The sequence below is a fragment of the Osmerus mordax genome, chromosome 4, assembly GCF_038355195.1.
Source record: "Osmerus mordax isolate fOsmMor3 chromosome 4, fOsmMor3.pri, whole genome shotgun sequence".
NCBI lineage: Eukaryota > Metazoa > Chordata > Actinopteri > Osmeriformes > Osmeridae > Osmerus > Osmerus mordax.
The window spans coordinates 21,328,607-21,399,702 of record NC_090053.1 but is presented as its reverse complement, the minus strand read 5'-3'; the positions used below and the strand labels follow the sequence as shown (position 1 = coordinate 21,399,702).

General features: G+C 49.1%; 2 protein-coding genes across 2 annotated transcripts; one reads left to right on the top strand and one right to left on the bottom strand.

Moving 5' to 3' along the window:
- Positions 1 to 19,858: 19,858 nt before the first annotated feature.
- cacna2d4b (calcium channel, voltage-dependent, alpha 2/delta subunit 4b) lies at positions 19,859 to 65,715 on the top strand. Its single transcript, XM_067234412.1, has 39 exons — positions 19,859 to 20,007; positions 23,207 to 23,288; positions 26,373 to 26,489; positions 28,513 to 28,572; positions 28,754 to 28,916; positions 29,874 to 30,005; positions 30,150 to 30,210; positions 30,843 to 30,993; positions 31,144 to 31,218; positions 32,077 to 32,166; positions 32,580 to 32,693; positions 35,910 to 35,988; positions 36,165 to 36,298; positions 36,505 to 36,522; positions 36,862 to 36,939; positions 37,906 to 37,986; positions 38,075 to 38,149; positions 39,845 to 39,931; positions 41,173 to 41,306; positions 41,749 to 41,816; positions 42,281 to 42,326; positions 42,636 to 42,733; positions 43,030 to 43,123; positions 43,363 to 43,455; positions 43,922 to 44,052; positions 44,368 to 44,439; positions 57,756 to 57,817; positions 58,394 to 58,408; positions 58,724 to 58,768; positions 59,128 to 59,190; positions 62,150 to 62,220; positions 62,334 to 62,409; positions 62,853 to 62,905; positions 63,027 to 63,082; positions 63,553 to 63,573; positions 63,770 to 63,887; positions 64,814 to 64,929; positions 65,415 to 65,497; positions 65,614 to 65,715. The coding sequence occupies exons 1-39, from the start codon at positions 19,859 to 19,861 to the stop codon at positions 65,713 to 65,715; spliced, it is 3,363 nt and encodes a 1,120-aa protein (XP_067090513.1).
- Positions 46,955 to 49,165, bottom strand: LOC136941807 (leucine-rich repeat and transmembrane domain-containing protein 2-like). The gene is made up of 3 exons (XM_067234413.1): positions 49,078 to 49,165; positions 48,234 to 48,905; positions 46,955 to 47,469 (listed from the first exon to the last, which is right to left on the bottom strand). The coding sequence occupies exons 1-3, from the start codon at positions 49,121 to 49,123 to the stop codon at positions 46,955 to 46,957; spliced, it is 1,233 nt and encodes a 410-aa protein (XP_067090514.1). The 5' UTR covers positions 49,124 to 49,165.
- Positions 65,716 to 71,096: the final 5,381 nt, after the last annotated feature.

The window sequence follows — 71,096 nt, the reverse complement described above, 5'->3', positions numbered from 1 at the left end:
GACATTTACCACGTCAGCGTCAACGAGTGGCACATGGACACAGTCCCTCCCTCTCTGTCCCCCTCCCTCAGATTAACACACTGAGGGGATTTTCTAGGTATATACTGTAGGTATATAAATAATATTGAACATTTGAATCACTTTTGTTGAAACAAAAGTGCCTTGTTGACTGGAAGAATGGAAGAATCAGCTAACTTACATTTAGTCTTCTCACTAGGGTGGTGTGTGGGTGGGCAGAGGGGGGGTGGGGGTATCGGCAGGGTGTGTGTGGGGGTGGAAGGGGTGTGGGGGTGTGTGAGTGAAGGGATGTGGGGGTGGAGGGTGTGTGGGTGGAGGGATGTGGGGGTGGAGGGTGTGTGGGTGGAGGGGGGTGGGGGTGGAGGGTGTGTGGGTGTGGGGGTGGAGGGTGTGTGGGGGAGGAGGGGTGTGGGGGTGTGGGGGTGGAGGGCGTGTAAGTGGAGGGTGTGGGGGTGGAGGGTGTGTGGGTAGAGGGGTGTGTGGGTGTGGGGGTGGAGGGTGTGTGGGTAGAGGGGTGTGGGGGTGTGGGGGTGGAGGGCATGTAAGTGGAGGGTGTGGGGGTGGAGGGTGTGTGGGTAGAGGGGTGTGTGGGTGTGGGGGTGGAGGGTGTGCGGGTAGAGGGGTGTGGGGGTGTGGGGGTGGAGGGCGTGTAAGTGGAGGGTGTGGGGGTGGAGGGTGTGTGGGTGGAGGGGTGTGGGGGTGGAGGGTGTGTGGGGGTGGAGGGTGTGTGGGGGCACTGGCTCCGTGTCTGAAGAGTGTGAGTTCCTCTCATTACTCTGTGCAGATGTTCACAGCAGCCCCCTCCCAGCACGGATCATATTACCTCAAATCTAATCGATATCAAAACTGCAGCGAGGGGAGCCTAATCCAGCCAGAGGCTCAGGTTGCGGCCTGTTATGAGACCAGCTGAGTTCTGACAGGCATCGCGGTGGTGAAACACACACTGTCTCCTGGATCAAAGGCCGTGGGCATCAGAGAGAGCCTTCGCACCACCTAGGAAGATCCTGGTTCCGCCTGTTCTCAAGATATCAGGCCCTCTAGTTACCACTGATTTGTGACTTAACCAGCTGAATCAGATTAATCATGCTCAGGCTTTTACCTCCTCACAGGCAGGGCATTCGGTTTTGCAGCTCGCTGAAGCACTAATAGTACTAATAACACCAGCAACAAAACTGTGAGTTTAATGTGGGAAAGTGATCCCAGGATCCCTGGATCCCTGGATCCAGGGATCCATGGGCTGGTATTACAATAAAGCAGGGAAGGCTAATTGAAAAGCTTAAGGAGAGGATGTGATGGTAATGACTTTAAGTCCGATAATCCTCCCCATCTGGGGCCAGCAATTGTTTGATATTTATGCTTGATCATCAGCACTAATTGGTTTGTTATTCCTTATGAAGGAAGTACGACTGGGAGAACAGGGAGATTTGTTTTGTTTTCATTTGTCCGAGGCCCTGAGATCAGTGTCTGAGCGAGGCCTGGTTGTTCTTTGTGTGGGCTTTTGAGGGAAGTGTCGAGGTTTTACGCAGAAACCTGGGAAAGGAGGCTTTTAATCTCTAAGAAAAGCACAGGTCCCGTTCTCCATGTCTGAGACTAAAACCAGATTAAAGTACTTGAGGACTTGAGATTCTCCCAGCGGTGCTGAGCAGAAGCAGCTGGAGGGTGGAGGAGGGGGTTTCAACAGCCCACACCTCTGCAGGCTCACAAGGGGTTAACGTGACACGGACATTGATACGGCTACTGGTGTCAGAAGACGTCTTCTACGATTAATATTAAACATCCTTCTTATTTCAGATGAGCCTGTACATTCCAACACTGTCAGAATGCTTGTATGATCTGGCAGGGTTTCCACCCCCCACCCACACACACACACACACACACTTTTTATTAAGAAAAGTCTGCATCCTCAGCCCATCTACATTTGAAAGCAAACTGCCCCTGGCCAGAGCCTGAAGTGCCACGTCTGACTGTGGATGCCGGCGCTCTCTCGTGTCCCACCCCTGACCTATTTGTTTGATGGATGACTTTATGACACTATTTTGGTCGTGAGCGTCACAGAGGGCCAGGCCAGCGAGCGAAGCGGGGTGACCTTTCTCTGGTCGGGTCAGGCTGGGATAAGATGGCCCAGGGTGAGGGACACTCCCCAGATCATGTCGAGCACAACACTGAAGGGGCCTCCGGAAATTTCCTCTCAACCGCTGGTCTCTAGACTGCAGCAGGAGGACGACATGTTAAGGAGCCGCCAACTCAAGATTTCTAGTGAAACACTCAACTGATGGCTAAACACAAATGGACTAGAACTCCACAAAACTAAACTAGTAACAGTTATATTAAGGCAAATAAAAAGCAGACTTGACTTTGTGTGTAGGGAGCCTGTATCTCTGCCTAGCAACCAGCCAGACCAGACAAGATCTTGGATTAGCTACCACAACAGAGTGGTATCCAGGCGACTTTCACCTCTCCCTCAAGAGCAACCATGCAGCCACTAGAGGGAGCACATTGACATTCACCACAGCGCCATCCAGCTCTCTAGAGGTTTTGCTCAACCTTTCCCTTCTCAAAAGTTGAATACCTCTATCCAATGGGTGTTGAAATAAAGCTTCAAGCGTGTCAGAAGTGTCCTGTAGCGGAGCGACACATCTTACATTTACATTACATTACATTTAGTCATTTAGCAGACGCTCTTATCCAGAGCGACTTACATTAAGTACAGGGACATTCTCCCCAAGGCAAGTAGGGTGAAGTGCCTTGCCCAAGGACACAACGTCATTTGGCACTGCCGGGGAATCGAACTGGCAAACTTCAGATTACTAGCGCGCTTCCCTAACCGCTCAGCCACCTGACTCCCTTACAGACTGTGGTGTCCCTCCTGAGGATGGTGACGACCACTGGATGCAGGCCTATGGCATGCCTGTAAATGTGCCCACTAATGCCCTTTGAGACAACGGTCATGCCAAGAATGCCCGGCGTTACGTACCTCGCCCATGGCACCTCCCTCCCCTCGTTCTGCAACATTATCACCTTCTGACAACAAAGAGGTCGTAGACATCAACAAGGGCTGCAGACTTTGTCTGGTATTTGAAACAGAGCAGACAGGCTCTGTGTTTGGTCTGGAGAATTCAAAATATCTCTGCGGGAGAAAGATGAAAAAAAAAAATGGGTTTGACTCTCCTGTAATGACCACAAGTTTCACAAAAGGAGAGTGTGGATCAACTGCACTGGAGCTATTTACTTAGTGATCAGTGTCTGGGTGCATAGAGCAGTGTGGCTGTGGATGTTCCCCCATGTCTCTCCAGGGTTGGGGCAGACTGCTCTCAGGGGTCTGCTGGAGGACGACCCTGTCACATGGAGGCCCTGACACATGTCTCTGTAAGCTCTCAGACTAATACATTTGGCATGACAGCGTTCAGTTTTGCTGAAACTCCTCTCCCTCTGAGCTCCAACCATGCGCACTCCTGACTTCACGTTCCAGCAAACGGATCTTTGTGGCGAGGAATCCTGTATCTTTCCTTCGCTTCTCGTGCCAAGCGGATGAATGCAGCGATTAGTTTTGCACTCGGTGGAGAGAATCACTGTAGCCTTCAGATGGAGAGCATGTTGGACACGGCTGGTGCCTGTCAGGTCTTGGAGGGAGTTAGGGAGCTCCAAAGGTATTTGAAGGTTAAGAGAATGGAGTTTGATGGCCCATAACCTTATCATGACCTTTGTCAGTGAATTGAAATGCTGCTGATTCAGAACGAATAACAACATATTCTTTTCACAGACACTTTTATCCAAAGCGACATAGCCTATTGTACAGGGGGATTTGAACCTGCAACCTCTTAATCTGTAGTCAAGTTTTCTGACCACTGACTTATACCCTTCCCTATCATTAATAAGGCTGATCAACCTTACTAAACATGGCCATCACTTTCACCAGGTTTATCCATGTATCCATAAACTCTTCACAATCGAATAACCTAAATAGAAATTAAGGGACATCCGCATTGCTTTTCAACGTGTTACATTTCTCCAACAGAAATACATCAGCTCTTAAGTAAACCTAAACTTACTTCTATTTAAGTTGGGATGTAAATTTAGCTGCATTTTTGACCTTGTGCAAGATGCCATCGCTGGTGAAGCCAGCAGACCTTGTACCTCTATTAACACATCTTCAGGATGAACTAGTGCCCCTTCCTAAAATATACAGCCATATCAAATGTTTCATTTAAAACACTTATTTTCTCTTCGGTATGTGGACTATTTTTAATGTGTATTAGATTTCAACCATGAGATATTTCTGTAGTTCTCTAAACAGCATGAGGGTGTTCTCTGGGTACCGGTTATTACATGGGTACTCGTATGTGTCACAGACACAATAACATATCCAAGGATCAAAACATTTTCTGAAATAGATTTTGTGATAATTGGTTGTCCTCATTGAATTAATTATCCCGACATAGAGTATGCAACATGTCTTCAGTCACTTCTAATTTGGTGTTAACACGTGGGAATTATCTCTGGCCTGTGGACATGACGGTGTTTAAGCCTTTAGTTTCCGTGGCAAAGTGACGGCTCATGTTGGTTCTGCTGCTTTCAACACCTGGAGCAACTCCCATCAGACGAGCCGGAGGGGAACCAGGGTTCAATCTCCAGGAAAAGTTTCCTCTTCTTATTTTGATCCCTGTGCTTTGACTCAACGTTTATCTGTGTTTGAATATTATAGAAGTACATTTATGTACCTGTTTTGTCATTCTGCTGCCATGATGATTTAATTTCCCCCTGGGGATTATCAAAGTCACCTAACCATAAAACTACCTAACCAGCTAACTACCTAAACAGCTCATTACATAACCAGCTCACTACTGTTGTGGGCAGTTTCAGCAAGGTTGCTTTCAAGGAGGGACAACAGTCAGGTTTGTTTCTTTAAGTTCAAATGCAAGTTCTTTATTTGATCTGATCACAGAGACAGAGAGTGGGCTCTCCAAGGAGAACGCCCGGCCTAGCTGAAGCATCATTTTATACTCTTTATTCAAGGCCCTCCCTTTAGCTAAACATTGACATGCAGAACAACATCCTGCTCTGGCTATCTCTTCCTTTTGCTAATGTTAGAACTTCTATTCAAAGTGCATCTCTCAGTCTAAAGGTCCTACATTAAACTGTGCCTTGTTCTTTTCCATCTTCATACTGGGTCTGTCTTAGGTCAGTTCTTTCCTATCTTTATGTCTCCTGATTAACCTTTGGTAAGTGACAGTTCGTCTAAGGTAACCTATTCAGTCCTTAGTCAGTGATGGTTCATCTAAAGTCAGTCATCAGTTCAGCTAATGGTTTCATACAGTTTTTGGCCACAACACTACCTAACCAGCTAACTACCTAACCAGCTCACTACCTAACCAGCTCACTACCTAAACAACGAACATCTATCAGAACATCTGTCAGCAGGTGGCACTCTCCTCACCCCTCCAGCCCTCCTCACCCCTCCAGCCCTCTCCTCACCCCTCCAGCCCTCCTCACCCCTCCAGCCCCCTCCTCACCCCTCCAGCCCTCCTCACCCCTCCAGCCCTCCTCACCCCTCCAGCCCCCTCCTCACCCCTCCAGCCCTCCTCACCCCTCCAGCCCTCCTCACCCCTCCAGCCCCCTCCTCACCCCTCCAGCCCTCCTCACCCCTCCAGCCCTCTCCTCACCCCTCCAGCCCTCCTCACCCCTCCAGCCCCCTCCTCACCCCTCCAGCCCTCCTCAGCCCTCCAGCCCTCTCCTCACCCCTCCAGCCCTCTCCTCACCCCTCCAGCCCCCTCCTCACCCCTCCAGCCCTCTCCTCACCCCTCCAGCCCTCTCCTCACCCCTCCAGCCCCCTCCTCACCCCTCCTGCCTACTCCTGCTGGTAATCACTGTTGAGTCACTCGACTTAGAAAACGCACGCAACCCTTTTGCCATGCTCCCTCACCCCCTCCCTCAAACCTCTGGCATCAGAAAAGAGTGATGTGTGAGGTTTTTCGGGGCGCAGGGGGGTCATCTTGCATCCAGTGTTTTGAGAGATTTTTGGGGGTGAGGGGGGGCCATCTTGTTTTTTCATTTGCCTCCCTCCGTAACATTTGTTCTTGCAGCTGAACATGTGCAGGACAGTTTCCCAATTCTTCCAGGGGAAGACAGCTGCGGTGCAAATGACACTAAAGCTGTTGCTGTGGGGGATTATGTCGGTGCAGTGTGTGTGTGTGTGTGTGTGTGTGTGTGTGTGTGTGTGTGTGTGTGTGTGTGTGTGTGTGTGTGTGTGTGTGTGTGTGTGTAAAAGGGGGTTCAGGCATCCCCAGGGACCGCATTAACCCTGTGCAGCCTTCAAGGTCTCTTGATACTGTACGGCTCACCTCACAGCGCTTCTGAGGCAGGGAAGCACTGCAGGGAGGCAGGGTGGCACTGCAGGGTGGCAGGGAGGCACTGCAGGGACGCAGGGTGGCACTGCAGGGTGGCAGGGAGGCACTGCAGGGACGCAGGGAGGCAGGGAGGCACTGCAGGGAGGCAGGGAGGCACTGCAGGGTGGCAGGGAGGCACTGCAGGGTGGCAGGGAGGCAGGGAGGCAGGGAGACAGGGAGGCAGGGAGGCACTGCAGGGACGCAGGGAGGCAGGGAGGCAGGGAGGCACTGCAGGGACGCAGGGAGGCAGGGAGGCACTGCAGGGTGGCAGGGAGGCACTGCAGGGACGCAGGGAGGCAGGGAGGCACTGCAGGGACGCAGGGAGGCACTGCAGGGAGGCAGGGAGGCACTGCAGGGAGGCAGGGAGGCACTGCAGGGTGGCACTGCAGGGAGGCACTGCAGGGAGGCACTGCAGGGAGGCACTGCAGGGAGGCACTGCAGGGAGGCAGGGAGGCACTGCAGGGAGGCAGGGAGGCACTGCAGGATGGCACTGCAGGGAGGCACTACAGGGAGGCACTGCAGGGAGGCACTGCAGGGAGGCAGGGAGGCACTGCAGGGTGGCACTGCAGGGAGGCACTGCAGGGAGGCACTGCAGGGAGGCACTGCAGGGAGGCAGGGAGGCACTGCAGGGAGGCACTGCAGGGAGGCACTGCAGGGAGGCACTGCAGGGTGGCACTGCAGGGAGGCACTGCAGGGAGGCACTGCAGGGAGGCACTGCAGGGAGGCACTGCAGGGAGGCACTGCAGGGTGGCACTGCAGGGAGGCACTGCAGGGAGGCACTGCAGGGAGGCACTGCAGGGAGGCACTGCAGGGAGGCAGGGAGGCACTGCAGGGAGGCACTGCAGGGTGGCCTGCTGCTAAAGCTAGGGCAGATGGGATACAACATTGTGTTAATATTTAATTAAATTCAAAACTTTATTTCAGATTCACAAGAGGATCCACAGCAAGACAAAGAGAAACAAGACGTACAAGTCAAAACCACAACAACTGAAATCCAAACCTGTTCAGGGTTGGATTCATTTACCAGATGCTTTAAGCCAAAGCGAATAAGTAGACAAGTGCAGTAGAAGGATCAGAAGTGCTTCGAATCTGCAGTCGAATGCTCTAACCACCAAGCTGCACCCATCCCTAGATGAGTTCATCCAAAGGTTGTAGATACGATGAAGCAAAGTGCTGTATAATGATGTTCTGCACTGTAGTGAAGGATGTAAGAAAATCATTCAAGGATTAAATCCAGTTAAATTCGTAAACTGAAAACGATGTTCTCGAAAAGAAATTCTCCCCATATTCAATGAGCAGCTACAAAATCTAAAAATGGCAGTCAAATCTAGGTGGGATAGCAGCAGCTGTACTGCCTGATGGATCTCCTGGTGGCATGTTGCCTGTGCTGTGGCATGCGATTCGAGCGCAGGGGTTAAGCAGAGTTGCCTGATGAGCACTTTGAAGTATGTCCTTTTCAGCAGTTGCAGACAGCGGGCCACAGAGATCAGGGTTTGCTTTGGTCAGACCTTCAACGTGAATCATTTTACCACAGAGAATATCTTGATTTCCACAGGAAGACTCTAAAACCCCTGAAAATGGTCTTAGTAACTGAACACCAGGCAGCAGGGAGGGCTCTGGTGCACTGAGGCACTCTTGTGTGTTAATAGCCCGCTCTATCTGTAGAATCTCTCAAGCTTGCCAAGTTGGAATCTTTTATTGACAGCGTTCAGAGAGAGGGAGAGAGAGTGTAGGAGAAAGGGACAGAGAAGGAGAGAGACAGACAGAAAGAGAGAGAGACTGAGAGAGATGGGGAAAGAAAGAGAGAGAGGGAGAGAGAGAGGTTGATGTTGTGCCAGTGGCTCTGAGTGTGAGTTTGTGTGATGCTGAGTTCAGCATGCTCCTACTGACCCCTGCAGGGGGGAGAGGGGGGAGGTGTGAGTGTGGGAGGGGGGGGGGGGGGGGCACATGTAACTCCTCAACTTTAGTTTGTTACTCCCGATCAAGTATTTCCCTTCAGAGTGATTCAGTAGCTTTTGTATTAGTCTGTGTACATTACAGTTCCCTGTGATAAATGTTACATACTATACGTCTTTTAGCCTGGCAAATGCTTGCGTCTCTTTCGTGTACAATAGATTTGAGTTGCTTACACCTTTAATGTTGTGTTTTCAAACAGTAAACAGTGATAATTGGTTGTGTAGAAAATAATATTGTACCTACACTCAAGCCTCAATATTAATCTAGGTGTCAAATATTTTGTATTGAACTGATTCACCACTGGTATGGATAAACATTCTTCTCATCTAGTTAACATCACTCACCAAATCTGCTTTCAAGATATAGCCTGTTTAAGGAATTAAAGAGGTATTTTAACAGTGAGACCATATCATTGCTTGTTTATGGTCAGCTGGGTAATGTTTCTTTCTCTGAGTAGGCAAGAAGGAATTTGTTTCTCACTTATTGTGAAAACCTCAGAGGTCACTGTGGTTTGTGGTTGCTGGTGAACTGATGGAGACCATGTGCTCTGTACACTGCCCTCCTACACACACAGTGTTGCTCTGTACACTGCCCTCCTACACACACATAGTGTTGCTCTGTACAGTGCCCTCCTACACACACATAGTGTTGCTCTGTACAGTGCCCTCCTGCACACACAGTGTTGCTCTGTACACTGCCCTCCTACACACACAGTGTTGCTCTGTACAGTGCCCTCCTACACACACATAGTGTTGCTCTGTACAGTGCCCTCCTACACACACAGTGTTGCTCTGTACACTGCCCTCCTACACACACAGTGTTGCTCTGTACAGTGCCCTCCTACACACACAGTGTTGCTCTGTACAGTGCCCTCCTACACACACAGTGTTGCTCTGTACAGTGCCCTCCTACACACACATAGTGTTGCTCTGTACAGTGCCCTCCTACACACACAGTGTTGCTCTGTACAGTGCCCTCCTACACACACAGTGTTGCTCTGTACAGTGCCCTCCTACACACACATAGTGTTGCTCTGTACAGTGCCCTCCTGCACACACAGTGTTGCTCTGTACACTGCCCTCCTACACACACAGTGTTGCTCTGTACAGTGCCCTCCTACACACACAGTGTTGCTCTGTACACTGCCCTCCTACACACACAGTGTTGCTCTGTACAGTGCCCTCCTACACACACAGTGTTGCTCTGTACAGTGCCCTCCTACACACACATAGTGTTGCTCTGTACAGTGCCCTCCTGCACACACAGTGTTGCTCTGTACACTGCCCTCCTACACACACAGTGTTGCTCTGTACAGTGCCCTCCTGCACACACAGTGTTGCTCTGTACACTGCCCTCCTACACACACAGTGTTGCTCTGTACAGTGCCCTCCTACACACACATAGTGTTGCTCTGTACAGTGCCCTCCTGCACACACAGTGTTGCTCTGTACACTGCCCTCCTACACACACAGTGTTGCTCTGTACAGTGCCCTCCTACACATAGTGTATGTCGGCCCTCCAGGAGAGGATGAAGAGGAAACAGCCTGTTTGGAGGTGTTGGATCCTCCTCTGGTCCTCCTAAACTGGAGCACTTCTGTTTATCTCTATTCTACTGATAGTGATCGCCGCTTGTTGTTTGTTTGTGGTTGCAAGGTACATCCCCTGAATGTCTCTTCCAGTCCGTCCTTGGAAATTATTGCCACTGGTCTAATCGGTCAGCAATAACTGAACCTTTATCAAATTAGTTTTCAAGTAAAGCCAAATCTTCTTGTTCTATGGCTACAACAAGAAAAGACTCAAGTTGAAATGTCAAGGTGGATGCTGTGGTCATGCAGACGTGTCAAGGTGGATGCTGTGGTCATGCAGACGTGTCAAGGTGGATGCTGTGGTCATGCAGACGTGTCAAGGTGGATGCTGTGGACATGCAGACGTGTCAAGGTGGATGCTGTGGTCATGCAGACGTGTCAAGGTGGATGCTGTGGTCATGCAGACGTGTCAAGGTGGATGCTGTGGTCATGCAGACGTGTCAAGGTGGATGCTGTGGTCATGCAGACGTGTCAAGGTGGATGCTGTGGTCATGCAGATGTGTCAAGGTGGATGCTGTGGTCATGCAGACGTGTCAAGGTGGATGCTGTGGTCATGCAGACGTGTCAAGGTGGATGCTGTGGTCATGCAGACGTGTCAAGGTGGATGCTGTGGTCATGCAGACGTGTCAAGGTGGATGCTGTGGCCATGCAGACGTGTCAAGGTGGATGCTGTGGTCATGCAGACGTCTTGCATGTGTTCTGGATGGCGACTCAGGTCTCTCGTTTCCCTCCTCTTAAAACCCGGTGCGCGGTCGGCTTCCATGAAACACAAGACAACACCACGTTTCTACAAGCCTCACTGAAGATCCATGTAAAGACAGTACTTGACCTTAGCCCCCGCAGCTAGCAACCCTACACCCCAGCCCGTTCACTTAAAGTGGAGACCTGTTAAGACCACCACATTCGGGGGTTCAACAAACGTGAAGGCCTTTTAGCGGGGAAGATGGGGACATTCTGTTTTTGTCAAGCCGCTCACCTCACGAGTGAAAAACCATCTGTGGGTACGGAGTTATTGTCTCCATGGTGAAGATAAAGGGCTGGTTTACTGGTTGGTTTACTGGTTGGTTTACTGGCTGGTTTACGTGCGAGGCAAGTGGCAGCGCCCCGTCTGACACGCGGACAGGTTTATGAGGGGCCACACAGGCAGCCTGCTGTTTACCTTCCCATCAGGGCCCTGGTTTGGAGAAGAGGCTCCTCTTTATTGTGTCAGCTTGGGGCCTTTATGGCCCAGGATCAGGGCCTGCAAGGGGAGGAGAGGGAGGGGATCAAGGAGACAACCAGGAGAATCGAGTATGAAGGATGTTTGGTTGCCACAACTATGACAACGTTGGCAACTGCTCAGCTTGCGATGATGTACTGTGTTACAATGTGCTGTTCACTGCTTGTAAACAGAATGGAATTAGGGCCCTCTCTTGTGCACTAAAAAGTTGGCTACAGTCGTTGTGATTTTTGTCTCAACTAGAGTACAGAAGTCCCATGTTCAGAAAATTGTCTTTACAGACTTTGAGTTTAAGTCTTAACTGGAGGTAAAAACCTCTTACACTTGAAGTCCTTGTACCGTCCCTCTGCTCCCCAGCGAACCTCTCCACGGAGGAAGGCCATACGGAGGGTTGGGGGGGAGTGGGGAGCAGTAGCCGTAGCGACTGCAGAAATGACAGCTGCAGGTGCCGACACAGAGCTGGGGAGAGGGGGGCAGAACAGCAACTGTTGGACTAATGCCGATGGATAAATAATAAACCAACTGTGAGATAAGCGCAGTTCATCTGGAAGAGAAAAGAGAAAAGTCTGGCCCGAGGGGGGGAAACGCATGACTTGTGGCAGAATCTTAAACCCCCTGGTACTCGTGGTTTGGCACAGAACGTTTAGACACTGCAGTTTAATTAAACAGATGTCGCCATGAATATTTCAACTTCTGAGCAACTTGATATTTGACTGTGGTGATGTAATATGCACAGGGATCAGTATGTAAGCCAGCAAGCACGTGCAAACGAGGCTATGGCCAGATCAATGTCACGCTGTGTGCGTGTGCGTGCGTGTGTGTGTGTGTGTGTGTGTGTGTGAGTGTGTGCGTGTGTGTGTGTGTGTGCGAGTGTGTGCGTGTGTGTGTGCGTGCGTGTGTGTGTGCGTGTGTGTGTGTGTGTGTGTGCGTGTGTGTGTGTGTGTGTGTGTGTGTGTGTGTGTGTGTGTGTGTGTGTGTGTGCGAGTGTGTGCGTGTGTGTGTGTGCGTGCGTGTGTGTGTGCGTGTGTGTGTGTGTGTGTTTTTTTGATGCGTGTGTTTGGTGTGTGTGGAGAGGAATCCGTTAACGTTAACGCTAATTTTCTCAATAAGATAATTTATTGTGGACTATTGTGTGGAGACATGTTAGAAATGTGACTGGGTGCCACTTTGTGTATGTTTCCTTTAACATAGACTGCTATATTTAATATGATATTAGCAAGGCACACTATTGTTGTGTCACATGGGCTATGTTTATTATTTTACCCACCCTAACTTGTCCCACCGTTTTTGTCCTACCTAGATAACCTTTTGTCAAAGGTTCTGTTGCACGGGTTAGGAAATTTATTAATTTATTTGGCGAAAAGTACAACTGGAGCTAGCTAGCTAGCTACTGCTGGCATATGACGTCACAAACCGGTGTACATTAGCAACAATGGCCGACTGGAGTGGTTTACTGGCACTGTCTTTCTGGTGGAGCTTCATGTATTTGCAGTGACTGGTGAAACATAGTCAAGCCTACATAGCTAAATACAACTGACAAACAGTACAGACCAGGGTGGTGATTAGGGCTGGGTGATAAATTAGAAAAATTGATATCCTATTTATTGTCAAAATCTTTACGATATTCGATATAGTATATCTCGATATGTTTGCATTTGCATTTAAATAATAAAAAACATGATTTTCTCCCCCCATTAGAAAACAACAAATACAATTTCAATAGAACAGCTATTGTTACAAAGTACAAAATGTGTAGTGCAAATTTAAGCAGTTGCCATAACATGGTACTTGTAACTTGACAACATGGACCTCACAATTCATGCAGAGGTCCTTATGTGACAGTACAAAAAAAGAGCAAAAGAGAGTGCCTGTGCGAGTGCAATTTTCAGTTTGTGAACATGCTCTTTGTGAGCATGTGCACACACGATGTCTGTGTGTGTGTGTGTTTGTGTGTGTCTGTGTGTATCTGTGTGTGTGAACACACACAAACACAGTTAGCTTAGTTAGCTTAGCTGGTTAGTAGATTTCTAAACTGCAAATGGCTAGCCTAGCTGCTGTCAGAACAAACACCACAGGTACAGGTTGATAATATTGCATATAGCTATGTTTCCTGTACCATCAACACTGTGTATTTTAGTTTTAGCAAGCTATGTAAGTAGCAATATAACTAGTCTTTTCTTTAAACAAGAAGCCACAAAAGCAGACTGTGTTGTATACTTTTTAATCTGTGCAATCTTCATCAATAATAAACACACTTTTTCAAAGACACAGTAATGTCAGTTGTGTTTGTCTTTATTAACATGCAAAAGTAACTACACCCCATGAAAACTCTTATCTTTCTCCAAGTATTTAAACATTATGGACAATTGATATTAATTTATTTTAAACAATAGGTTTGAGGTTAAATAAACTGCACCCGCTGTGGCAGACGCAAGCACGATATGTCCAGAAATCATATCCTCTCTAGTTGTCATATACAGTCACATTGGTCAAATGTTTGCTACTTCAACATATCTCTAACTTTTGTGAAATATAACAGTAAACATCCATTTGTTGTATCTGAATGTTGCTTGAGACTACATGCTTGTGTAGTTAAGTATTAGAGGTAAACAATTTACATATATATATATATATAAGTAAGGACATCGATAAGATTAGTAAATCAGAGTAATTTGTAAACATTATCCCTACTGTGCTTTGATAGGAAAACTGTATGAAACTATTATACAGTCTAACCTAGTGCATTGAATGTTAACTGCAACAAAAATCTATAATAAAATGTACTATTATAATTTCAGTTAATCTAAGCATATATTAAAAATAGTTTTCCCGACACACATGAAATGCCTACTGAGATCACTGCAGCTTCCTGACACCTTCATGCAGTGTCATCGGAATATTACAGAGTATGTCTTCCTCTCTCTTTTGCTAGGGCAGGGGCTAGAGGCCTGTCACCCTAGCCCCTTGTGCCCTCCCCTCCCCCCTGGCCCCCCTCCCCTGGGCCCCCCTCCCCTGGCCCCCCTCCCCTGGGCCCCCCTCCCCTGGCCCCCCCCCCCCTGGGCCCCCTCTCCCAGGCCCCCCTCTCCCAGGCCCCCCTCTCCCAGGCCCCCCTCCCCCAGGCCCTTTCCTGACCTGTCATGCCCGGCATCCTGCCCTCTCAGCAGAGAAACCCTACACGTCTCCTGCCTGGTAGCACTGTGGTGGGTATACTGTAGCACATAGCCCATTAACTTAAACAAATGCTGGCGTATTTTTAGTGTCTTTAATTACCGTGACTCAGCTCCAGGGTCTCCACCTTCACCCGCACCTCTCCCTCGCAGGAACCTGACTGGCTGAACACGGGGCTGAACCCCCCCCCCCCCCCGGACCACACCGCTAAACTGATGCCCTGGTGAACTGTGTCTGGCTGCACATCCAAGTCCTTCACGCCCAGGTGTGTTTTTCTGCTGTGGTAAGTGGAAGATGTTTTTTTTTTTGAAAGGACAAGCCCTTTTTTCCAACCGGTAGTATATCAGCATCTGTTGACAGGTTATCAGTAACAGCCTTGAGATCTCCTCTTTAGCTAGTCATTGCTAATGGCATCATCCCTGAACCACCTTCATTTCAGACAGCGTGGGTCTTCCTGCCTCAGCAGAGCCTTCGGGGGGCCTGGCTCTCAGGGGCACCAGAGGTGGGACTGTCTGCTGGACTGCAGGGTGGGGACTCAACAGCTGGGGCAGCTCGATGGCCAGGGCTGGCAGGGTAGATGGAGGGCAGATTTGGATCAAGAGAGGCCTGGGATACCGGTAGCACCAAAGAGGTCACTACTACCAGCGGCATTCTCCTTCCCTCCCTCCCTCCCTGCCTGCCTCTCTCTCCCTCTCTATGCACACCACCAGAATTAATTTCCCTCCCTGCCTCTCTCTCTCTGCCTCTCGACGTACACCACCAGCATCAACCTCCCTCCCTCTTCTAACTCTCCTTTCCACCTCCACCCTGTCTCGCCGCCCCCCACTTACCCCCCTCCCCACCAGCTTCCCTTCCTCTGCTAACCCCCTTCCCCACCAGCCTCCCTCCCCCCACTAACCCCCCTCCCCACCAGCCTCCCTTCCTCTGCTGACCCCCCTCCCCACCGCCATCTCCACATGCACTGAAAGAACTCCACCAGCGCCCACAGCAGGCCACTTGGCTCTGACATGTTCTGTCGTTCCTCCCCGAGGCTGAAGTGTGCCAGGCAACAGCTGCAGGGTTCAGCCTCTGTACCGAAGCCCTGCCGCCCCCCTTAGCCCCTAAACCCCATCAACCCCGACTGTTTGGCCACCGCTAGTCTCTGAGGGGTAGGGACCGCGAGGGGGCCAGATCGCATCAATGCGGCTATTGTTCTCCAGGAGGCTGACTAAGTCCCCCATATCAGAGGGCTTGAGGACTTTGCTAGCCAGACATGATGGTACGTGATGGGTTACACCAGCAGTTGGAGGAGAGAGGGTAGTCCATTTGATGTTCTGGATAAAGCAGGCTGCCCAGGCAAGGATCAGCAGGCTTTCCAGAGATCTCTTCAGTCTTGTCGGCTGTATTCTGTTGAGACAAAGTTGATTTAGCAGTTTCTGAATAATAAGCACATCTCTTGGGCAACCCTAACCCTAAGTCTTCAGGCAATAACATATGTTCCCGGCAAGTATAGCTTGATGAAATGAAGATGTTCTTACAGAAGTTCGGCACCTCTGAAAGTGATAGTATTTACTGAAAGTAGAAGTCTTACATATGTGAGTGGGATGTTATGCTGGTGTCCCCTGATCAATTGACCTTGGTTCATATTCTGCATAGTGCATTGGCAGGCATGTCAGTGTAAGAGGGGAACACAAGCTGTACTGTTTACAGAATGAACATGTGCAATAAAGTTGCAATAAATAAGATTTAAATTCTAAGACATCTGTCCCTGTGTCCAGTGTGAGGTTGGAACAGAAATGATTCCTCATCATGTTCCCTGGTCAGGATCAGAATCAGAATCCGGTTTATTCACCATGTCTGTTATACAAACACGGAATTTACTGTGGCAGGGAGGTGCAAAACACTAAACATATAAAGATCTTAAATTAAGTAAAAGTACAAAAGTTTAACAATTTCTAAGAACTAAACTATCTAAGAATACAACAATTTAAATATAAAATAAAATATATATAAAAATAAGAATAGAATGAGCAGCGTGAATGGTCAACATAGTGCAATCGGATACTGAGATAAAGTGGCTTATGCATACTGAATTGCCATTAGATGGACTTATAATAGTTAAATAAGTGAATAAATGTCAATGGGAGTCCTTGGCCTTGTTGAAGAGGCCAGTAGCAAATGGAAAGAAACTGTTCTTGTGGCGTGAGGTTTTGGTCCTGATGGACCGCAGCCTTCTGCCAGAGGGGAGTAGCTGGAAGTGTGAGGTTGGAACAGAGATGATTCCTCATCATGTTCCCTGGTCAGGATCAGTGTGAGGTTGGAACAGAGATGATTCCTCATTGTGTTCCCTGGTCAGGGTCAGTGTGAGGTTGGAACAGAGATGATTCCTCATTGTGTTCCCTGGTCAGGGTCAGTGTGAGGTTGGAACAGAGATGATTCCTCATTGTGTTCCCTGGTCAGGATCAGTGTGAGGTTGGAACAGAGATGATTCCTCATTGTGTTCCCTGGTCAGGGTCAGTGTGAGGTTGGAACAGAGATGATTCCTCATTGTGTTCCCTGGTCAGGATCAGTGTGAGGTTGGAACAGAGATGATTCCTCATTGTGTTCCCTGGTCAGGATCAGTGTGAGGTTGGAACAGAGATGATTCCTCATCGTGTTCCCTGGTCAGGATCAGTGTGAGGTTGGAACAGAGATGATTCCTCATTGTGTTCCCTGGTCAGGATCAGTGTGAGGTTGGAACAGAGATGATTCCTCATCATGTTCCCTGGTCAGGGTCAGTGTGAGGTTGGAACAGAGATGATTCCTCATCATGTTCCCTGGTCAGGATCAGTGTGAGGTTGGAACAGAGATGATTCCTCATTGTGTTCCCTGGTCAGGGTCAGTGTGAGGTTGGAACAGAGATGATTCCTCATCGTGTTCCCTGGTCAGGATCAGTGTGAGGTTGGAACAGAGATGATTCCTCATCGTGTTCCCTGGTCAGGATCAGTGTGAGGTTGGAACAGAGATGATTCCTCATCATGTTCCCTGGTCAGGATCAGTGTGAGGTTGGAACAGAGATGATTCCTCATTGTGTTCCCTGGTCAGGATCAGTGTGAGGTTGGAACAGAGATGATTCCTCATCGTGTTCCCTGGTCAGGATCAGCCTGCATGTACAAACAGGGACTAAACTTATTTTCATAAATTCGTTTTTAAAGACAGAATTATGTATTTCATTATATTATAGTTTGATTTCTGGGGATAGTTAGTTATCCAGGGCCAGGTTGTATTCTTGCTGGTGAACACTGGTGTGTCCCCGCATGCCACATGAATCACAACATTAATGACAGTTCTAGGTAAGACTTTTCATTTGGTAATTTAGCTGCTGTGTTGGGGTGACTGTGGTGCATCCCAGTGTGGGTGATATCTGCGGGTGATTTACTCAGCCACGCTGTGCGTCGGTCAAGGAGCACGGCTCTGGTTGCTGGGAAGAGGAACATAACACCGGGCTTACAGTGAATTACTACAGCCCTGTCAGGAAATCTGAGGTCCCCACTGAAGCAACAGAAGGCTGTCCACCAAGAACCAATTTAACAGAAAAGATATTCTGAGAATACAGGATTCTTATCATAATGCTGAGAATTCTCTTTTAGGCTGTTTGGGTTAACACCTTGTAACAAAACCGATCATGATGTTATTTTTTGTTCCAGTAATTAACTACAATCACTTCCTAAAGCAACTGTTAATGTAAAATGATTAAATTCCAGTCTATATATTTGTTTATCCAATGAATATCCTAAATATCTCTGTAGATGTATGCAGAGTAGAACCTAGCATTGGACCCTTCTAATCTACAGTACAGGCCATGTGCTTAGCCCTGTGATGAATCCAGCTAGGATATGGCGTGCTGCCCACTGCCTGAGGTGCACGTGCACTCTCCTGTCTGCAGGGGGAGCTGTTGGTGCACGTGCACTCTGATGTCTGCAGGGGGAGCTGTTGGTGCACGTGCACTCTCCTGTCTGCAGGGGGAGCTGTTGGCTAACTCATTTCCGTGCAGTGAGGCATGAGCATGGAACTCCAGTCGAAGATACACAGTCCATTACGCTTTAAGATAATTACAGAATAAGAAAAAGTAAAAACTAGTACATTTATTGCATAATTGTAATGCCTTCATGATCAGGCACATGGGAAGAATTATGACATTGTGTAACTTTTCACTTTCAACTTTTAAACCATAGAATGGCTGCATATCTGTGTTGCTCTAGAACAAAGCAGATAAGAAACTATGCTCTATTTGGGACAAATACTCAATTGTGGACATTACCAAAATAGAATGGGAATCAAAATCCTTTTCCATGATGAATGTCATGGGTAAGAAATGCTCTTAATGAGATAGAATAGGTCACTGTAGAACCGCTTAGTCCCCTAATAGGGTTTTTAAAAGATTAAATTTAGCATCCCCCTATTGGAGTTCCACTAATATACCATATCTCTCAACATCCAAATGTAGGGTTCAATGCAGTGAGCAGAACTGCATAATATACCAGTGGATACAAATCATCATATACAATCTTCAAATGAAAAAAAATATTGTAGACAATCAAAAAATAAAGTTTGAAAGGAAAATCACATGTAGAGAGGTCTTATGAAACAAGTGTTTGTTGTGTGTGTCCAGCCAAAAAAGCTCTTCTCCACGCTGATCTGATTCCTCGCTCAGTGCCAGAGAGTTGAGCGTGAGGTTGTTTGTGTTGGGAGGGCAGTATTTGGCTCTATGTTCCGCTCTCCCAGTAAAAGGGTAACCCTAACCCTTTCAGGCTTTTATTTCACTACCAATAATTGGATGGACAATTCCTGTCTCCAGAAATCACAATAATCCTCTCAGATATAACAAACCCCCCTCTTCCAACCCTCCCCTCGTGTCCTCCCGTTCCTTGTCTGTATTCCCCCCTCTGTCTCTCCATCCCTCCCCTTACTCCCCTCCTCTCACTCCCCTCTGCTCCCCATCTCGGTGGTAAGGGAGTTTAATCCAAGTAGATTACGCTCTGAACTGAGCGACAGAGGAGACAGCGCATCAACTCAGAATATCGATGGCTGTTAAATCCCGCCTCCCCCCCTAGCTGTGACAGTGTTTCTGTCTGGACAGTGACCTGCTCTGAGCTCGCAGCGACCGACAGGGATTCTCACAGGCAGGAAGCTAGAAGAGCTAGGACATCACAACTTCTTGTTCTCTTTTGGTTTTTGGTTCCTGTTCTTCCTGTTTTGAGAGTTTGCGGCTGGGTTCGTTTTCACCTGGGCTCCATTCAGGGTTACTCCAACAGGTTGTGGGACTGAGGATTGAGCGACGGTGGTGGAGTCTTCAGAGGATGAGTGGATCATGGACAGGAGGATGAAGGCGACTGGAGGAGCGGAGGAGCAGGAGGACACACCGGCTCTTTCCTTTAACGTCATCAACCGGGAAGATATCCTGTGCTTGCTTTAGCCAACATGAGAAAACCTTTTTTGGAATATCTCTCATCACTTTCCTAAGGCGTATGGATATGGAAGTGGACCTGATTGGGTGTTAAGACATTACTATGGACTTTTCGGTACGGATGATGCCTTCGGTCGGCGAAGTCAGGGTGGAACCCAGGACTGGAGGAGGGCTGAGACTGGGACTGTGGGTCCTGTGTCTTCACTGGCTCTGTCTCACCACACACGCTCAGATGAAGATACCTCCAGAGACGTAAGTGGCCTCCTGCTGCACCCCAGACCCTGACTGCTTCAGTGGTTGTAACTGAAACATACCTGACTGGCACATGTGTAAAATCTCCTGTATCTGGTGGTCTGCTTTATCCCTATTTAGGATTCACAACGTGATTGACAATCTCAAGGTGGTAGATTTACATTTACATTTAGTCATTTAGTAGACGCTCTTATCCAGAGCGACTTACAGTAAGTACAGGGACATTCTCCCCGAGGCAAGTAGGGTGAAGTGCCTTGCCCAAGGACACAACGTCATTTGGCACAGCCGGGGATTGAACCAACAACCTTCTGATTAATAGCCCGACTCTCTAACCGCTCAGCCATCTGACCCCTAGATGTCTTCAGATGTTCAACATCAGGGTTCAGTCAGTTGATCAGAACTTTGTCATGGTCATCACAGGCGTTGGAGAAAGGCCCATGAGCAGGGTCTGAGTTTCAGTCAGGTCCAGTCAGGTCCAGTCAGGTCCAGTCAGGTCCAACTACACAAGCAAATCATAACCCTGCGACATTTAAAACATTTAGGGAAAATATATTTTCCAGAGGATCAAACCTCAGGTTGTGAGAGACAGGGGGGGACAGCGGCCTTACAAACGATCCCATCAACAGTTTTTTGCTTAAAAGTAAGCTGATTACTTTCAACCCTTCGCAAGGAAAAGTACAATATGCTTGGATCTGAGAGAGCTCTAAAAAGCCCACAGTTTACCATCAGATCCCAGCTCGTCGCACCACTGGGTTTGATTCCTTTCCGCCGGCCTCCCTGACCGTGTCAGAGAGACTGGAGCTTGTTGTCAGTCTGCAGCTGCTGCCTGAGGGACTGATTGCACAGTGACCCTGATACGCCTCTCCTCCCCTGCTATAATTGAACTGCATCCAACTGTCACCCAAATCACAGCGCCCAAAAACTCCCATGTGCTTAAGGAGATTAATTGTGCCTGAGTCCTCTCTCTGCCCGCCGAATGTCCGCACACTCACCCCTCTGCACAAGAGGACGCGCAAGGCAACGCCGGATAACATGATTTGATGTGATTTGTTATTGACAGAGCTTGGATTTTCCATCGTCGAAATCCTTCCAAGCCCATGTGGAATTCAGCCCCGCTTTTACTCAGCTGAAAGATATCAAGCGTTGTTAGACCACTCGGTCTGCTCAGCGTTAGTCACATTTCAATACATTTCCCAGCATCCCTTGGGGCGATTCATCTCTTCCTTGGGGCCTTTAATGATGAGCAGCGGTATTCTCTAAGGTACTAGGGGGGGAAGCTGCTTGTTCTGTGTCCTCTTATGTTACGCAGATTACATCTCCCAAACCACTGCAGTACCACAGCACAAACTGGATATTCTCATGAGCTTAGATGTAAAGCCCTGATCCAGGTTAGCTATCACACTGACCCAAAGCTATCTCTCGTCAGAGTGGCCAAAAGCTTACAGAGCTGACCAGCCCATCGGTTTTTAAGCCAGTCTATCAGACGCAACCGCATGACCCCATTGCTTTTTCAAAAATTCTTGTCTCACAATTTCTGGCTCGCACAGCAAGCTTGTACCGCTTGCATAAACTATTACGGCATCAGCTATTACGTTTTTTTTATTCACAGGCTAGTAAAACAAATGTTTTTGGGCAGTATGTAGTTGAAAGAGGACTGGGCAGTCATGAGACCTGAGTGTGAGCACTACTGGGCCCCCCCCAGGGTCGCCGGGGTAGGAACCGTTGCCAGGGAACCAGACTGGCCCACAGATGGCTGTGGAGGTTGGATGCCGTGTTCTAACAGGAAGCACATGTGATGAATAGAGCCCCACCTGACGTGTCTCTGTGGCCCGCTGGCTGGTGCAGCGGGATGATGTCACAGCAATGCTGCCATCACTACCAGGATTTGTGGATAGTCTTAACTTGTACCCGGGGCGTAGGTTTGTTTTCTGATGTTGGTGGGACAGCTTTGTTTCATAACTATTGCAATAACAATTTTCTTTATTAAAAATGGGAAGGTGCAGATTTGCCATTTTCAAAAAGTTAATAATCAAACATAGCTATAACTGTGCCCCGGACTTGTACAGAATTGAGAAAGACTCGTAGGAACCGATTCATCAGAATAAGAAAGGGTTTTAATCGCCATGAAAGTTTGCCCATTCAGGGCTGTCAGAGCTTTATTGAGTAGGTTTCATATGATGGGCTGCGTGACCCAGTGTGAACGCAGCAGGTCAGTGAAGGGAAGCATGCCCTCGTGTGTGCTCGTGAGCAAGGCACTTCTGCCCTTGAGCAAGGCACTTCTGCCCTTGAACTGACACAAATCTGCTTCATTGATGAGCAGTACCCTGGCTGACCATGTAATCTTTGAAAATGATGTGTTGTCTGGGGATTGACAGACAGTTGAAGTTCCACAGTGCCATATGGACTGACAGAGCTGTAATATTTTAAGGCCAATGACAAACACACTGCTTAAACCCTGTCGCATCAAAACCGAACCGTGTGGATGTGTGTAATGTTGGTATTCTTCATCTGATCCTGAGATGGGCGACTGTCGTAATCCTGTGAGTGCTCTGGACTTCAGCACCTGTGACCTTCTCTGCTCTTCTCTCTGCCAGGCTCCCGCAAGCTACACTGGGATAGGCTTGATATTTGCTAGGCTAGGCTAGGGCTAGAGTAGGCTAGGCTAGGCTAGGCTAGGGCTAGAGTAGGCTAGGCTAGGCTATGCTAGGGCTAGAGTAGCTACCTCATCCACCTCCACCTGGCCTCTGTTTATTGGGGTTAAGCCTCTTTAAACTAATTGTTTGTGGTATCATAATTTCACATTTATTATATGAAAAATGTTGTGCACGTATTCCTGGAAAAAAATCTTGATACAATCCCATATCTGAGTGTGCAATAGGAATTGCACACAAGAAACACAATCCCAACATGATTGTGGTTAGATCTATCTGTATATTATTTGTGTTCAATAGTTTCTGCAGAATCCCTTCATTTGCTTGAGGACACACCTGGAACACTACAGACCCACATCTGCAGTGAACAGATTATCCTCTCCGTTTTACTCTTGTGATTTTACTGGCCTTTTTTTAAACTCTGAACAGTCTGTATTTAGACACAGAAAGCGCAAAATTAAGTGATGATTGTGTATGTCCTGTGTCATCTGGAAAAGGACACTGCAGTAGATTATCATTTTTTTCTGAAATATCTGTCTTTGTTTCAGGGTCCAGAAATGGGCCAGTACACTGTCTGTGCAACTGCGTGAGATTTCTACAAAATTCTCTGGATCTCTCCTTCTACAAAAGGTAAGTGTTTGAGTTGACACACTGCTGTGTATGTATGTTTTGTCTTGCCTTTGTACCACATTTGTATGTTTTGTTCAACTGGGACAAACCATGTACTATTTTTATAGGGGGAGGAATATGGGCAATAACATTCTTTCAAAACAGAATTAGGTTTAACCTAGATCTACTATCTACCCTTCACCTGCTAACATACAGCACTGGCAGGTTGTTGTGGTAACATATACAGCACTGGCCGCTCTTTGGGCAAACATTTACAGCACTGGCAGCTTGTTGGGCTAACATATACAGCACTGGCAGGTTGTTGTGGTAACATATACAGCACTGGCCGCTCTTTGGGCAAACATTTACAGCACTGGCAGCTTGTTGGGCTAACATATACAGCACTGGCAGCTCTTTGGGCTAACATTTACAGCACTGGCAGCTTGTTGGGCTAACATATACAGCACTGGCAGCTTGTTGGGCTAACATTTACAGCACTGGCAGCTTGTTGGGCTAACATTTACAGCACTGGCAGCTTGTTGGGCTAACATATACAGCACTGGCAGCTTGTTGGGCTAACATATACAGCACTGGCAGCTTGTTGGGCTAACATTTACAGCACTGGCAGCTTGTTGGGCTAACATATACAGCACTGGCAGCTTGTTGGGCTAGCATATACAGCACTGGCAGCTTGTTGGGCTAACATTTACAGCACTGGCAGCTTGTTGGGCTAACATATACAGCACTGGCAGCTTGTTGGGCTAACATATACAGCACTGGCAGCTTGTTGGGCTAACATTTACAGCACTGGCAGCTTGTTGGGCTAACATATACAGCACTGGCAGCTTGTTGGGCTAACATTTACAGCACTGGCAGCTTGTTGGGCTAACATATACAGCACTGGCAGCTTGTTGGGCTAACATTTACAGCACTGGCAGCTTGTTGGGCTAACATTTACAGCACTGGCAGCTTGTTGGGCTAACATATACAGCACTGGCAGCTTGTTGGGCTAACATTTACAGCACTGGCAGCTTGTTGGGCTAACATATACAGCACTGGCAGCTTGTTGGGCTAACATATACAGCACTGGCAGCTTTTTGGGCTAACATATACAGCACTGGCAGCTCTTAGAAGGAACTCAATGAAAGACATGACAGTGGGATGTTACCCCTCTCCTGGTTTCCCGAAAACTCTCTCAAATGTTCACGGTTCCTCAGTAGGCCCCTGGTGATACCCTACACTCTGCCCTACACTCTGCCCCACTCTGCCCCACACTCTGCCCCACACTCTGCCCTACACTCTGCCCGACACTCTGCCCTCCACTCTGCCCGACACTCTGCCCTACACTCTGCCCGACACTCTGCCCTACACTCTGCCCGACACTCTGCCCGCCCTACACTCTGCCCGACACTCTGCCCTACACTCTGCCCTCCACTCTGCCCTCCACTCTGCCCTCCACTCTGCCCGACACTCTGCCCTACACTCTGCCCTACACTCTGCCCTACACTCTGCCCCACACTCTGCCCTACACTCTGCCCTACACTCTGCCCTACACTCTGCCCCACACTCTGCCCCACACTCTGCCCTACACTCTGCCCTCCACTCTGCCCTACACTCTGCCCTACACTCTGCCCTACACTCTATTCCTACACTCTGCCCTCCACTCTGCCCTCCACTCTGCCCCACACTCTGCCCTCCACTCTGCCCTACACTCTGCCCTACACTCTGCCCTACACTCTGCCCCACACTCTGCCCTCCACTCTGCCCTACACTCTGCCCCACACTCTGCCCTACACTCTGCCCTACACTCTGCCCCACACTCTGCCCTCCACTCTGCCCTACACTCTGCCCTACACTCTGCCCTACACTCTATTCCTACACTCTGCCCTACACTCTGCCCCACACTCTGCCCCACACTCTGCCCTACACTCTGCCCCACACTCTGCCCTACACTCTGCCCGACACTCTGCCCTACACTCTATTCCTACACTCTGCCCTACACTCTATTCCTACACTCTGCCCTACACTCTGCCCTACACTCTGCCCCACACTGCCCTCCACTCTGCCCTACACTCTGCCCTACACTCTGCCCCACACTCTGCCCTCCACTCTGCCCTACACTCTGCCCTACACTCTATTCCTACACTCTGCCCTCCACTCTGCCCTCCACTCTATTCCTACCTCCACCTGGGTGATTTACAATCATCCAGTTGTGAGAACAGTGCCAGGTGATTGTGCAACTTGTAGAGAATCCCCGTGTTTGTGTGTGTGTGTGTGTGTGTGGGTGTGTGTGTGTGTGTGGGTGTGAATGCTGATCAGGATTGTCTTTGGCACAGTGGCCCTGAGCGACAGACACGCCCTAACAAGATCACATTAATGCCCAGATTTAGGAGCAAGCTCTCTTCCCCATCATGCTCATCAGGATTTGGTGGACAGCCTAGTTCTTATTTTAGACGACCACATCCATGTTCGACTTCTGTAAGTCTTAGCTTCCAGTAAATTATTTCAGGTTGAAGAGTAAAACAGTTCAGTCAAAGAATCGTTGCATTCTAATATTTGGCTTATTTTATAGTTCAGTGCTCAATATCATACTGAGAGACCTGCGCTGATTAGAGCATATCATTAAAAAAAAATCTTAATTACGTATAATCCTACCTCTTCCTAAAATCTCTCCAGTCTGTATTTACCCACAAGCAGGTTACCTCCACTTACTTTAAGTCCCCAGAATGTGGGTTGCTTAGATTAATTGGGATTTGTGACTGCTTTAATTAACAACTAAAATAAGAGGAAAGCTAGAAGCCTTCTCGTCCCACACCCATTTCCTGAATTTCCTTTCGATGTACTTCACTCCTCAAGTATTAGGTCCATCACATCAAACTGTGGAGTGAAAACATTGGTTTTATACACCCAAACCTAGTGAGATGGGCATAACAAGTTAGCCTATATGAAGACACAAGTGAAACAGTGGAAACTGTATCAAATTTACCTAACCCAACCTAAACCAACCTAACTAATTTAACCTAACCCAAAACAAAAGTTTTTATTGATGATTTAATACAATTTTTGATTTTTACTGTGTTTACAAATTGTATTATCTTCCCCCAGAAACTCAAAGATGTGGAGCCCATCGTTAAGATCGTGGAGTTGGACGGCAGGGAACTGGTGAAGGATATATCAGATGAGATCGAAGCCATGCTGGGACGCAAGATGAAGTCAGTCAAGGTGAGGAAGTGAGGAAACCAAGATGAAGTCAGTCAAGTTGAGGAAGTGAGGAAACCAAGATGAAGTCAGTCAAGGTGAGGAAGTGAGGAAACCAAGATGAAGTCAGTCAAGGTGAGGAAGTGAGGAAACACTTATGTTTTAGCAGTACAGTGCTGTGAAGATTTTTTACATGGCTAAAATTGGTGCAGCAGTATACAAGTACAATGTTGAGAGAACAATATTGTTTGGCCATTTCATTTACTTATTGGGTGTGCTCAAGCCTTCGGCGAGAGCACAACCTTTGTTCTCTCACATATATGTTATTATTATTTCTTTTTGCCCCCCTAAAACTTAGTCAATATTTGGCCTACATAGACAACGTAGGTGTCAAAAGTTTCGTCTTGGTAGCGATTGAGTTGCTTCTATTGGAATTTACGTTCCGTTGCATGGTTTAGGCTTAAGTTAAGTTTTTGTGGCGAAAAGTGAAGCTAACGGTGGCTAATTTGCTAGCCACAGTCACTGACGTTACTAACGTCACTGCGTCACTAACGTCACGAAAACACGCGTGACTACCTTTGCCAGAACATTCGTTTAGCATCTGTTGACTTGGGGGATAGCTAGGCTAACTATAGCTTTACTGCAAGGCAGCTGCAGAAACGCCACAAGAAAAGAGGCCAGGGTGATAACTATTTACTCATTTTACTTTGTGATATGACACACAATTGTGATGTGTAATGTACAATATAAGCTGATATTATTAAGGAAGTACATCTACTTTCGGAAACAGTAGTCTACTATTTCACTGAAGTATTAGCATCATGACATTAGCCTGCCTACAGTGGTCTATGATGTAGCGTTATCTGTTTTCAATCGTTAAAATAAACATTCCTCACATATACATTTTCGTTGTAGGATTTATTCTGACATTAGAAAACGATTTGTTGGTGAAATTACCATTACCTGTGGTTTCAAACCAGTGTAGCTCACTGCAACGCTGTAGCTTACGCGAGACACACTACTGTACAAAAACATCTACACTAAACAGCTGTTTAGGAAGTCAAACGGCGACAGAACATGTTCGGTACTCCCCTTACTTAAATCAAAAGTCTATCTAACTACTAACCTGAACTTCATTGCCACAGCCTAAACGTTGTCAATCTGTTCATGAAAATAATTAATTTCAGCTTAAACCGTACAACGGAACGTTAAATCCAATTCAACCAACGCAATCGCTACCAAGACGAACACAGCAGTAGTCTAGTACTGTATAGTAGTAGTACAATTTACCGGGGCAGATTCTCCACACAGGGCTATATCGCATTTTGCGTTGTTACTGACAATGATCGCTACCACTGAGCTTTTTATGAATGAGCGATTTTCCACTAAATAAATGTCAAGCTTATTTACGTTTTGGGGGGCATATTTTCAGTTAGCAGATGGTACTGTTTGAATCGCGATTCCATCTTCTACTGCCGGGTAACGTCGTAGAATAATCTTCAAAGGGGGTTCTTTATTAATGAATGAATGCAATGAGTAGGCTAAATGCCTGAACATATCATGAGAAGGGAAAAACTTAAAATGACGTTTAAGTCATAGAGATTAGGTCAATTTTTACACCGGTCTGCCCAATTTATTCGTTTTGTTTCAACGATGAGGCTGCCTCTTGCAGGGGAAATGAGAAGACATCTATTTCATTCTATACTTCACTCGTATTTTCAGTTCTAAATGAGCAGCAAAAAAAATATGCTTTTAAATCTATGTCATCTTTATAAATAATAAGTATGCATTTTTATATAAAATATACAGAAATATCAGTTGTAAAAATGTCATTCAAAAACGGACCCCTGTGCAACCGACGCAAGCAAGCACACCCTACAATTTCCCCAGAAATTGTACCCTCTCTAGTTTCTTAAAGCAATTTTGCTTTACTAGTACTTTTTTTTATTTCTGCCAAATACTTTTTGCACAATACTGTACATATTTCAGTTTGATATTTAACGTTTCCTTCCTAATGTAAATCTTCCATGTGTGTTTGTTTCCTCAGAGGTTGGCAGAGTCGGCTGAAGACGCAGATTTGTACCACGAATTCAACGCAACATTACAGGTTTGTCGCCGCAGGAACCTGTATACATACTCTGTACACGTTTTTTGTGGAGACAAAAACATTAGGAGCAATGCGGTAAAGAAACCATGTAAAGAAGCCCTTTTAACATTTGAATATTAACTAGGCCTGTTTCTCAAATGCAGCCTTGTGACATACTGTGCGTTTTCTATATCTCCTGCAGTTTGACTACTACAACTCCATGATGATTAACACGATGGACGATGAGGGAAACTTTATACCGCTGGGAGGGGAGTTTCCTCTGGAGGAAAACAAGCATTTCAACAAACTGCCTGTCAACACGCTGCAGAGCGACGTGCAGGTGCCCACCAATGTCTACAACAAAGGTGGGTCGAACTAACAGTCAAACTCCAACATGTGACATCCCTTATGTTTATACATTTCACAGTAACACTTTAGAATAATGGTCCGTTGTTAACGAGTAGCTATGCAGGAAGTAATAGGTCGTATTACATTAACACAGAACTTAATACTATTAACTAATATGGAACCAAGATTAACTAAGCAGTAATAGTACATTTAGTACAAAGGCACAAGCTTCTGAAATGTTATGACCATGTTAAAAGTAAAAAACCCACAATTGTTCACTTTTTTTGACATGTTACTTTTGTGATTAGTAATTAATTGGTTATTCTTTCTTAATTGGTCATAGTTGACAAGTTCTCAATGAGGATATATTTATTTAGTAATAATCAAATACCTACCAAGGAACTACCTTTGTACTAAATTTGCTATTACTTACTGCTTAGTTAATCTTGGTTCCATATTAGTTAATAGTATTAAGTTTGGTGTAATGTAATACTACCTATTACTTCCTGCATAGCTACTACTCGTTAACAACGACCATTATTCTAAAGTGTTACCCATTTCACTAGTCTTACTAGGCCTTCTAGCGCTTGTTCAGATGTTGCCACAAAATAAATAAATAATCTAAACATTTAGCTGAATAGAAGCACTAGACAACGAGAAGACTAGTTGCTCTAATTTGTGACAACATTAATCTAGTTTGCCAAGGACTGTTTCAATCTCAGATTTTTCAGAAGTGCACAACTTCCAACTTTAGTAGAGGTGTGAAAAAAACTCACTAGTGACAAACTTGCACAGACTCCAGTCTGTTTAATCAAGGGCTGACATTTTAGGGGACATAAATATAAGACAAAACATTCGACTTTTGTTTTCACTTTAGGGGGATAACTATACAGAATTCTCTTAAATTATACAATTTCAACAACAAAACAACAACATGTCTCATATTTCTGCGGTGGGGTTTCTCTTGTTTGAAGATCCCAACATTCTCAATGGAATCTACATGTCAGAAGCTCTAAACGACATCTTCATTAGCAACTTCCAGAAGGATCCGACACTCACCTGGCAGTACTTTGGCAGCTCTTCAGGATTTTTCAGAATTTACCCTGGTAAAGGATTATATTTCAGATGATTAATTTAGCAAAATACTAGTGAAAGCCTGAATTTCAATGCTAATGAAACAAATAGTGCTTGACATCCTTAAAACGATACAGAAATGACTAAACGTAATATGTTAAACATTATTCTTTCAGGTATCAAGTGGACACCAGATGCCAATGGTGTAGCAGCCTTTGATTGCAGGAACCGTAACTGGTAAGATAAAGATAAAACCGTTTAAACTGGTAAAGAGAGTAGACTAACACAAGGTCAAAGTGTTCACTCCAAGAGTTGTTTGGTGGTAGAGGATACCTTGTGGATGGGAGGTCGATAGTTGCGGCATCTTTTTTTGGGGGTAATTCTTTTCCACATTTATTGAATACAGTAATAGCAACAACACTGTTTGCGAGGCGAGGCCCAGGGCTTTCCCATTGTCGAAACCCACGTCACACTAAAGCTAGCAACTCCCTACAGGTCTGACCTCAGCTACCTGCCGCCTGTCCTCTCAGTATTCAGGTCGTTAGCACGGCCTCAGCTGGCCCTGGCTGCACACACAGATTAGGTACATGGATAGCACCCAATACCGGGCAGACCGCAGCAACAGACAGCCAACGCAGAGACAGTGAGACCCTGATCCGCATGGAAGTCTTTAAGCTGCTGCTTAAGTGACTAATAGCTCAATAGCCAGGTTGGTGTGGGCCTCTTGGGCACCATATGGGAGAGTTTATGCTCTTAAAAATAATACGTACAGTATGGTGAGGCCATTTGTGTGCTAATACAGATCACTGTTGTGAGATGTTGTCACAACACGGTGCATTACATGTCCTGTGTCTCTTTCGATCTCTAAGGTACATTCAAGCTGCAACTTCACCAAAAGACATCATAATCCTGGTTGACATCAGTGGAAGTATGAAAGGGTTGAAGATGACAATCGCCAAACACACGATCAACACCATCCTGGATACGCTGGGAGAGAACGACTTTGTCAACGTCATAGCCGTGAGATCATCTAGTCCCATTTCACGTCACTTTTTATTTTCACCCCTGCCATGCACGTTTCTAATAATCCTTACAGTGAACATTCATAAGCGGTAATTTTTACAGTAATAAAACATTTATACAACAAGGTGTCTCCTGTGTCTCCCACAGTACACAGACTACGTCCGTTATGTGGAGCCTTGTTTCAGGGGCACTCTGGTTCAGGCTGACTTGGACAACCGCGAGGTAAGTCCATTATCTGCTTCAGTTAAGCTAAGTCTAGCTGATCCACAAGCGGGCTAACTTCCCAATAAGACCGAGGCATCTTCTGCTTGCTTTGGAGTCACTCTGTCGACTGTCCATCCACACCCGGCTAGGAGAGGGAGGGGCAGATGCTTCTGCTGAGGGTAGCAAAGTCGGCTCAACGTGGTTCTGACCTAGTTCCTTAAACAGTCCATCCTGAAGACCAGGCCAGGTCACTCTGGGATTTTCCTCTGAACCTTTGACCCTGCTCTCAGACTACTGTTTCCATTTCTGCGTTACGGCCAAGAGAAATGATGTCTGTGTTTGTTTGTGTATTTTTGGATGTGCGTACTTGTCTGTTTGTGTGTGTATGCGTACGTTTGTGCATATGTGTGTCTGCATGTGTGTGTGTGTGTGTCTACATGTTTGTGTGTGTCTCATGTGTGTCTGTGTGTGTATGTGTATGTTTGTGTCCAGTCCCAGTGGGCCTACCTCAGTGTGTTCTGCTACAGGTTACGTGAGGTGAGTTTCCTCTGTGCCAGTCTGAGAGGTTAACCTGCCTATCGGCTTCCCTGGTCTCAGTTAGGAGGTCAGTTAGGAGCCCAAAAGCCGTTATCTGCTCAGCTTAGGTTAACTAACCACAAACACCAAGACGCTTCTAGAAGTGTTCTGTGGGAATCAACAAAGTGTGCGGGGAGCGTGACCTGTTTGGGTCTGTCCTGTGGGGTTTAGGTTGGTGTGGATGCCCTGTTCATCTCCTGTCCATGGTCCTTCATATTTGCTGTTCTACTGTATGTCCATGTGAAGTGCGTACGAATCGTGTTCCCTCTCCAAGTGTCCTTTTCTTTCTCCTGTGTGAAGCACTTCAAGGTTCTTGTGGATGAGCTGCATGTGAAAGGAGAGGCCAAGATCAAGGTGGCCATGAAGGAAGCCTTCAAAATCCTCAACGAGGTTCGTGTCTACGCCCCCTCCTCCTCCACCACACACACCAATACACACATACACTCATTCACACACACTCACACATCAACCCCCCATTACCCCCTGCTGACAGCAAGAGAATTTAAATGATGATGACTTGAAAATCCACCAACAAGGCAACGCCCCGCAACATTAAGCCCCCCCAGCACCTGATAAAATATGTTCCCACACGCACTCACACGCACTCACACACCCTCACACACCCTCACACACCAACACGCCCCCTCCTCCTCCACCTCCTCCACCTCACACACCAACACGCATGCACAGCATCACACACACAGCATCACACTCACAGCATCACACACACAGCATCACACACTCTCCCACGTGGGCAGCACCATGTTGAGTGGGTATCACACCCTGCGTGTCGCTTCCTCCAGGCCTCCACCAAGGGCCAGGGCAGCCTGTGTAACCAGGCCATCATGCTGATCACAGACGGAGCCATGGAGGACTTCCAGTCCGTGTTCGAGGAGTTCAACTGGCCAGATCGCAGGGTAGGCTAAAGCTGCCTGCTCTCTCCATCCTGCTCTCTCCATCCTGCTCTCTCCATCCTGCTCTCTCCATCCTGCTCTCTCCACCCTGCTCTCTCCATCCTGCTCTCTCCATCCTGCTCTCTCCATCCTGCTCTCTCCACCCTGCTCTCTCCATCCTGCTCTCTCCACCCTGCTCTCTCCACCCTGCTCTCTCCACCCTGCTCTCTCCATCCTGCTCTCTCCACCCTGCTCTCTCCACCCTGCTCTCTCCACCCTGCTCTCTCCATCCTGCTCTCTCCACCCTGCTCTCTCCATCCTGCTCTCTCCACCCTGCTCTCTCCACCCTGCTCTCTCCATCCTGCTCTCTCCACCCTGCTCTCTCCATCCTGCTCTCTCCACCCTGCTCTCTACATCCTGCTCTCTCCATCCTGCTCTCTCCATCCTGCTCTCTCCATCCTGCTCTCTCCACCCTGCTCTCTCCATCCTGCTCTCTCCATCCTGCTCTCTCCACCCTGCTCTCTCCACCCTGCTCTCTCCACCCTGCTCTCTCCATCCTGCTCTCTCCATCCTGCTCTCTCCACCCTGCTCTCTCCATCCTGCTCTCTCCATCCTGCTCTCTCCATCCTGCTCTCTCCACCCTGCTCTCTCCATCCTGCTCTCTCCATCCTGCTCTCTCCATCCTGCTCTCTCCACCCTGCTCTCTCCACCCTGCTCTCTCCATCCTGCTCTCTCCATCCTGCTCTCTCCATCCTGCTCTCTCCACCCTGCTCTCTCCACCCTGCTCTCTCCATCCTGCTCTCTCCACCCTGCTCTCTCCATCCTGCTCTCTCCATCCTGCTCTCTCCACCCTGCTCTCTCCATCCTGCTCTCTCCATCCTGCTCTCTCCATCCTGCTCTCTCCACCCTGCTCTCTCCATCCTGCTCTCTCCATCCTGCTCTCTCCATCCTGCTCTCTCCACCCTGCTCTCTCCATCCTGCTCTCTCCATCCTGCTCTCTCCATCCTGCTCTCTCCATCCTGCTCTCTCCACCCTGCTCTCTCCATCCTGCTCTCTCCATCCTGCTCTCTCCATCCTGCTCTCTCCACCCTGCTCTCTCCACCCTGCTCTCTCCATCCTGCTCTCTCCACCCTGCTCTCTCCATCCTGCTCTCTCCATCCTGCTCTCTCCACCCTGCTCTCTCCATCCTGCTCTCTCCATCCTGCTCTCTCCACCCTGCTCTCTCCATCCTGCTCTCTCCATCCTGCTCTCTCCATCCTGCTCTCTCCATCCTGCTCTCTCCATCCTGCTCTCTCCACCCTGCTCTCTCCATCCTGCTCTCTCCACCCTGCTCTCTCCATCCTGCTCTCTCCATCCTGCTCTCTCCACCCTGCTCTCTCCATCCTGCTCTCTCCATCCTGCTCTCTCCATCCTGCTCTCTCCACCCTGCTCTCTCCATCCTGCTCTCTCCATCCTGCTCTCTCCACCCTGCTCTCTCCATCCTGCTCTCTCCGTCCTGCTCTCTCCACCCTGCTCTCTCCACCCTGCTCTCTCCATCCTGCTCTCTCCACCCTGCTCTCTCCATCCTGCTCTCTCCATCCTGCTCTCTCCATCCTGCTCTCTCCACCCTGCTCTCTCCACCCTGCTCTCTCCATCCTGCTCTCTCCACCCTGCTCTCTCCATCCTGCTCTCTCCATCCTGCTCTCTCCACCCTGCTCTCTCCATCCTGCTCTCTCCATCCTGCTCTCTCCATCCTGCTCTCTCCATCCTGCTCTCTCCACCCTGCTCTCTCCATCCTGCTCTCTCCATCCTGCTCTCTCCACCCTGCTCTCTCCATCCTGCTCTCTCCACCCTGCTCTCTCCACCCTGCTCTCTCCATCCTGCTCTCTCCACCCTGCTCTCTCCATCTTGCTCTCTCCACCCTGCTCTCTCCATCCTGCTCTCTCCATCCTGCTCTCTCCATCCTGCTCTCTCCACCCTGCTCTCTCCATCCTGCTCTCTCCATCCTGCTCTCTCCATCCTGCTCTCTCCACCCTGCTCTCTCCATCCTGCTCTCTCCATCCTGCTCTCTCCATCCTGCTCTCTCCACCCTGCTCTCTCCATCCTGCTCTCTCCATCCTGCTCTCTCCACCCTGCTCTCTCCATCCTGCTCTCTCCATCCTGCTCTCTCCATCCTGCTCTCTCCACCCTGCTCTCTCCATCCTGCTCTCTCCATCCTGCTCTCTCCACCCTGCTCTCTCCATCCTGCTCTCTCCGTCCTGCTCTCTCCACCCTGCTCTCTCCATCCTGCTCTCTCCATCCTGCTCTCTCCACCCTGCTCTCTCCATCCTGCTCTCTCCATCCTGCTCTCTCCACCCTGCTCTCTCCATCCTGCTCTCTCCACCCTGCTCTCTCCATCCTGCTCTCTCCATCCTGCTCTCTCCACCCTGCTCTCTACATCCTGCTCTCTCCATCCTGCTCTCTCCGTCCTGCTCTCTCCACCCTGCTCTCTACATCCTGCTCTCTCCATCCTGCTCTCTCCATCCTGCTCTCTCCACCCTGCTCTCTCCATCCTGCTCTCTCCATCCTGCTCTCTCCACCCTGCTCTCTCCACCCTGCTCTCTCCATCCTGCTCTCTCCACCCTGCTCTCTCCACCCTGCTCTCTCCATCCTGCTCTCTCCACCCTGCTCTCTCCATCCTGCTCTCTCCACCCTGCTCTCTCCATCCTGCTCTCTCCATCCTGCTCTCTCCATCCTGCTCTCTCCACCCTGCTCTCTCCACCCTGCTCTCTCCATCCTGCTCTCTCCACCCTGCTCTCTCCATCCTGCTCTCTCCATCCTGCTCTCTCCATCCTGCTCTCTCCACCCTGCTCTCTCCATCCTGCTCTCTACATCCTGCTCTCTCCACCCTGCTCTCTACATCCTGCTCTCTACATCCTGCTCTCTCCATCCTGCTCTCTCCACCCTGCTCTCTACATCCTGCTCTCTCCATCCTGCTCTCTCCATCCTGCTCTCTCCACCCTGCTCTCTCCATCCTGCTCTCTCCATCCTGCTCTCTCCATCCTGCTCTCTCCACCCTGCTCTCTCCATCCTGCTCTCTCCATCCTGCTCTCTCCACCCTGCTCTCTCCACTCTCTCCTCTTGGTGTGTTGTGACAGCATCTCTGTCAGAACACAACAGTTCAGTGTTACCATGATTAAGTTTGCCTTCTGTGGCTTGTTGTGGGCCCAATGTCTGGGTCCGTACGTGTCGTCATGAGAGCTCACCTGTGTCTGTGTTCAGGTGAGGGTCTTCACCTACCTCATCGGCAGAGAGATGACGTTTGCTGACAACACCAAGTGGATAGCCTGTAACAACAAAGGTGTGTGGGTTCAAAAACTCCCAGATAAGAAGTGTTGATGTGGGAGTTATAGTTCACTGATAATAGTGGAGAGCTTGTAACAATCAAGGAGAGTATATTGTGTGGCCTCAGATGTCTAAGAATACTGTGTGTGTGTACCTGCATGTGTGTGCGTGTGTGTGTGTGTGTGTGTGCAGGTTACTACACACATGTCTCCACTCTGGCGGACGTCCAGGAGAACGTCATGGAGTACCTGCATGTTCTGAGCCGGCCCATGGTCATCAACCACGACCATGACATCATCTGGACTGAGGCCTACATGGACACGGTGGTGAGATGACCAGCTGTGGCCCTCACAGCTCTTCCACTAGGGTCCATTCATCAGCAACACGCCAGCTCATACCTCACTCTACATTCCACATGACCCACCTTGTCTGGTACTTTGTGTTTTTTGTGAGTGTGTGTCATGTCATCCCTGTCACTCATTGGTCTGTTGCGACTGCTTCTTGTTGTCTCATGGCTCCACGGACCTGACAGCTTCCCAATACCAAGGAGGTAAAACTTAGACTAGTCTGGTCAATAAATCCGCAATAGATCAGCTGTAAGCACTGGTAACACCCCACGCTATGAACAGCGTATACAACAGTTACTGCATACCCCCTGTGTTGTGAAGAACAAAAACAGATTTCTCTCCTCTCCTAGTAGCTGAAGCTTAAGTCTCCCCTCAGAACATTCATAGACGTCCCTAGTGCTCCAGCCCCCTCTCCTGGAGGGAGTCTGAACTGCAGGAACCCGTAGTGGGCTGATCATGCTGTCTTACATGCTGTTGGAGCTTAATGCAGCGGGGAGGATGTTGGAGGGGCTGTGATGGTAACGACCCTCTCTCGCCCTCAGCTCTTCAACACCAAGGCTCAGAGTCTGTTGCTCATGACCTCGGTGGCCATGCCCGTCTTCAGCAAGAAGAAGGAGACAGTGAGTAGATCCTCACAGACAAGGAGTAAATTTACATTTAGTCATTTAGCAGACGCTCTTATCCAGAGCAACTTACAATAAGTACAGGGACATTCCCCCAAGGCAAGTAGGGTGAAATGCCTTTCCCGGCCGGGAATCGGACTGGCAACCTTCAGATTACTAGCCCGATTCCCTAAACAGCCACCTGACTCCCTTAAGTAAAGTAGAGGCACTTCCAAGCATCACTGTAAAAGAGGTAATTGATCCTGTTTTTGAGGTGAAAGACGCTTGGTGTTATGGTGCTGCTGCAGTGGTGGTTTGGTCATCACTCTTGAACGAGGTTTACTCAAGTACACCTTCTACAGCTCTGTAGCTGTGTGGGTCTACTGTAACTGTAACAGAATAACACCACCCAACACCTTGTTGGTGCATCAGTAAAGTCAGGGTGATGGTTAATCAGTTGAATTTCCTTTTATTTTGTTCACCATAAAAAGCGTGTTGTCTTGTTGACCTGGTGTTGTGTGACGTGTCGTCTTGGTGACCTGGTTTTGTGTGACGTGTCGTCTTGGTGACCTGGTTTTGTGTGACGTGTCGTCTTGGTGACCTGATGTTGTGTGATGTCGTTTTGGTGACCTGGTGTTGTGTGATGTCGTCTTGGTGACCTGGTGTTGTGTAATGTCGTCTTGGTGACCTGGTGTTGTGTGACGTGTCTTCTTGGTGACCTGGTGTTGTGTGATGTCGTCTTGGTGACCTGGTGTTGTGTGACGTGTTGTCTTGGTGACCTGGTGTTGTGTGATGTCGTCTTGGTGACCTGGTGTTGTGTGACGTGTTGTCTTGGTGACCTGGTGTTGTGTGATGTCGTCTTGGTGACCTGGTGTTGTGTGATGTCGTCTTGGTGACCTGGTGTTGTGTGACGTGTTGTCTTGGTGACCTGGTGTTGTGTGACGTGTTGTCATGGTGACCTGATGTTGTGTGATGTGTCCCCAGCTGTCCCACGGGATCCTGCTGGGGGTGGTGGGGTCGGACATCCCCCTGCTGGAGGTGATGAAGCTGGCGCCCAGATACATGGTCAGTCTGCCGGTGGCTTCATGAAGAAAATAGCTTTTTTCATATTTAATCCTTTAATCCTGGATGATTCTGTGTTTCTGCCTATCAGCTGGGTCCCCATGGTTACGCCTTCCTGGTCACCAACAACGGCTACATCCTGTCCCACCCTGACCTTCGACCTCTGGTGATTCAAGTTTATTTCTCTGCTTAGGGATGGGTAGAGCATTTGACTGCAGATCAAGAGGTTGCAAGTTCAAATACCCCCTCCTACCTTTCATGTTGCTTTAGATACAGTGTCTGCCAAATGAACACATTATTATGATATTATTATAATAAAGTTGCAGTCTCTTTGACTTCTGTCTCTGTGAGTTCCTCTGGAAGCAGACAGATGATCGTTTCTTGTTTTTATCCTTTAGTGTCTATGTGTTACGTATCTCATGTAGCTTTCCTTCTATCCTCCATTCTCTCGTCTCCTCCCTGCTCCTGCCTGCTCCTCCCTCCTCCCTGCTCCTTCCTGCTCCTTGTCTCCTTGTCTCCTCCCTGCTCCTTGTCTCCTTGTCTCCTCCCTGCTCCTTGTCTCCTTGTCTCCTCCCTGCTTCTTGTCTCCTCCCTGCTCCTTGTCTCCTTGTCTCCTCCCTGCTCCTTGTCTCCTTGTCTCCTCCCTGCTCCTTGTCTCCTCCCTGCTCCTTGTCTCCTCCTTGTCTCCTTGTCTCCTCCTTGTCTCTTTGTCTTCTTCCTGCTCCTTGTCTCCTCCCTGCTCCTTGTCTTCTTGTCTCCTCCCTGCTCCTTGTCTCCTCCTTGCTCCTTGTCTTCTTGTCTCCTCCCTGCTCCTTGTCTCCTCCCTGCTCCTTGTCTCCTCCCTGCTCCTTGTCTCCTCCTTGTCTCCTTGTCTCCTCCTTGTCTCTTTGTCTCCTCCCTGCTCCTTGTCTCCTCCCTGCTCCTTGTCTCCTCCCTGCTCCTTGTCTCCTCCCTGCTCCTTGTCTCCTCCTTGTCTCCTTGTCTCCTCCTTGTCTCCTTGTCTCCTCCTTGTCTCTTTGTCTCCTCCCTGCTCCTTGTCTCCTCCCTGCTCCTTGTCTCCTCCCTGCTCCTTGTCTCCTTCCTGCTCCTTGTCTCCTTCCTGCTCCTTGTCTCCTCCCTGCTCCTTGTCTCCTCCTTGTCTCCTTGTCTCCTCCCTGCTCCTTGTCTCCTCCCTGCTCCTTGTCTCCTCCCTGCTCCTTGTCTCCTCCTTGTCTCTTTGTCTCCTCCCTGCTCCTTGTCTCCTCCCTGCTCCTTGTCTCCTCCCTGCTCCTTGTCTCCTCCCTGCTCCTTGTCTCCTCCTTGTCTCCTTGTCTCCTCCCTGCTCCTTGTCTCCTCCCTGCTCCTTGTCTCCTCCCTGCTCCTTGTCTCCTCCCTGCTCCTTGTCTCCTCCCTGCTCCTTGTCTCCTCCTTGTCTCTTTGTCTCCTCCCTGCTCCTTGTCTCCTCCTTGTCTCCTCCCTGCTCCTTGTCTCCTCCCTGCTCCTTGTCTCCTCCCTGCTCCTTGTCTCCTCCTTGTCTCTTTGTCTCCTCCCTGCTCCTTGTCTCCTCCCTGCTCCTTGTCTCCTCCCTGCTCCTTGTCTCCTCCTTGTCTCCTTGTCTCCTCCCTGCTCCTTGTCTCCTCCCTGCTCCTTGTCTCCTCCTTGTCTCCTTGTCTCCTCCCTGCTCCTTGTCTCCTCCCTGCTCCTTGTCTCCTCCCTGCTCCTTGTCTCCTCCCTGCTCCTTGTCTCCTCCCTGCTCCTTGTCTCCTTCCTGCTCCTTGTCTCCTCCCTGCTCCTTGTCTCCTTCCTGCTCCTTGTCTCCTTCCTGCTCCTTGTCTCCTCCCTGCTCCTTGTCTCCTTCCTGCTCCTTGTCTCTGTCCTCCAGTATAAAGATGGGAAGACTCTGAAGCCCAAACCTAACTACAACAGTGTGGACCTGGCGGAGGTGGAGTGGGAGGACACGCAGGAGACCGTGAGTGAACACACACACACCTCTCAGCACACACACACACACCTCTCAGCACACACACACACACCTCTCAGCACACACACACCTCTCAGCACACACACACACACACACCTCTCAGCACACACACACACACACCTCTCAGCACACACACACACACCTCTCAGCACACACACACCTCTCAGCACACACACACCTCTCAGCACACACACACACACCTCTCAGCACACACACACCTCTCAGCACACACACACCTCTCAGCACACACACACACCTCTCAGCACACACACACCTCTCAGCACACACACACCTCTCAGCACACACACACACACCTCTCAGCACACACACACCTCTCAGCACACACACACACACACACACACCTCTCAGCACACACACACACACCTCTCAGCACACACACACCTCTCAGCACACACACACACACCTCTCAGCACACACACACCTCTCAGCACACACACACCTCTCAGCACACACACACACACCTCTCAGCACACACACACCTCTCAGCACACACACACACACCTCTCAGCACACACACACACACACACACCTCTCAGCACACACACACACACCTCTCAGCACACACACACCTCTCAGCACACACACACCTCTCAGCACACACACACACACCTCTCAGCACACACACACCTCTCAGCACACACACACCTCTCAGCACACACACACACACCTCTCAGCACACACACACCTCTCAGCACACACACACCTCTCAGCACACACACACACACCTCTCAGCACACACACACCTCTCAGCACACACACACCTCTCAGCACACACACACACACCTCTCAGCACACACACACTTCTCAGCACACACACACCTCTCAGCACACACACACACACCTCTCAGCACACACACACCTCTCAGCACACACACACACCTCTCAGCACACACACACACACCACTCAGCACACACACACCTCTCAGCACACACACCTCTCAGCACACACACACACACCTCTCAGCACACACACGCCTCTCAGCACACACACACCTCTCAGCACACACACACCTCTCAGCACACACACACCTCTCAGCACACACACACCTCTCAGCACACACACACACACCTCTCAGCACACACACACACACACACACACCTCTCAGCACACACACACACCTCTCAGCACACACACACACACACCTCTCAGCACAGCTCAGACACGTCTGGGCCCAGACATAACACGTGTGTGTGTGTGTTATCTCCAGTTGAGAACAGCCATGGTGAAGGGGGAGATGGGAAGCCTCACTTTAAACATCAGGGCGTCGGTAGATAAAGAGAAAAGACCCTTGTTCTTAATCAACAATTATTTCTACACCAACATCGATGAGACTCCTTTCAGGTAACAGTCAAAATTCACAATACCTTATATCTCCTTGTTCATGGACTGTATGTGAACTATAGGAAGCATGTTGTAGCTGGGTTAAATGTAATGTCTCGTTTACTGGCGTGTGTGTCCATGTAAGTAAAGTTTATTTGTATAGCACCTCTCACAGATAAAAGTCACAAAGTGCTTCACAACAAAATTCAATACAACACCACAAATTAAGATACAAGAACATTTTAAATAGAAAACATGACAAACAACCATAAAAACCCCTCGACTAACTAAAAGCCTGCTTGAATAGCAGAGTCTTCAATTGCTTTTTAAAAGCTTCGACAGAAGTGGCACAATGTGCGTACATGTCTCCACTCTGAGTCTCTGACATCCTGTTCTGGAAGGAATACAGCACCTGGGATCTTTTCATCTTTCAATATCTGTATCCCTCCTCTCTGTCTCCCAGCTTCGGTATGGTGTTGACCCAAGGACACGGTCAGCTGATGGTCCTGGGGAATGTGTCCGTAGAGGAGGGTAAGTGTGTGTGTGTGTGTGTGTGTGGAGTGCGTGTGCATGGTAGTCTTGTTCAACACACTAAACGTCCTCAGTCTAGTGAAACATGAAAAACGTGACCTTGTGGGGCTCTTCTGCAGGGCCTCAGAACTTCAAACGCTTTCTTCAGCGGGTTTAGAGTTATGGTTAGAATTGCATTAAGGCTTAAGGTTAGAGTTAACACAAGTTTGAATGGGAGTCATTGGTCGGGCCCCACCAGGACAGAAAATCCAGTTTGTTTGTGTGTCTCCTCTCCTTCACTCACCGGCCAGCCTGGCTCAGACCTGGGAACCTTGTCTCGTTTAGTCAGACCTGAAACACAGACCGCTCCTCAACTCTGAGCACCGACACAGTTAGAACTCAGTTTATCAGGATGGATAAATGTCTGCTATGTGAATAAAACATCAAACGCTGGTGATCTCACAGAGGCCATCCTCTCCCCTCAGGACTGCATGACCTCACTTCCCCTGACCTGAGCATCGCTGCAGAGTGGTGAGTCCAGAACGCATCAGGCCCCCCCAGCCCCCTTCCTCCCAGCCCCCTTCCTCCCCCCCAGCCCCCTTCCTCCCAGCCCCCTTCCTCCCAGCCCCCTTCCTCCCAGCCCCCTTCCTCTCAGCCCCCTTCCTCCCCCCCAGCCCCCTTCCTCCCAGCCCCCTTCCTCTCAGCCCCCTTCCTCTCAGCCCCCTTACTCCCCCCCTGCCCCCTTCCTCCCCAAGTCCTCCCGTGAACAGGCATGCTGGCCTGCAGAGTAACACAGAGAGCAGAGGTACAGCATGTTCCTGTTACTCTGCTCCTCCACAGGACGTACTGTGAGACAGACATCGACCCTCATCACCGCAAATACACCCAGCTGCAGGCCGCCATTCGCTACCTGCAGGGCAAGGAGCCTGACCTGGAGTGTGAGTGGCATCCTCACATACACACACAGCTATTCATATACAGATACACAGCTATTCATATACACACATACTCATTAATATACACATTAATATACACATATTTCATATAAACATGAATATACACACATAGACACATAAATATGCAAATGAATACACATTATTATATACATTAATATACATGAATATACTTGTCAATGTACAAGTTAATACACACACACAGCATACACATTGAGACACGTGAATATGTGGCATTCACTTCCTGAATGGACGACCTCTTCTGACTTCCTGTCTCCTAGGTGATGAGTTGCTTCTGCAGCAGACTCTCTTTGACGCCGTGGTAACGGCGCCCATGGAAGCTTATTGGACAGCACTGCTGCTTGATCCTAACGGGTAACCAATCACCTTTGAGTGGGTCGTATGGGTCAGCCTGGAGGATGAACTGTAGATAGAGACAAGTTTTCATGACTGATGCAGTCAAAATATCATTTAATAATGATTTTCGTGTTTTTTAATGCACTGCTTTGGTTGAAAAGATCTCTCTTCATGAAGAGATTTCTGTCAGTAAAAAGCAGCTGTATGTATGAAGGCTAGAGTACGGTTAGTAAGGTGTTCTCTCCGTGTGTGTGCAGGCTGGAGCCAGGGGTGGAGGCAGCCTTCCTGGGGACACGATCTGGTCTTCTCAGGGTCCTCAGATACGCCGGGGTGGAGACCAGGGTGGCCAAGTGAGTCACACAAGCGCTGACCTACTCATCTCCTCTCCTCTCTTCTCTCTCCTCACATCTCTCTTCATCTCTCCTCACATCTCTCTTCTCTCTCCTCACATCTCTCTTCATCTCTCCTCACATCTCTCTTCATCTCTCCTCACATCTCTCTTCATCTCTCCTCACATCTCTCTTCATCTCTCCTCTCATCTCTCTTCATCTCTCCTCACATCTCTCTTCATCTCTCCTCTCATCTCTCTTCATCTCTCCTCACATCTCTCTTCATCTCTCCTCACATCTCTCTTCTCTCTCCTCACATCTCTCTTCATCTCTCCTCACATCTCTCTTCATCTCTCCTCACATCTCTCTTCTCTCTCCTCACATCTCTCTTCATCTCCTCACATCTCTCTTCATCTCCTCACATCTCTCTTCATCTCCCCTCAGCTTCTTCTAGCTTCCAGTTTCTCATGTTTCCCTCCTCCAACAGGAAGTTCCTGACTCCGGTTGACAAGGCCAACCTGTTCACTCTGGACCACTTCCCCCTCTGGTACCGGCTGGCTGTGGAGAACCGGCCAGGCCAGTTCTACTACTATGTCCCCATGGAGGAGAACAACAAAGGTTCCTCACACTGCCTCCCTCACACTCTCTCCCTCACACTCTCTCCCTCACACTCTCTCCCTCACACTCTATCCCTCACACTGCCTCCCTCACACTCTCTCCCTCACACTCTCTCCCTCACACCGCCTCCCTCACACCGTCTCCCTCACACTGCCTCCCTCACACTGCCTCCCTCACACTCTCTCCCTCACACTCTCTCCCTCACATTGTCTCCCTCTAACTGTCCACTGACGAAGGACATCATGTGTTTGGGTGAAATTCAGCATGAGCGATAATGATTTATTTAGTAAGTGGTGTTTTGTTTTGTTCATACAGGGGGCGGGAAGTTTGTTATTGCTGTTACCGCAGTAACTGTGACTTCTAAAGGCAAGACCGCCATTGCTGGAGGTGAGATGTCTGTAGCTGGTTTAACGTAGGAAACATTTATGTCCACCTTCCTCAGCCCTGGTCCTCAGGACCCACTGCCCTGCATGTCCACTTCCCTCAGCCCTGGTCCTCAGGACCCACTGCCCTGAATGTCCACCTCCCTCAGCCCTGGTCCTCTGGACCCACTGCCCTGCATGTTCACCTCCCTCAGCCCTGGTCCTCAGGACCCACTGCCCTGCATGTCCACCTCCCTCAGCCCTGGTCCTCAGGACCCACTGCCCTGCATGTCCACCTCCCTCAGCCCTGGTCCTCTGGACCCACTGCCCTGCATGTTCACCTCCCTCAGCCCTGGTCCTCAGGACCCACTGCCCTGCATGTCCACCTCCCTCAGCCCTGGTCCTTAGGACCCACTGCCCTGCATGTCCACCTCCCTCAGCCCTGGTCCTCAGGACCCACTGCCCTGCATGTCCACCTCCCTCAGCCCTGGTCCTTAGGACCCACTGCCCTGCATGTCCACCTCCCTCAGCCCTGGTCCTCAGGACCCACTGCCCTGCATGTTCACCTCCCTCAGCCCTGGTCCTTAGGACCCACTGCCCTGCATGTCCACCTCCCTCAGCCCTGGTCCTCAGGACCCACTGCCTTGCATGTTCACCTCCCTCAGCCCTGGTCCTCAGGACCCACTGCCCTGCATGTTCACCTCCCTCAGCCCTGGTCCTCAGGACCCACTGCCCTGCATGTTCGAGGTGTTTCCCTGCTCCAGCAGAAGTTTGATAACGACCCCTTCATCAGGTGTGTTGGAGCAGGGAAACATGAGGAACAGGGCTAAGACAGGCTGGTTTATCATATTAACGTAGCAGCGTCATTTGTTGGGTGTTTTGAAATGTGTTAGAGCTTGACTTGGCTGCGCTGAGGCTCTGGTGGAATTCTCATCTGAAGGTTTTTTTACCTGATGTTGTGAGCTGTTGTGATATTTGCGTGACTAAAGGAGTTGAGTTGTGTCCTGAACCATAAAGCGTGTGTCTGACGATGTCAGGTCTGGACTGCAACAGGCTGGACTACATCTGATCAAGCTGGATGGAAGCTCTTATGACAGGACACAGTCTAGATAAATAAATAGTTTATTGTTTTCTGCACAGTTAACAGCACTCCAATGACAGTTCCAAACCTTTATTGATGCAGCGGCAAAAACAAAGTGCTTGTATTGCATGTGCATTGAGAAACACAAAGAATTAACAAACTTGCACACCGTTCAGAAAAGAGAAATGAGTTCTTATAAGAATATAATTTTTGGAGAATCTGTTTTGTTGATGCTTTGCTGCTATACTGCAGGGGAGGTTTCATTACTTCCAGACAGTTTTTGAAGACGGCAAATCTGTCCCCCTCCACGTTTTTATTAAGAAAATAACATTCAATGCATCCAAAAAGCTATCCCATCTACATCTATCCCATCTACATTTGAAAACAAACCTTCTCCCCTGCTGCACTTTATAGTATTATAAAGTAGTACTTTATACAGATTTGGGCAGAAGATTATCTCATACACACATTCACATGTGGAGTACGCTGTTTTGGTGTGACTAGGCCTCGTCCAGGCGTTACTTGACTGCATATCAGCTGCTGCTGTACTGCTGTTGTCCTCTAGAGGGCAGTATCATTCTAAAGTCTGCTTGAAGAGTTGTGAGTGCAGTATTTACAATTACATTTACATTTTAGTCATTTAGCAGATGCTCTTATCCAGAGTGACTTACAGTAAGTACAGGGACATTCCCCCGAGGCAAGTAGGGTGAAGTGCCTTGCCCAAGGACACAACGTCAGTTGGTATGACCGGGAATCGAACTGGCCACCTTCGGATTACTAGCCCGATTCCCTCACGATTCCCTATAAAACAGTATACTGTTATATACCACACCTACTACAGGCTATTACAGTATATGTCTATGTGAATGTGTCTGCAGGTTTGAACATTTTTCGACTTTTAGGGATTGAACCAACAACACAATACTAAACTGTTTAATTTCTTAGCACGTTTATGATTGACTGTTGGTTTATTTTGATTTGACTCTAACTGAGTCAGAGGAACAGCAGTTGGTTCAGTATTTTAAATAACACATGACATGAAAATGCAGATAGTTTAGGCAAAAATAGGAGAGAAACACAGCACAGTCAGGTGTGATTCTCGGTCAAATGACTTGGGCTTGTTAAGGTTAAGATTTAGCCTCAAACACAAAGTTGGCCAGATCACAAACAAACACAAACGATAATAGTAAGATGTATAAAGGAAGGTGTCTTAGTCTCAGCTCTGGAGCTGACCGAGGCCCACAGGGAACACATAGACACGGTCGGAAGAACTGCAGGGTTCCTGTTGCAGCAAGAGATGACTTCCTGTCTTCCCCCTCCCCCCTGCTGCTAGACGCTCGGGCACAGCAGGAAACCTCTCACACTCCCTCCCCTAGAACCACCCTGAAAAGAGAGGCAGCAAACTCAATCACCCAGAATTCTCAGCGTGGGGAATTGTAGTCTTACAAGCAGGCTTGGATTAAAAGCTGCTGATTCGGTATCCGTGGACGATCCCGCTGGCCTCTTTGGGCCCCGGCTCCTCCAGGGAGTCCGGGGAGGAGGCCGTGGCGTCCTCAGGGTCGTTGTCGGCCCCGGCCTCCGCCATCAGAGGCTGCCCGCGGTTCTTCAGCTCTCGTTGGTACTTGGCCATGAGCAAGGCGTAGATACAGCCGTAGGTGGCTGCTACCACCATCATCACACACACCACCCCACACACCACCCCCGCCACGATCTGCGTGCCCGCCGCACGCCGCACGCTGGCCGGCCGGTGACGCTGGCGGGCGCAGTCCTCTCCGCCTCCCGCTTGGTTGGCGACGTTGGCCCGGCCGATGCAGGGGGGCCGGCTGCCCCGGGGGTCCAGGGGCCCGTAGACGGGGCCCTTGGCCGGGGGCTCCTGCTGGAGGCAGTAGTTGAACATCTCCACGGGAACGCTGCGAATGTCCCGGCCCTTCAGCTCCCTGGGGAGGCTGCACCGGACCTCGTCCACCTGGCCGTCTGCAACACAGACACAAGGACACACTTCCTGCTGTGTTTACTAAGTACCTCACAGCCCCCAAAATACCTCATAACTCGATAGAGAATGTGACCACATACAGCAGTGTGTGCTGTAGTTGCCCCCCCAGCTCCCCCCTGTGTGCTGTAGTTGCCCCCCCAGCTCCCCCCTGTGTGCTGTAGTTGCCCCCCCAGCGCCCCCCTGTGTGCTGTAGTTGCCCCCCCAGCTCCCCCCTGTGTGCTGTAGTTGCCCCCCCAGCGCCCCCCTGTGTGCTGTAGTTGCCCCCCCAGCGCCCCCCTGTGTGCTGTAGTTGCTCACCCAGCGCCCCCCTGTGTGCTGTAGTTGCTCACCCAGCGCCCCCCTGTGTGCTGTAGTTGCCCCCCCAGCGCCCCCCTGTGTGCTGTAGTTGCCCCCCCAGCGCCCCCCTGTGTGCTGTAGTTGCCCCCCCAGCTCCCCCCTGTGTGCTGTAGTTGCCCCCCCAGCGCCCCCCTGTGTGCTGTAGTTGCCCCCCCAGCTCCCCCCTGTGTGCTGTAGTTGCCCCCCCAGCGCCCCCCTGTGTGCTGTAGTTGCCCCCCCAGCGCCCCCCTGTGTGCTGTAGTTGCCCCCCCAGCGCCCCCCTGTGTGCTGTAGTTGCCCCCCCAGCGCCCCCCTGTGTGCTGTAGTTGCCCCCCCAGCTCCCCCCTGTGTGCTGTAGTTGCCCCCCCAGCGCCCCCCTGTGTGCTGTAGTTGCCCCCCCAGCGCCCCCCTGTGTGCTGTAGTTGCTCACCCCTGTACAGCATCCACTCCATCCAGTGCTTGAAGTCCCTCAGCTTGCAGTCACACTCCCAGGGGTTCCCCTCCAGCTGGAGCTGCTGCAGGCTCTCCAGGGGCTCGAAGGAGGCCCTATCCAGGGCCCGCAGCCTGTTCCTGGCCAGAGACAGCCAGACCAGGCCCTGGAGCCCCTCCAGCAGGCTCCCAGGCAGGGCCACCAGGCCGTTGTAGGACAGGTCCAGGCCTTTCAGCTGCAGCAGGCCCTGGAACAGCTCCGCGCTCAGCCCCCGCGGGGCCCCGCCCTCCTGGGGCTCCGTGAGGTTCCTGCGCTCCACCGCCAGACGGAGCGGACCCAGGAAGTTCCCCGACAGGTTGAGCCACTGCAGGGAGCCCAGCCCTGAGAAGGCTCCGGGCTGGAGGCTGCTGAGCTGGTTGTTGGACAGATCCAGGTCCTCCAGGAGGGGGAGGTCGCCCAGGTCCCCAGCGCCCAGAGAGGAGAGGTTGTTGTGAGGTAGTCGGAGGACGAGGGTGTCGGAGGGGAGGAGAGGCTGAAGGGCGGTGAGGTAGAGCAGGCCCAGCCCAGAGCAGTCGGTGATGTTTCCGGAGCAGGTGCAGAGGGAGGGGCAGCTTCTGGCTGCGCCTGCTACCCCCAGCAAGACGAGCAATATGCTGGGCAGGGCCGCACAGCCTGGGGGGGGAGGAGAGACTCATCAATTCAATATCGATAGTTTCTCAACTGTAAACCATCCACAAAATCCTCCTTGAGTGCCAGATATATGAGTTGGAGAGCAAACAGCAGCTTGGAAAAGTTCTGCTGTGTCATTCTCTGGATTCTGTGTTTATCATTTCCGCCCACTTACCCACTCTGCCCAGGTGGGCGTTCCGAGGACAGGCAGGAGGCCACATGCCTGTGATGCCCTCCCTGGTGCCACCTAGACTGGCCCTAGCACCCACTGCCTCAGTGCTTCTGGCCCTCCTTATGACGGGAGGGAGAGGGAGGGAGAGAAATACAGAGAGAGGTTGAGATTGTCATCAATGAGACATCAAACGAGGTGTTGATTGGGGTATTTACATTTAGACATTTAGCAGATGCTCTTATCCAGAGCGACTTACAGTAAGTACAGGGACATTCTCCCCGAGGCAAGTAGGGTGAAGTGCCTTGCCCAAGGACACAACGTCATTTTTACACGGCCGGGAATCAAACTGGCAACCTTCTGATTACTAGCCCGCTTCCCTAACCGCTCAGCCACCTGACTCCCTGTATGTGTGATGAAGATGTTTGGCAGAAGTAATGATCCAGCTGAATCCTTTGCACCATACACGTGGTGTTTTTCTAGAATGCCCATTCGGAAAACCTTGAATCGTTTTTCATCTGACTTTTCAATTTGCATTCGAGATACAGTAGACAAGCTTACAGTAAATGCATCTCTGAACTGTATGTAAGCCAGGAAGGGCCCTCACGGCTCCTTCTGTTCTCAGGCGCTTTGAGGCGGAGAGAAAGCAGCTCCATCCGGCTTGCGTTGGTGACTGCTTTAGAGAGCTGCTTTAGAGAGCTGCTTTAGATAGCTGCTTCAAGGTCCTCCCTTTATCATCTCTCCACAAAGAGCGGCACTCAGCCTCTCTCGTGCGCTTCTTTTCAGACGCTGCTCTTACACTCCCCCGGCGGGGCACATAGTCCTTCCGCATGAGCTGGAAAGTGGCGCCCAAGCCTCCGTTGTGGAGGAACCCTCGTTAACACGGTGTGTGTGAGGAACCCTCGTCAACACGGGTGTGAGTGAGGAACCCTCGTCAACACGGGTGTGTGTGAGGAACCCTCGTTAACACAGGTGTGAGTGAGGAACCCTCGTTAAGACAGGTGTGTGTGAGGAACCCTCGTCAACACGGTGTGTGTGAGGAACCCTCGTTAAGACAGGTGTGTGTGAGGAACCCTCGTTAACACGGTGTGTGTGAGGAACCCTCGTCAACACGGTGTGTGTGAGGAACCCTCGTTAACACGGGTGTGAGTGAGGAACCCTCGTTAACACGGGTGTGAGTGAGGAACCCTCGTTAACACAGGTGTGTGTGAGGAACCCTCGTTAACACGGTGTGTGTGAGGAACCCTCGTTAACACAGGTGTGTGTGAGGAACCCTCGTTAACACAGGTGTGAGTGAGGGACCCTCGTCAACACGGGTGTGAGTGAGGAACCCTCGTCAACACGGGTGTGTGTGAGGAACCCTCGTTAACACAGGTGTGAGTGAGGAACCCTCGTTAAGACAGGTGTGTGTGAGGAACCCTCGTCAACACGGTGTGTGTGAGGAACCCTCGTTAAGACAGGTGTGTGTGAGGAACCCTCGTTAACACGGTGTGTGTGAGGAACCCTCGTCAACACGGTGTGTGTGAGGAACCCTCGTTAACACGGGTGTGTGTGAGGAACCCTCGTTAACACGGGTGTGAGTGAGGAACCCTCGTTAACACGGGTGTGAGTGAGGAACCCTCGTTAAGACAGGTGTGTGTGAGGAACCCTCGTTAACACGGTGTGTGTGAGGAACCCTCGTTAACACAGGTGTGTGTGAGGAACCCTCGTTAACACAGGTGTGAGTGAGGGACCCTCGTTAACACGGTGTGTGTGTGAGGAACCCTCGTTAACACGGTGTGTGTGAGGAACCCTCGTCAACACGGGTGTGTGTGAGGAACCCTCGTTAACACGGTGTGTGTGAGGAACCCTCGTTAACACGGTGTGTGTGAGAAACCCTCGTCAACACGGGTGTGTGTGAGGAACCCTCGTCAACACGGTGTGTGTGAGGAACCCTCGTCAACACGGTGTGTGTGAGGAACCCTCGTTAACACGGTGTGTGTGAGGAACCCTCGTTAACACGGTGTGTGTGAGGAGCCCTCGTTAACACGGTGTGTCTGTGCGTGGCCACGGTGTGGTCGGGTGGAACTGAGGATGTTGTGAGAGGCCTGTGTGTGGTGTGTACTGTACGGGGAGAGGCCCTAACGCAGCGACCCGGGTGCAAATCTCGCCCAGGCCATTTTCTGTCTTTCTCTCTCTCCCCCTCTGTCTCTTTCTCTCTCCCCCTCTGTCTCTTTCTCTCTCTCTCCTCTACATTTATTGTCAGTCTCAACAGTCTCACACAGCTAAGGAAAGGCCCAAAAATATATCTTTAAAAAAGGGGGGGATCAGGGGATAAGTCAGTGACACGGTGATCTAATGGTTCGTCATCAATAACTCACTGGTGTCAGCTGCCCCTGGTCCTGATCAGGAGACCTGAGAGGTCCTGATCAGGACACCTGAGACCTGAGTGTGTGGTCGGGTGTCTCTGCGGTTAGGATGACTCCTCTCAGATGGCCTCTTCTATTTCCAGGTGTGTTTACACCTGATCGGAGTCAAACCTCTTGACCCACATCTCTCGCTGCTCCCTCGGGGAAGCCACAGTCTGGACAGCCTTTACATAAAGGGACGTCCACCTTTAAAGGTGAACATCTCTGATCCAAACGTTACTAAGCTAAAGGAAGACATGAGTCCATCCCACCTTGTGGTGTGATGAGAGACTGCGCTCCCCTGCAGAGCAGTTAAACCATCCTGGAGGAGGAGCAGTCAGGGCAGCTTAACCAGCGCCATGGGAACCAGTCAGGGCAGCTTAACCAGCGCCATGGGAACCAGTCAGGGCAGCTTAACCAGCGCCATGGGAACCAGTCAGGGCAGTATGGAGATGATGTATCTGTAAACAGAAGCTATGGGCTCTCGTCTGTTTGCTGGTGTGTCGGTCTGTTTGCTGGTGTGTCGGTCTGTTTGCTGGTGTGTCGGTCTGTTTGCTGGTGTGTCGGTCTGTTTGCTGGTGTGTCGGTCTGTTTTCTGGTCAGTCTGTTTGCTGGTCTGTCCAGTACTGAACTACTTCACCAGTGGCAAAAACCTTCTCTACCCGTGCTGCACTTTTATCAATATCCTAAATTCCATCATGTGTGCTGTAGTGTGACATTGCTTTGTGTCCAGGTGATGTGACAGCATCAGACGTGGTCTCTGTGTCCTGGAACCATCTAGGAGCCACCAGGACACACAGTGTGTGTGTGACCGCACACAGTCCACCAGGACACACAGTGTGTGTGTGACAGCACACAGTCCACCAGGACACACAGTGTGTGTGTGACAGCACACAGTCCACCAGGACACACAGTGTGTGTGTGACAGCACACAGTCTACCAGGACACACAGTGTGTGTGTGACAGCACACAGTCTACCAGGACACACAGTGTGTGTGTGACAGCACACAGTCCACCAGGACACACAGTGTGTGTGTGACAGCACACAGTCCACCAGGACACACAGTGTGTGTGTGACAGCACACAGTCCACCAGGACACACAGTGTGTGTGTGACAGCACACAGTCTACCAGGACACACACACTAACAGCACACAGTCCACCAGGACACACACACTAACAGCACACAGTCCACCGGACACACACACTAACAGCTCACAGTCCACCGGACACACACACTAACAGCACACAGTCCACCAGGACACACACACTAACAGCACACAGTCCACCAGGACACACACACTAACAGCACACAGTTCACCAGGACACACACACTAACAGCACACAGTCCACCGGACACACACACTAACAGCACACAGTCCATCAGGACACACACACTAACAGCACACAGTTCACCAGGACACACACTAACAGCACACAGTCCACCGGACACACACACTAACAGCACACAGTCCACCAGGACACACACTAACAGCACACAGTCCACCAGGACACACATACTAACAGCACACAGTCCTCAGACACTGGCTTTTCATCTGTTTTAGACTCATGTTTGGAGTCAAATAATCACACTGAAAATGACAGAAACGCATACTTACGCACAGTCTCACACACACTGTACACAAACACACAAAGATACTGTACACACACTGTACACAAACACACAAAGGTACTGTACACACACACACTGCCCTAAGCTGAGGACTATAAAATAGGTTAGATTTAGAGTGAGACTGTTGTATGTCATTTTCTCTTTATACAGCTTTTAACAGAAGAGGCTTCTGGCCATTCTCCTTCCATGTATTCATCCACACACTAACGCTCTCTCTCCTCTCTCCTCTCTTATCTCTCTCTTTCTCTCTTAACTCTCCTAGTTCTCTCCAGGCTCCCTCTCTCTCTCTCCTTCACTCTCTTTCTCTCTCGTTTACTCTCACTTCATCTCTCTTCTATCACTCAGCCTTTCATCTGGCTCTTCCTGTGTTCTGTGGCCTCCTGGCCCTCTGGGCGGCCGAGCCGAGCATCCTGGCTCGTCCACGTAGTCATCTGTCACAGAAGCAACACGAGACTGATGGATTTCAACAGATTCTCAGAAGCCACTAATCTCTGACTCAATCCCGAGCATCTAAGTAAAGCTTGGACAGGAAGACACTACAACAACAAGATCTGGCATCAATAATTAAGTGTCCTCTCACTCAGAGCAGGGCAGGGCTGGCACCTGAAGTGTCCTTTCACTCAGAGCAGGGCAGGGCTGGCACCTGAAGTGTCCTCTCACTCAGAGCAGGGCAGGGCTGGCACCTGAAGTGTCCTCTCACTCAGAGCAGGGCAGGGCTGGCACCTGAAGTGTCCTCTCACTCAGAGCAGGGCAGGGCTGGCACCTGAAGTGTCCTCTCACTCAGAGCAGGGCAGGGCTGGCACCTGAAGTGTCCTCTCACTCAGAGCAGGGCAGGGCTGGCACCTGAAGTGTCCTCTCACTCAGAGCAGGGAAGGGCTGGCACCTGAAGTGTCCTCTCACTCAGAGCAGGGAAGGGCTGGCACCTGAAGTGTCCTCTCACTCAGAGCAGGGCAGGGCTGGCACCTGAAGTGTCCTCTCACTCAGAGCAGGGCAGGGCTGGCACCTGAAGTGTCCTCTCACTCAGAGCAGGGCAGGGCTGGCACCTGAAGTGTCCTCTCACTCAGAGCAGGGCAGGGCTGGCACCTGAAGTGTCCTCTCACTCAGAGCAGGGCAGGGCTGGCACCTAAAGTGTCCTCTCACTCAGAGCAGGGCAGGGCTGGCACCTGAAGTGTCCTCTCACTCAGAGCAGGGCAGGGCTGGCACCTGAAGTGTCCTCTCACTCAGAGCAGGGCAGGGCTGGCACCTGAAGTGTCCTCTCACTCAGAGCAGGGCAGGGCTGGCACCTGAAGTGTCCTCTCACTCAGAGCAGGGCAGGGCTGGCTCGACCAGCACCTGTGTGGACACAAACTGGTCGTCACAGATTCCCCTTCAGTGCAGTCCTGGGCTCCCCCGTGTGATCTCACCAGGGGGTCTGTTAGAGAGGATCACCTGCAAGTGCCCCCTCAGTCCACCTCACACACACACACAGACTGGCAGGTCAGGAATGTGCAGCAACATATTCTGTCTGACATTAGAACCAGTAGCTCAATCCTCAATGAGTTGGACGATAGGTGTGATATAGATATTGTGATATTGTGGCTGCAGATATTGTGGTGCAGATGGAGGCTGAACACACATGAGTCCCACCACACATGAGCAAAACCCCGATTATATTTTACTGTATCTGGATCCCAAATATTTTAATAATTTTTCTCACATGGATACTTTCTATCTGCAGTCTTTTTACCATGCATAGCCTACAAGCTACTGCCACTGTACCTCAGTGTCCCAAGCATATGGATTAACTCTGTCTGTACCCTGAGGGAGACAGTAACGGTCAATAGTTGCTCTCCCTGATTATAGTGGAGCGACAACAAGGATCTTGCCTGTGAAATTCACAATCCCAAAGAGCACGCAAACAGGAAGATTGATTATACATGTGTATGTACACAGGAGGGAACAACGTTCTTTACACAGATACTTCCACATCAGCTGCAGGAGTGTGTAAACATTGCACACACACACACCTAAACACCTTCACACACATCTGCACGTACCAAGTCCAGCACTCACCATCTGCTTTCAGAAGTGTGGAGGGAGTTGTGATCGCGGCGCCTGTAGTGTTTGTGCGGGAGGAAGGTTTCTCTGCTCTCGTCCTTCCTCAGAAGATGACAGAAGATCCTCCTGGTTCCTCCTGTTCAGTGCTGTGTCCTGTCTGCAGACCTCAGTGTGCAGGGGCTTTGAAGGGCAGCGTTCCTGCTGAAGTAACACATTCTCTGGCTCCTGCTCTGTCCGTAGCTGACCTGTCTCTGAGCACAGCTCTTCAGTCCTCTTTCCTCGGGGTCGTCCAGGCGGTCAGACTGCTCCTCTGTGCAGGAGCTCTGTCGCTCTGAGGGGGAGGCTGTGTGTGTGTGTGTGTGTGAGAAAGAGAGAGTGTGTTTGCTGGAGAGAGTTAACACTCTGTAGTTTCAGCAGGACGGCACATGTCTTCTGAGATCCTGGGTGAGCACCGTACGGTACCGTAAATGTGAGTGCTCTGTTTGTGTGTGTGTGTGTGTGTCTGAGTGCACTAAGCTGAGGTTGATAAAAATAGCAACATTGGAGTGTGTTCCAGCTGTGCGAGCTCTCACTGAATGAGAGGTTGTGAGTGTGTGTGAGTAAGAGGGAAAATGATGGAGGGAGGGAGGGAGGGAGGGAGGGAGGGAGGGAGGGAGGGAGGGAGGGAGGGAGGGAGGGAGGGAGGGAGGGAGGGAGGGAGGGAGGGAGGGAGGGAGGGAGGGAGGGAGGGAGGGAGGGAGGGAGGGGGCATCAGCTGATATAGCCCAGTGCTTCATAGAGGAGGCTGATCCAAAGCTTGAACACTAGGCTGAGAATCATTCTGCCCCAAAAGAATAGAGTGAAGGTCATTTGTGTGTGTGTTTGTTGTTGTGTGTGTGCATGGTTGAGTCTCATCATTACTGTGAACAGTTAGTGTGTGTATGTGTGTGTGTGTGGAGGACCCACTGCAGCTGAAACAGTCAAATCACCTGCAGACTGGCTGCAGAGACCCTGTGACATCACCACATAATTACGGGGCTCACACGCTGCCCTTGACTCATGCTGCTGTGTCATTGGTCGCTCTGTCATGCTGGGCGGGGTCTGTGTGGGGTGGATGAGCCTGCCGGTTGGCTCTCGTCCAAATCCGAACCAATCAGAAGTCATCAGAAAAGTAATTTGAAGGTGTCATCGTGTTGCTGTAACCCTGTTGAACTGGTTAAACATCCTCAGCGTAAACACCGCTCACCCGCGCCATCGGAGAGCTAGCTTTAGGTGATGTAGCAGGTGGTGTAGCAGGTTGAAGCGGTGTTTGTGAAGGTGGTGGTCGCATTGTCAGTCAGAGGACACAAGTTCTAAACCCACTACATGAAGATCGGGAGGAAGTCACACTGACGAGCGACGCATGCTGCGGTGCTGCACGGTCCTGTCAGGGCACGAGAGCTGTAGTGGTGTCTGGGTGGAGGGGGGCACAGTCTGGGTGGAGGGGGACACAGTCTGGGTGGAGGGGGACACAGTCTGGGTGGAGGAGCGCACAGTCTGGGTGGAGGAGCACACAGTCTGGGTGGAGGAGCACACAGTCTGGGTGGAGGAGCACACAGTCTGGGTGGAGGGGGGCACAGTCTGGGTGGAGGGGGACACAGTCTGGGTGGAGGAGCGCACAGTCTGGGTGGAGGGGGGGACAGTCTGGGTGGAGGAGCACACAGTCTGGGTGGAGGAGCACACAGTCTGGGTGGAGGAGCGCACAGTCTGGGTGGAGGAGCGCACAGTCTGGGTGGAGGAGCACACAGTCTGGGTGGAGGGGGACACAGTCTGGGTGGAGGAGCGCACAGTCTGGGTGGAGGGGGGGACAGTCTGGGTGGAGGAGCACACAGTCTGGGTGGAGGGGGGCACAGTCTGGGTGGAGGAGCGCACAGTCTGGGTGGAGGGGGGGACAGTCTGGGTGGAGGAGCACACAGTCTGGGTGGAGGAGTGCACAGTCTGGGTGGCGGAGCACACAGTCTGGGTGGAGGAGCACACAGTCTGGGTGGAGGAGCACACAGTCTGGGTGGCGGAGCACACAGTAGAGGATGTGCCTAACTAGACGCACTGTGGATGATGGTGATGATGTGTGGGTGTTTAGGTGTGAGTGTGGATGTTTGTGTGTATCTGTAGGTGTGTGGTTGTGTAGGTGTGCGTTTGAATGTTTGAATGAGAATATTTGCTTTCTTTTTGTCACGGCTGTGCCAGTAGAAGCAAACATACTCCATCACCTCCCTGCAGCCCTGCAGACCCCTCCAACACACTCCATCACCTCCCTGCAGCCCTGCAGATCCCTCCTGGGAGAGCCTTGTTACTGTCCTGCTGTCGCCCACAGCTCCTCTCTGAGCGCCAGCGTGTGTTTACAGAAGCCTGCCCCCACCCAGACAAGGCTCACCTGTATGACACGCTTTGTGTGTTTGCTCAGGGTGCATTAGCATGCAGCCAGCAGCAGCCAGAAGGGGCTCAGCACCCAACTGCCCAAAGGTGAACTGAAGGCCCGATCGATTTCCTGTCACGCTGTAGTTTTCTTCCCTCTCAGGACTGTAGCAGACACTCACAGACAAGGTCAAGTCAGGAAGTGGTTGTTGCTCGGTGGGTCTCACCTGGGGGCGTTTGTGTTTGTGTTTCTAGCCGTCGGGGTGCAGATGTCCTTGGACATGCTGGAGAGGAGACTCTGGGCCATCGCTAAACAGGTGAGCGATGAATATGAGGGTGTGCTTACACACACACACTCACACACACACTCACACACACACACACACACACACACACACACACAGACATCCAGTCACACACACACACACAGACTAGCACACAGACCGGCAGAAACAATAAATGGCTTTTGACATGCTTGGCTAACTTCCACCTACCTCCCTCCACCCTGATGATCGATGACACCATTGTCGCAGAGCTACATTGAAATAAATGGCAGGATATCTGTGTGAATGTACTGTACTGTGCACAAACATTTGAATGATTTGGAATAGCTGTTTTTCATATGTATAGGTGGGCAACATTTATAAAGCTGTAAATGCTAAATACTAAAATACATGTCCCATCATTGGCCCCTAGAGGACATGAACTGGTACAGACATTTTAACTGAAGACATTTTAACTGAAAATAAACTTCAGATATTTCCAGCTGTTGTGTCTGGAGCTATTGTCCATCTTCTTTCAGTCAAACTATGATCCATTTATTTCCCTTATTGTCTCCCTCGTGTTTTACCTCCTTCTCTCCCTCTCTCCTTCTCTCCCTCTCTCACCCACAGCCTGACAGCACTGATGTAAGTAGCCAGCACCATTTGCTTTCCATCCACATGAGTTCTTGTCTGTAGATAATGGAGAGGTGTTGATGTGGAGGTTTGTCCTGGTCGTGTGATGGGAGACTGTGTCGATCCTGTAGGACTTCATCCAAAGCCGTCATGATTAATCTGACTGTGGGACACAACATAAAGACGTACCCTGACCCCTCTGACATCCTGCCCAAATATCTGTCTCTTTCTATCACTCTCATCCATCTATTTCTGTCTGTCATCCATCTCTTTCTTTCTTTCTATCTCTCTCTCTGTCTCGCTCTTGGTCTCTCTCTCTCTTTACAGTGCAGTGATATTGAAGGGGTGTGTCCTCTCAGCTGTGAGAGTATTGTAAGTACTGATCCTAAACATGCATTCACTTAATGAATTATTATATCCTTGTGGTAAATTGTAATTAAACAGACCTATGAATAGCCTGAACCACTGTGTACTTGTACGATTAGAGGGTCAGCCATGGGGAGGGGCTCAAAGCTGCTGTCAGGGTTACACCAGGCTGTTTACGTCAGACTCTTTCACTTTTCGCTCTTCAATCAGTAGGAGTCCACAGCCCGACGTTGGTCGTGCTGTCTTAACATACACACTATGTTCTGAAATAGCACATTTACAGTAAATGAATAGTTGTTATGTAATTTTGTAAAAAAAAGAAAAAGGAGTTTAATGTACTAATGTTTCCCAATTTGTGCCTGTAGGATCTTAACTGTTACCTGGTCGACAACAACGGCTTCATCGTGGTGTCTAAGGAGAGGGCAGAGGTGAGGACATCTCTCTGACCCACACAGGCCACCATACATCCTCACTGCTATCTAAACACCCTTTCAGCAACAACCAGCTAACCATCGCAAACTGTTTTACGCTAATCTAACCACCATGATAGTGAAATATCTCATTTTATGCAATTGTTTTGCACATCCCCCACAGTAACTCTGATTGTTGTGAGATTTGAACTTGATGTCACGTAAAGATGATCCATTGTTCTGGATGATCAGTAAGCTGGAGATGTACTGTAGTTTCTGTTTAGCCTTTGCACCTCAGCACTGTTTTTGACATGGTACATGTCTGAGCTCCAAAGAGAGAGAGAGACACAGAGAGAGAGACACAGAGAGAGAGAGAGAGAGATAGACAGAAAAAGAGCATTGTATGACGTGGTTGCTGGCATCTCATAAGGTGGTACATAAACAACATCTGGAGCACTCATAGGATTTGAGGACACTTATGTCCTAATCCCTGTCAGGCGCATTAGGGGCTCAGCGCTAACGGCTAATGGCTAACTCCATCGTCCAGCTTCCCTTCATGCTCAGCGCTAACGGCTAATGGCTAACTCCATCGTCCAGCTTCCCTTCATGCTCAGCGCTAACGGCTAATGGCTAACTCCATCGTCCAGCTTCCCTTCATGCTCTGTGGTAGGGGGCGGACAGGCATGACACACTTGGCGGGTCCATTCATTTGTTTAACTTAAAAAAATGAAGATGGCACTGAAACGGTAAAGAACAAGGATTCCACAGTTAAACAGTCGGGGTGTTTGTACCCCCCAGTACCACAGCACAGCCCTCCACACACCAGATTACCACAGCATAGCCCTCCACACACCAGATTAGCGTGGACTACTAAACCCAGAGAGAGATTAGCGCGTTGGCTCATTAACTGCCATACACCAACATCATCTGTGACTGGAGGGGAGGGGGGGGGGTTGAGCCCATCCCATACTGTCCAGGGTGACCTGCCCTCTGCCCCCCCCTCCCCCGCTGCCCAGATTGTTGTCCTGCCAGACAGCTGGCCCACTGCTGCCCTGCCAGGGTTTGCCTGCATGCTCTGCGTCCCTGACCCGTTTAGCTGGGCGTGGGGCTCCTGGGATTACAATACGGAGCTGTGTTCAGCCCGGCCGGCAGAATGAGTATTATGTCGATAAAGTGGTTTGAAGAACAGTGGGAACTTGCATGTCGGAAAACACACATGCAAGTGAAACACACATTGGTTTGTTTTACTATCCTAGTGAGGACAGAGAATTCACTCCCATTCAGTAGCGTGTTATCCACAACCCTTAACCTTAACCTCCTAATCCCCTCTAGAAACAGCACTTGAAGTTGGGAAGTCAGATGGCTGAGCCGAATTGGGCTAGTAATCTGAAGGTTGCTGGTTCGATTCCTGGCTGTGCAAAATGAAGTTGTGTCCTTGGGCAAGGCACTTCACCCTACTTGCCTCAGGGAGAATGTCCCTGTACTTACTGTAAGTCGCTCTGGATAAGAGCGTCTGCTAAATGACTAAATGTAAATGTAAGTTGTTGGGCCCAAGAATATGTTCTCACAATGTCATTTTTTTTTAAAGCTTACTATCCTGTGGGGAATTCTGTTCGCTCCAAGGGTAGTTAAACGAGAGCGCACACATCTCAACAGTACATACATGACACCCTGCAGGTCTTGTTCATCCTATCAGCTGTAGTTCCCCTGAATGATCTCTCCAGCACTGCCATCGGAGCCAGCCTCGCTCACCAACATGAGACAGTACCAGCCCAGGGATGCACACATTTAAACCAGCTCACTTATTCAATATGTTTATGTCTTACTAAGCAGATATTTATGATGAAGTGCTACTGCCAACGTTGTGCTGAGGGTTGGACTAAAGTTGTGTGGGAACAGGGAGAGGATCCCTGTTTCAGGGGAGAGGGGTCGGGCCCAACATCGCAGAGCACGGTAAATATTTAATCACTGGAAAAATAGAGGGAGTGCTGACTTTAAGAAATGGGTCACAGACCCAAGTACTGGAGACTGTAGTGAAGCACAATGAGAGGCTAACGAAGGCTTCTAGGCTGCAGGAACGTGTGTGTTGTGACAAGGCTTTTCCGTCGTTCTGCTTGTGCTGCATGACCACGGGTCTTCGTCACCTTCAGTCCAGAACGTAGCAAAGCAGCGTTTTCGCTCTCAGAAATGCTGTGTTGTTTCTCTGCCACTGCGTTTTCCTGCCAGGTAAATAGAGCGTCAAGTTCCATTCAGAGCCGAGGCTTCTGGGAGCTGACACTCACCAACACTGCATCTCTTAAAAAGCCACAGGGAAATTCCCTTCCTCTCTGAGATTGAAATAAAGTGTCAGACGCAGTTGCAGAGAACAGGGGAGAGAGGGGAACCTGTGAATGCGGACAGTATTGCTGAAATAAAGTAGGCTGAATAATTCACACAGTACAGTGATGTGTTTGCTGTTTAGACGAGACAGGCAGAGGCCGATGTTATGAGTAAATCTGTGGTGTTGAATGCCCTGTAACACAACATCCACTCACGTTCATGTGTTTGAAGAGGCTAGCGTAAACACAGGGCACAGGAGCAGCAACGCTAAACACATGTACAGTTGAAAGAAAAGAGAACTAGTTGAGTCGGTTTGGTTACTTTGGAGTCTAAACATTCGTTCTTCATGTTGTTAGTGATGTAAACATGGTTGCTAGCACACATTGTATGCACACACTGAGCTTCCTGTAATGGGTTTCATGTGTATTGTCAAAGTAATGCATACGCCCGGCACCAGGACTCTTTGTTGAGTTGCTATTCAACTCTAGTGGTTGAAATTGGGTTCTCTACAGTGCATGAATTCATATAGGATGTACAATGCATTGGATCATTGTAAAATATGTATTTTTACAGGTTCTGTATACTCTCACTCTCACAGAGTATACAGAACATGGGAATAAAATATATTTGTTTGTTGTCTGTCGGTGCTCCTTGGCAGGTGGGAAAGTTCTTCGGTGAAGTGGACGGGTCTGTGATGGCTTCTCTGATCAAGTCTGGCATGTACAAGAAGTACGTGAGGCTACATATAGCTGCATGTTCTGAATAAATCATGAAGTGATGCTATCAGAGGTTTGGGAAGATGGAGTGGTTCTAAACCTCCGGAGTTTGTGTTTCTCCTACAGAGTGTCGCTGTTTGATTATCAGGGCATGTGCAGAAGCAGTCACCATCATGCCAGCAGCGCTCGCCCACTACTCAGCGTGAGTATCAAACACATGGAGGGAGAGAGGGAGGGAGGGAGTTTGAAACACAGACAGACAGATGGACAGACAGACAGATGGACAGACAGACAGATGGACAGACAGACAGATGGACAGACAGACAGATGGACAGACAGACAGATAGACTGATAGACAGATAAACGGATACACTGATAGATAGATGCAGACACATACAGACACGATGGACGGACAGACAGTCTATCGTGTCTGTCTGTTTATTGTGTCTGTCTGTCTTTAGTAGTGTCTGTAGTATCTATAATAGACAGTATCATCTATCTATAATATACACTATCAGAACCGGTGATCTGACACGTATGGTTTTCTGTTGCTAGTTCCTTTTCGTTACACCAGTTCAGTTGGTCGTCCTTGAATCCATTGTTCCTGATCCTCTGCTTGTTATTGTTCCTCCTAATGTTCCACAGCCATTCTACGGCCTTGCAGCGATCCTCAGGTGGCTTTTCTCTAACATGTTGATGTAAGAACCATCTTTTGTCTCGTCTGTCACCTGTACAATACGCCTGGACTTGTTATACACACCTTATTGTCATCTCGTCAGCGTCTTTTGACAGTGTCATTTTCCCATACTCCTCGAACAGGTTTATTCTGGACTTCAACTTTTGTGGGCTGTGGCACTCAGATTACTTTGTCGAAGGTGAGACATTCTGTTGGTGCTTTGAGCAACAAAAGGCTGTGAAAACACCAGGGTTTAGACCAGGCTCAGAGACATGCCTCACCTGGGAAGGTCCACAAACAAGATGGTGTGTGTGTGTGTGTGTGTGTGTGTGTGTGTGTGTGTGTGTGTGTGTGTGTGTGTGTGTGTGTGTGTGTGTGTGTGTGTGTGTGTGTGTGTGTGTGTGTGTGTGTGTGTGTGTGTGTGTGTGTGTGTGTGTGTGCAGTGTGAAACATCCTGACCCCACTCTGAACCACCCCATGATGTTCTCTGTGTGGTCGTCTCTGTCATTCACAGTTCACTGTCTCTCATATCAATGGTCATTTCAATCTCACGGTGCTTTGGCTTTGTGCTGATTTCATATGCCATGTTCATCCACTTCTCTGCGCTCCATCATCCATCCTGCCCTGCTCATTCCTCCACCCCTCCTCCGCTGTGGCCCCACCACACAGCCAAGGCTGGCTACCACACAAGTGAGTGACTCTGGGGCCTCCTCAGTAGCCTGTGACGTAGACACAGTGAGTGTTAGGGGGTACTTCTGTGGTTGGAATGACGTTTAAAAAACATTCATCATCATCGTTTGTTGAGTGTGTGTGTGTGTGTGAGAGTTAGTGAAATGCAGGTTTTTGAGCTTGTGCTGAGATGTATTGTGTGTGGTTTGTTTCTCAGGCCACAAGCAGAAGAAGGTGGATGCATTGCAGCCCTGTGACACAGCATACCCTGGCTTTATGTACGACTACTCCATCCGAGAGACCAACAGCCTCATTAAATGTGGACGCTGTCAGAAGTAAGAACCGTAATACAGACACACACATACAAACACATACACACACAGTACTTACATAATCTGATTTTCACATTGACTTTACTTTATAAGTAAAGTCAATGTTCCTGGATGGTCCTGAGTGTGTTGTGTTGCAGGATGTGTCTGGTCCTGAGTGTGTTGTGTTGCAGGGTGTGTCTGGTCCTGAGTGTGTTGTGTTGCAGGATGTGTGTGGTCCTGAGTGTGTTGTGTTGCAGGATGTGTGTGGTCCTGAGTGTGTTGTGTTGCAGGATGTGTGTGGTCCTGAGAGTGTTGTGTTGCAGGATGTGTGTGGTCCTGAGTGTGTTGTGTTGCAGGATGTGTCTGGTCCTGAGTGTGTTGTGTTGCAGGATGTGTCTGGTCCTGAGTGTGTTGTGTTGCAGGATGTGTGTGGTCCTGAGTGTGTTGTGTTGCAGGATGTGTGTGGTCCTGAGTGTGTTGTGTTGCAGGATGTGTCTGGTCCTGAGTGTGTTGTGTTGCAGGATGTGTGTGGTCCTGAGTGTGTTGTGTTGCAGGATGTGTGTGGTCCTGAGTGTGTTGTGTTGCAGGATGTGTCTGGTCCTGAGTGTGTTGTGTTGGAGGATGTGTCTGGTCCTGAGTGTGTTGTGTTGCAGGATGTGTCTGGTCCTGAGTGTGTTGTGTTGCAGGATGTGTCTGGTCCTGAGTGTGTTGTGTTGCAGGATGTGTGTGGTCCTGAGTGTGTTGTGTTGCAGGATGTGTCTGGTCCTGAGTGTGTTGTGTTGGAGGATGTGTCTGGTCCTGAGTGTGTTGTGTTGCAGGATGTGTGTGGTCCTGAGTGTGTTGTGTTGCAGGATGTGTGTGGTCCTGAGTGTGTTGTGTTGCAGGATGTGTCTGGTCCTGAGTGTGTTGTGTTGCAGGATGTGTCTGGTCCTGAGTGTGTTGTGTTGCAGGATGTTCGTGGTGCAGAAGGTACCTGACAGTAACCTGCTGCTGATGGTGGTCCAGGCGGACTGTGACTGCTCACGCCAGTACTCAGCCATCCTCCTGGAGCCCAAAGAGATCAAATATATCCTTCCTTTGTGTGAGGGTCAGGATGACGCTCATGGTGATGAGCATGATGATGGATGTATTGAGCAGATGTAAGGCTACCTGTGTGGGTTTCAACCTGGTGGTCTCTAGATGTCAAGTTGATGACCCTATCACTGAGCTGTACCTATCGAAAACGATTTTTTATTTAAATTTACATTTACATTTAGTCATTAAGCAGACGCTCTTATCCAGAGCGACTTACAGTAAGTACAGGGACATTCTCCCCGAGGCAAGTAGGGTGAAGTGCTTTGCCCAAGGACACAACTTCATTTGGCACAGCCGGGAATCGAACTGGCAACCTTCTGATTACTAGCCCGCTTCCCTAACCGCTCAGCCACCTGACTCCCATATTATCCCATTTTATATAGAATAAATATCTTAAAAGTAGGCCTACTAATATGTACTATAAGTATTGTTTGTTAATGATTTTGTGCGCCCGGTGTTTACTTAACTCCAGTGTACATAATGCTTCAGTCAAGTGTAACAGGATGAAGTCTCAAAAGGTTCGACGCCGCCCCGAATCCTGCCACTCCTACCATCCCAAGGTCTTTCAGCATACAAAAATTTACATTTTAGTATTAATTCACTGTTCTTTTGTCAGTAACTCAGTATTGGGCTGAATTCATACTGATGCCTGTTTGTCTTTTCTGTCCTGTTGCAGGAAAATGCCAAAGACTGTGGCGGGGCCTGTGAGATTACCCTATCAGCCACCCTGTTCCTGGTCTCCCTGGCCTGCTCATTGGTTCTCCACAGGTGGACGTGACCAATCACAGTCTCTCCTTGTTGTCATGGATCAGCGGGAGAACGCAGGCTAAACAGTTTCTACTTTGTTTTTTGTATTTTTGTACGTTCTTTACCTGTGTAGAGGATCTACCACAGCGGACATAGGAGTCTCTAGAACAACAAAACAACAAGGGCTTTTTTATAGAAGGGATTATTGTCCCCACAGTGAGGTGAAAGAGGCTCAGTAGTCAACAAAAGACAGAAAGATATTTCTTCTCCTTCATATGAGTACTCTGGAGTGACATCCTGGAGGTGATCATGCAAGCCCTCTTTCAGAGGAAGCACTAGGACAATGTTATGCGGCTGATGAACAGCGCCCTCTGCTGGCAAGCTTGTTGCTGTACAGCCTGGTGGAAGGACACTTGGAACATTGAACTCAGCTAGAGAATTGTTGCCATAAATTACAGTATGAACATTCATAGCAACATGGAATGTAACCACTTTATAATTTTGATACCATAACTTGTAGATGCATTTATTAATTGATACTGATTTGTGTCAAAAGTACCCTCATGTATGGCAGCAAATCAGTGACATGTTTTGAATTTTCATAACCTACCACCGTTGGTTATGAATTCACCTCTTTAAAATTGAAATGTGAATTTATTTAAATGTTAAAAAAAAAAATCCGATCCAAGAATTCAAGGTTCAGAAATTCAGGTTGCTCAAATTCGAACAGTAAAATTCAGATCCAAAAATTAAATAAAAAAAATTCAAGCTTCTGAAATTCAAATTCTTCTAATTTTTTGGGTTCTAATTTTAGGGATCTGAATTTGACCATTCAAATTTGACTAGCCTGAATTTTGTTCTATTTGAATTTCTGAAGCTTTAATATTTTTAATTGAATTTCTTTGGATCTGAATTTTACTGTTTGATAGGAGCAGCGTGAATTTCCGAGCCTTGACTTTTTGGATCAGATTCTTTTTTTTACATTGAAATAAATTCATATTTCAAGATAATTGCTTTCATACCCACAGCTTTCAATCCCATTTCTATGTGATTTTCCTTTATGAAATATTGAATGAGCTTTGGTTTGATATTGTTGTTTAACTACGTGTTATTTTCCCTGGAACTTCCTGTTACTTTCTGAGCAATAGTTTGATTGTCCGGAAGATGTCACAAGACAGTTTTAGTGTCACCAGTTGAACTTAGTTGACTACTCAAAAGCAGAGATCTGCAAGTACCTTATCAGATTGTTGCTGTCTAATGCTGAATTCATATTAATTAATGTTGCCCATGAATATTAATATTCACTGTTATGAAATAGCTTTGCAGAGGATTACAGTACTGACTGCATCATTGAAGACTATAAAGGTTTCAATGTTTTCACTTTAATTGCAAAGATGATTGTGGCAAATCTTAAATGTATGTTACTATTTTGAAACACTTGATATGGGATCAAACTGTAGAAACAGCATGAACTGTGTCCACCTGACACTGAAGTCATTCTTTTTAAGGCTGCACATATCATAGGGTTATGCCATAGTGCTTTAAGAATTAATCCAGATCATTGAATTGATAAAGAAACTGTCTATTTCATTCTCCCTCCGATCTTTCTGAGACTTTGGGGGTGAAGGAATTAAAAGCTTAATTCCTTCATGTTGATTGAGCTCTATGGGTGATTTAAGATAAGAGATAAGATAATCAGGTGATTTTAGTGATGCAACAGTGTGAATGACAAGCTTGTTTTGCGACTGTTGCCAAGAAATTGCATAGCCTGGGGATAACGGGCTTTAGGATGTTTTGAGAATTAATCGACAATTTATCTTAAATCATTGTTGAACCTATAAGCCAATCGCGTTAATAACAATGTCAGGTTATCTTGGTGTCAGGTGAAATTAGAGTTTTCGTAAATAAGAAAATACATTAAAAAAAAGAAAGCAAAAATAAACAATGTTAATAGATCAAAATGTAATAACATAACTGGTGGGATGCTCAGCTAAACACAAGTGATTAAAGGATATCCTGAATAAAAATTTATTGCTGGAATCCTGTCTCTTTGCATTATTTTGTAAATAGACTGTTGTTACTTTCCTAGTCAGCGTTAGCAGGGGGTGCATTTCTTGCAAGTACTAAAACCTCTACCTATCAACATCAAAGCAAATGTTCTCACAGGTTAGCAGGGGATGCATTTCAGGGCAGGGCTGTATTGTGTCTTTCCAAGAAATGCACCCCCTGCTAGCTCTCATTAGGAAAGAGTCACATGCATGAAACTTACTCTGGTTACTCATACTAGTCCCCTCAATGTACAGTAAGAATCATTTGATGCTGGGATATACAGAACAGAAATGACATTGGGGGTGCATTTCAGGGCAGGGCTGTAGGCTATTGTGTCTTGCCATGAAAGGAAGCGACAGCAAAAAATATTCGCCCTCGACCACTGTATAAAACCAATAAACCGTTTGTGACGTAACACAGCCATGAGTACTACAATATGTGACGTCATAATGTATCCGAGCATATAAATCCATGTGCAAATCATTTATTTCATACGTTTGAGCATCGTTCCTGTGTGATACATGTGGAGACGCCACGCCGTATAAAGCGGAGACACTTCACAGCACAAGTAACAGAAGATACCGTGGGTAAGTAGCAAATTTTGAGAGGTCGTGATGAATCTGCCAAATAGTTATAGCAAAAAATCTTCGCACTCGATCAATTTCCAGAACCCTGCTTTATTGACTTTTTCTAGATCTATCAAAAGCTTCTTACTCATCCTTAAAGACTTGAGCGTTTCATATATGAGTCTAAATGTGTTTCACATGCGTCTGTGCCAGCATTTAATATGTAGGCCTGTGTAGCTATGTAAGTTTGCAGTAGTATGAATGCGTGTGAACACTTCACATGTGAATGCGTTTCATATTTCACATGTTGGATGTGAGTTTTCGTAGTATGGATGTGTGTGAACGTTTAATATGTGAATGTGTATGTGTTTAATATGTGTTTGTATAAGGGACAGTCTGAATTTCCTAAATGGCCCCTCAAACCGCCACAGTTGCGATTTCATAACCAGAAAAGGTCTCAATCCATAGGCCTACTTAGATTCGGAGGCACTCACTATTATTATTAAGCTACTGCATAACGTATTTACTCGAATTCGTCTTTGTAAATATGGCAAATGTCAGTTCAATATGTTAGCCTGCTTGTCGTGTATTTTGTTTTGTAAACTAGATCTAGTTATCTGCTTGGAAGTGTCACCCAGCTATCGTAGCTGTGATTGTGAACACCGGCACAGATAACTGGACTCGAGGTTATACAGAAGTTGCATAGCAATGGACATAGTTTTGGAGCTTTTTCTTCTTGGCAGCAGGAGACGGAACAAAAAATCGATCTAACCCGGATTGTGATATATTTGTTTCCAGAATGTTCCATTGATGTGACCATTTTGTATAAAACCAATAACCCATTCGTGACGTAACACAGCCATGAGTAGCCTTCAATACGTGACGTCACAATGTAGCCGAGCATATAAATGCATGTGCAAATCATTTAGGTCATACGTTTGAGCATCGTTCCTGTGTGATAGTAGCAGAAGATTCCGTGGGTAAGTAACAAATATTGAGGTCTGGGATGAATCTGCCAAGAAAAGTTATAGCCTAAAACTAACTCACAATCTACTTTTGTGTTAAATGGTTTTGTTAAATATGTTGACGGTACCTGGGAAGTTTGGCGTAGAATGGACTGTGATAAACGTTCAAAGTCAAAGTTTTTCATCTTGGTTTTCGATAGTTTTATAGAATTATCTAACGTGATATTTTCTTTAAGAAAATTGTATCTTTCTCAGAGAATAGTTATTAATCAGCCAAATGTTGTGTTTTCAGATACCGGAGAATAAATCAATTATCGTTCACCCATCGTTCAGCGTGTTCGCTTGAAGGGCGGGTGTAAAAGTGTGAGACGTTTGCTGAACTCAGAGGGTGTCATATCAGGGATGTAGGATGACCTAAAAATGACCTAGGTGAGTACTAAATTAGACTTTAAATAGCTAGATTAGTAAACTGATTGGTAAAATCACGTTTTTCTAATCAGTTCTATCAAGTGTCCTGGTGTTTGCAGTATGACATTTGGAGAGAGTCTCTCTTCCCCTTCCTTTGCAGTCATGAATAAAGGAAAGAAAGAAGATGGGGTGTCCCTTCCTGGGGCGCCTCGCTTTCCCTCAATAACCACATCCAGGAAAAGAAAGGAGACTGAGCCAGGGCAACAGTCCAGGGATGTGCTCACCAGGAACCCAAAGTTACCTGGTAAGACCAGCTCTGGTTTGGCGTCTGTACCAGAAGACACCGCGGCCGATGCTCCAGCAGCAAAGACCCGCCTACCTCCTCTGAGGACGCAGGCGGTGGGCGCCTGTGAGAGTCAGCCCGGTAAAAAAGAGGCCAAACTGAAAGTTCCTCGGCCCCCGAGTTGCAGTTCCAAGTCCAGTTCGACTTCAAACAAAGCTTCAAACGTCCAGCCCGACTCCAAACTTGAGTTCAGGCCCAAAACTGGACTGAAGCAGGTTCCCACAGAGCAGAGGCAGCCGTTCCCTCAGCTGTGTCCCCCTGCTCGGCCCCCAGGGACACCGTCCGCCCCTGCACGGCCTCCAGGGCAGCCATCCACTCGCAGCAAGCGTCTGTCCAGACGTCCCGTCGCCGCGTCTGACTCTGAGAAGGAGCCCCCGACTCCGATCCTCCCACTCATCGAGGCACCGGCCGCCTCACGCACCGCAACGCTGGACGCCCAGATGGAAGTTTCCTGCCCTGTGTCATCTACACGTATCGTCCTACAAAGTAAGTTCTTGAATGCTAACTTTGATACATTCTCTAACCTTCTGGCACCCACTACACCTGCTGGAACTAGACTAGAAGCTGCCGGCATGCACGCTAACCAAGGTTTGATTTTGCTACAGATCACAAAAAGGTGGCCCCGGAATCTCTGCCTTCTCTTCCCACCAGTCTGGTGGGCAGCCGGCGTGCTAGCCACCTTCTGATTGGTCCACCTACTGACAACGCAGCTTCCGCAGACAGGAGACAGAAGTCAGCTCGCCGGTCCAAACTGTCCAACCCTGCCAGCAACCTGGTTGTGGCTCCACCCACCAGCGCCAAGCCACACAAGCGGACCTCCCAAAAGGTCCGGCGTCTGCAAGCGTGTGCTGGACAGGCTTCAGAGGGCTCCCAGGACGTCAGCGGAACGGAGAAATCGTGTCTCTTCCCGCCAATCTTTCGCCACCCGCCTGACGGAGACGGCAAGAGTCCGGCCCCGCTGAGACCTCAGACCCCGCTGAGGCCTCAGGCCCCGCTGAGACCTCAGACCTCGCTGAGGCCTCAGACGCCGCTGAGACCTCAGGCCCCGCTGAGACCTCAGACCAGAGAGGAGCAGCTGGCT

What these genes read in the sequence shown, in the direction of transcription:
- cacna2d4b (XM_067234412.1), top strand. Translation starts at nt 19,859, where the DNA reads ATGGACTTTTCGGTACGGATGATGCCTTCGGTCGGCGAAGTCAGGGTG. An exon ending in GATAGCCTGTAACAACAAAG is followed by an intron (nt 35,989 to 36,164) that starts GTGTGTGGGTTC and finishes GTGTGTGTGCAG; the next exon opens with GTTACTACACACATGTCTCC. An exon ending in CAAGGCTGGCTACCACACAA is followed by an intron (nt 63,574 to 63,769) that starts GTGAGTGACTCT and finishes TTTGTTTCTCAG; the next exon opens with GCCACAAGCAGAAGAAGGTG.
- LOC136941807 (XM_067234413.1), bottom strand. Translation starts at nt 49,123, where the DNA reads ATGTGGCCTCCTGCCTGTCCTCGGAACGCCCACCTGGGCAGAGTGG. An exon ending in CGCCCACCTGGGCAGAGTGG is followed by an intron (nt 48,906 to 49,077) that starts GTAAGTGGGCGG and finishes CTCCCCCCCCAG; the next exon opens with GCTGTGCGGCCCTGCCCAGC. An exon ending in GGAGTGGATGCTGTACAGGG is followed by an intron (nt 47,470 to 48,233) that starts GTGAGCAACTAC and finishes TCTGTGTTGCAG; the next exon opens with ACGGCCAGGTGGACGAGGTC.